General features: G+C 34.8%; 1 long non-coding RNA gene across 1 annotated transcript; it reads right to left on the bottom strand.

Annotated features, from left to right (window-relative positions):
• Positions 1-48750: 48750 nt before the first annotated feature.
• Positions 48751-54707, bottom strand: LOC138339636 (uncharacterized). The gene is made up of 2 exons (XR_011212506.1): positions 54643-54707; positions 48751-53058 (listed from the first exon to the last, which is right to left on the bottom strand). It is a non-coding gene; the product is annotated as an uncharacterized lncRNA (long non-coding RNA).
• Between the last annotated feature and the right edge of the window lie 17382 nt (positions 54708-72089).

The following is a 72089-nucleotide window of genomic DNA, read 5'->3' as shown; positions in this document are numbered from 1 at the left end:
CGTTCAAATTCAATGAAATCATCGAAACACGAATCTAAGGTCTCCTTAACCCGATATTGGTGGAAGTCAGAAGAAATGACATATCACCTTAAAATGACAAATCATGCTTGGAACTTCTGAAATTTAAAACCTCACCTAGACATAAAATCATCCCTTGAATCTAGCGGAACTCTGAGAATTCCATTACAATCACGCGAACTTGAAAGTTGACGAAAGTCAACCCAAAGGCTGAAATCTCAATAAATTTCAACTTAGGACCTCAATTCTCAGGAACATTTTAAAACCGACAACTCTCATAGACCAATTTCCACATTTCGGGACTGACAGAATTGAGAAAGTTTTATTCCAACGCTCGAAACTTCAAAAGACCCAAAAATTCTTTTTTTTTTTTATATATTTTAGCTTTTCAAATTCAAAAAATTGCAAAATTCATAACTTTTTATGCAAGGCTTGAAATCAGTTTCACAACTCTTTTAAAAATCATTTAGGGTTGATACCAAGAAGGGTAAAACAATAATTTTACGAAAACTTCCAAAAATTACCAACCAAGTCATAAAATTGAATATCAAGAAAATTCTTTGAAATAAAAAATATTTATTTATAAATTAACTAATACATTTCCAAAATAATACTCCCTCCGTCCACTTTATTTGTCATGCTTTTCGAAAGTCAATTTGACTAACTTTCAAAGTTAAATCAGATTACATTAATTAGATATTATGAACAAAATATTTAGATATTCACAAATTATATGAAAAGTAATATAAATTGTAATTTTTTATATATCAATATGATGAAAAAATACATCTAAACATGTTAGTCAAAGTTCTTAAAGTTTGACTCTATAAATAAAACCATGATAAACAATACCGGACAGAGGAAGTAGTAATATTTTATAATCCCAACAATATGAATTTAGTTAAGTTTTATTATATTATTTAACTAATTGCTAGAGTCAATGGTCTAACCAATTCATTCAAAAGAGGATGTGAAACGCAAGGTGGTGACAGAAAATGTCCTACTGGACAGTGTTGTGGTATCTCTGGTTCGTGCGAAACCATATCATCAGGTTATTGTGTTCCAGAGAATTTCTAGAGTCAATGTTCGTACCCGTACCCACAGGGACAATGTGGATTGGAAGCTAGTGGCAGAAAATGTCCTAAAGGAGTGTGTTATAATTACTCTGGTTTGTGTGGAAACACATTAGACTATTATGATGTTGATAAATGCCAAAGTCAATGTTCAGGTCTGTTCACACAGGGACGATGCGGATGGCAAGCTGATAATGGATCATGTCCAACTGTTGTGTGTTGTAGTGTAAGTGGTTTGTGTGGTACCACATCGTGTCATTGTGGTCGTGGAAAATGTCAAAGTCAATGTAAAATACCATACCCACCCTCACCCCCATCAATTACAGAAGGACGATGCGGAAAGCAAACTGGTGGTAGAAAATGTCCTAATGGAGTGTGTTGTAGTGACTCAGGTTGGTGTGGAACCACCTCGATCTATTATTATCCTAATAGATGCCAAAGTCAATGTTCAGGCCCGTTCCCACAACGATGATGCGGATGGCAAGTTGATAATGGACCATGTTCTACTGGAGTATGTTGTAGTTTAGATGGTTGGTGTGGAACCACACCTGCTTATTGTGCTTCTGGAAACTGTCAAAGCCAATGCAAAAATACTCTCGAATCCACGAAGAATCGTATGTTTGGTATTAAAAGCTTCTATCTAGCTCAACGTTGTCTAATATGTATGGTAGCTCATGTATTCCCTATTACTATCTTGAGGATATACTTTTACTCCTCTTTTGATACCGATCGAACGAATATTAACGTGTGCAATGATAATGCATATAAAATGCATCAAGTAATATAATTAATAAAGGATTTTTAATTAAATTAAAATTACAAAAGAGGTTTATCCTAGGATAATTAACACACGTTTACGTTAGAAAAGTATTATTGAATACTTAAATAAATAGGACCTTATTTAGTTATGAGGTGAATTACTCTTCATACATTGTGACCTGCGGTAATATAAAAATGTGCTTGTGAAGATTATACTTTGTTTTAAAAAATTGAACAATAATTTAAAAAATATTGAAAATAATTTTTAATCAAACATGTACTTAGAACAACAACTTGCCCGATTTTTGCGAAAACTAGTTGAAAGAATTTTTTTGATGTTTGGTTGAAAATAGTTTTTGCAAGAAAATAATTATTTTTGTTAATTTCAAACACTAAAGAAGCAAAAGTGTATTTGATTTCTATGAGAAGTAAAAGGAAAAAGCAATAAGAAATAAAAAGAGGAGTGAAAAAGTGAATTATTAAACATGTACTTTATAAATTAGGATTGAAATCTGAACGACACACCTAAATTGAACTAAGATGCTATCAACTCTCAAAATAATTAAAAATGTAATACAAACCCCAAAAATATATGTGGTACAAAAAGTATTTAAGCACTTTTTTGTAAGCAAGTGAAGATCAAAATATTTGCACACATGTCCTTTTTTAATTGTTCTATTTATAATTAGTTAGCAAACACATAATTATTTGCATTAAAACTATACAGATCCAATTATTTTCATTTCTTTCTTCGTAAAATGTTTATTTCCCTCCTCACTTTAACTTTTTTATATTTAGATTTTTTATCTTTTCATTTTTAATTGGTTTTAAAAATTTTTGTGTATTTTATTAAAAAACAAATAATTTTCTTAAAAAGTTTCCTTTAACTTCTATGTTTTAGAAAATTTTCTTCATTTACTTTGATATCTGTCCGAAATTAAATTTTTTTAAATAAAAGACATATCAAAAAATATTTGAAATCAATGAAAAGAAAAAACAAATATATGTATCTATAGATAATAGGAGAAGAAAAATCGCCACATGTCAACCCCATATATTTTAGAAAATTTAAATTATAAATTATTAAATATTATATAATTAATTTTATATGTTAAATTCAAAATTTATGACACATGTCATCAACATACGCAAATAATGATAAATTTCAGCATTTTAAATAAAATCAAAATTTGATTTTTTATGGATAGAAAGATAAAATTGAAACTACAGAAAAAGAAAATAATAGACAAAATGGAGATTCAATGGAAGTTTTAAAAAATCCTTGAAAATTGGCTAGCAACAGAAGTTCATTCTTAACTGTCATTAACCCACATTATGTGAAAATCTTATTTATTAGAATTTACAGTTTTATCTTCTTCTTTTCTATTATTATTATTGTCTGTTTGTATCCACTTAAAGAGGGGAAAAATGACTAGAAATGTAACTAATACATTTATCTTCTTCTTTTCTATTATTATTATCGCCCGTTTGGATTCATCTTAAGAAAAAAAAAATGGCTAGATATGTAACTAATAGATGTGTGAATTCGAAAGTGAACAAGTAATTAAGGACAGACAAAGTACAATATAAAAAAAATATTATACATACTCTGTCAATTTAGTTTAGAAATGTATAACACAAAAGACGTTTATACACATATGTATACTAAATGAGTAAAAATATTTTCTTCCCATAGACATAAAACATAATTTCCTCTTAAGCCTTAGCCTCAATTATTTCCATTAAGATTAAGAGGTCTAAGTCTGAATACACATTTGATATTAAGATTTGCATTAAGAATCAAGTGTTTTGATCTAAATACACATCTGAATATTAATATGAGGTATCTAAATATGAAGACTAAATAATTAATACTGTTTGTTTTCACTATGTGAATGTGCGTGTGAAATTAACATTAAATTAATAAAATATCATAAAATTTTTATTTCAACAAAATATATCGCTTTTGATAAAAAAAAAGTTTTAAAAGTGTTAATAATCATGATTTGGAAGTATAATTTCTTTCATTCGAAAACCTTGATAAACGCAAATACACCAACATTGTTCTTGACACAATCAATACAAGAAAACTATTAATAAAAATAAAAACTTCAAAGGATTTATGAAAACTTATAAGTTCAAGAAGGAAAAAATGGTGTTTGATTGAGAAAAAAGAGAAAGAAAGTTTTTTGTAATGAGATTAAAAAACCATGCTTAAAGTAGAGAAGCGATGATTTATTATTTGATAACTAATTAAATGAGTCTGAATATTGTTAAGAGTTTCCTGCAAATCTGATTCATTAAGACCTCTTCAGACCCATTAAGAGGCTTTTAAAATATAAAACAAATTCACTTAATGGGCTGAATCTGAATGATTCAGATTCAGACCTAAAAATCAAACATACTTAATAGGCTGAATCTTAATAATTAAGATTCAGACCTCCATTAAGTGTAAATAAATGAGACCATATAGAACATGAGTAATTCGTGTGAAATGCTACAAAAAAAATAGTAATATTTTTTTCATAGTAAAAGAATTTGTACAAGAGTTGAGTTATTTGATAAAATCAAAATATGATTAGGCAAGTTTAATCGTATAATAAACCTAAACCTTATACACATAGATTATTTGGTATTAAAATTTTGTTATTAGATATTATTATTATTATCATTATTACTGTTATATTATCATCATCATTATTATTAATATTATCATTCTTATTATTATTGCTATTGTTCTTGTTATTGTTGTTGTTCTTATTGTTGTTGTTGTTGTTGTTGTTATTACCATTATTATCATTATCATCATAATCATTATTATTATTATTATCATTATTATTATTTTTATTATTATTATTATTATTTTTATTATTATCATATGATTATTTATCATTATCATTATTATTATGATTATTATAATCATACCATTATTTATCATTATCATTATTATTATCATTATTATCATAATTATTATGATTATCATGATCATTATTATTATTATAACATGTAATGACCCGAACAATCATTATTTGAGAAGAATAGAACTCCATAGAAAACTGGATTGTGTCCCGCTACGGCGGGATGCCGTTGGCGTTGTAGGGGGGGTTAGTTGCCGCTGCAGCGGGATCAGCGACACAGAACCTTATTTACAAGAAATTCTTATTTTTATTTCCTTGTAAAATACCCTAATATGTCATAGATTACCCTAGAAACCCTGGAAAAATTATTTCAACTTAGGGAAACAAGAAGGGGGAGCTTTCTAGCAAAAGAAAGGTGGAATCTTACGAGATCTTGGACAAATTCAGCATAGCGCACCCGAAAAAGCTAGAAGAAAAATCAAAACCGCGTACAAATTGCTTGGCTTAAGTAGGCTAGGTTTATGCTGAGTAGTTATAAAAATTCATGCTTACCATGTAATAAATAAATTTAACACTATGAGATATGTTAGACCTTCGTGCACTTAGTAAATTCTGTGGAAAGTTATTATAATTTAATGTTTATGAGGTTAGTGTTAGTTTGAGATGGTAAATTGGTTGAAATACGTGTCTTGTTAGGTTATGGTATAATGTTGATAAGGAGTTGTAGTCAGGGTAAAGAAATCTAGTAACAAAGCTTGATGAAAACTAGCATTTTGACTTGTGTAATTCCATAAGAAGAAATTAAGGGAACCCATATGTAATTAAGTATGTTATTAGGTGATAGTTGTGATTTTATGATGCTGTGATATACACGTGTTTTGCTTTGTGGCGATACTTGTATTCGTATGCCTGTTGCAGTAATGTTCTTAGATTTTTAAAAGAGATATATAAGTATCGATATGATGAAATCATGACTTGAGTGTGTGATATTGGAATGTTATTGTGATGTGTGATTGGGATCAACTTCCATGTTCCAGCACTCTAACTTGGACCAGATTGCTACATTCTGGTATACTAATTTGATCAACTGCCATGTTTTTATACTGTAACTAGGATCGGTTGCCACAGTCCTACGTAAGACTTCGATCGGATTGTCACATTCTGCATGCTAACAGTTTTATTTTCGATCAAATGAGAGGGCCAACTACTTATAATAAAATGTCTGAGGTGAAATATGTTGTGCTTAATTTTGTGAGGTGTGTGTATGTATCTAGTTGTTGAGGGTTAAGCTATATTCATTTGAATCTTAAGTATGGTAGTGTAATTTGTGGTATATAATGTGGTTACTATTTTGAAGCTATGATATGTTGGAACCTTAAGTGTGATAGTGTTGCTTTAGGTATATAATGTTATTAGTATGTTTAAGTTATGATGTGTTGGAACCTTAAGTGTTGTAGTGGTACTAATAGAATACAATGTGGCTAGTATATTTAAGCTATGATCTATTGGAATCCCAAGTGTTGTAGCGGTACTTGTAGGATACAAAGTTGTTCATATTTTGGTTGTAACCTCGTAGGAAGGATATAATAGTAATTGGAAGGTGTTCTAAGTAAAGGTTAAGGGTAGAGAATTGAGGGGTCCAGACATGATCTATTATTGTTCTGTTCAGATCTTATGAGGTGGACGTCAGGCTGACCGATGATACCTACCAGTACGTGTGGTTGTACTCATACTATTCTTGCTGTCTTTTTGACATAGTTTGGATGCAGGATATATGACATTTCATTAGGTAAAGACGAAGAATTCCTTTAGCATCTTAGACTCTTCTTTCCGCATGGTGGGAGTTATGTCCTTTTAAAAAAATTATTATCCTATTGTAATTCTTGCAAGCTCTTGTACCTTTTAGAGTAGATCCTTTGGGTTTTCAAGTTACTCTAAATGTTTTAATTAGTGCATCAATAAAAGGTTGCAGTTAATATTTTACCCTATAGTATATCTATTTTATTAATTTTCCTCATGAATAAACTTTTGGAATATGAGAATTCTCCTACTTAGGTGTCAGAGTGGGTGCTTGCACGGCCGGATGAGTCGGATCGTGACAAATTTGTAGCATAGCCTAGGTTAACGGTCTCCATGTACAAGAGTAAAATGTGAACTAAACTCTTGTGGATTGGTGTGTTTGAATCGACATCTAATCTACAAAAGGCTAGGAAATGTTCTAGGGAGTCATTTCATTTATTCACTCATTTCGTGCGAAGTGTCATTTCTGGCACGGGTAAATCCCAATTGGTATCTCCCAATTCCAATTTGACAATGAAGACTAACATTGTTGACACCACCGAAGGACACCAATAAGTTAATTGGAACTGAAAGGCTTCAATTGATATCTAGACCTAGGGGCTACAAAGAGCATGAATAATCATTAAGGGTTATCAATGGAGAAAACTAATTATTTAATTTAAATATCATGTTCCTTGTGTTTTGAAACTGTGGCGTGTGCCCTTTGTTGCTATAAATAATTGGAATGTGGGCTTGATATTGTATTTATCTTCTATTTTGTACTTCGTGTTGTATTATGTATCACTGAATGTAAGAGTATTTGAATGCCTGAATCATTGTCGAAGTGAAGAACATAGTTGGAATAAGTATAACTGATTAAGGAAACTGTGTGGAGTTTCAAAAATCGATACGAGTAGAATTACCATTAAATTGCAAGATTTATGCAAGTTTTAATGTCCGCATGCATACAAGGGATATGTTGTTATGGTGTCGAGTTTCCTTTTACGTTAGGAGTCAAACGTCGTGTTACTCTAGTCTGGAAAGTCGGGAGCTTGGTGGATAGTTAAAATAGAGACCTGGAAAAATCGTGAAAGGTGTAAACAGTACCCTGAAATTCGTTCGCAGGTTCTTGTCCCACTTCGGACGTTGAATCAAGATTTGTCCCGCTGGCACAGTACCGGTACAACACAATCACGAGATGGTGAACCTCAACAGGAAAATTTCCCGTTCTTTCCTGTTTTCAAATATTAACCAGTTATGGATCCTAACCAACCCCTGCAACTCCAGATCAGTATTCAACAACAATAGGTAACTTAAAAAATGACTAGTAATAAAAGAAACGAGCATCCATGTTCTACAAAAACTTAGTAATATCGAAAGAGAGATTATAAACTAATTGTCTTAAATACGAGCCCAAAAGGAGCAAAATGAAAGAAAAATTAGAACTCCTTGAACAAGAAGGTGTCGGAGTCGGAACATAACTCCTCCGGAGGCACCATACTAACCGCAGCCTCCCTCCCTCATCTCCCGAAACTGTACATAGTCCTCGTCCTCCACTATGGGCAATTCCTGTTCAGGAGCAACGTAGGTAAACAGGACCTTGACTGCTTTCCATAGTCGAATAGTGAGATGAACCCTACTTGATTCTTCTTCCTCTCGTGGCGCAAGTGGCGATGGAGAAACTCTACCTCTAGAGCTGTGCAGGGTGGGACGGGAGTGAAGTCAGCGTAGGTGTTTCCCATCTTCTTCCTTACCGCCTCTAAATTTATCTCGACTCATTCCCTTAAGAGTGATCTTCATCATAAAAAACTGCAATCGCCTTGCTAGTCCTTCTTCTTTTCCGGTAGAAATAGAAATTGCCCAAACCAAAAAAGGCTGAATAGGGATATTTAAAGGTAATACCTCATCCGCATCGAATAAGGTCACCTCGGTCCGCTTGCATACGACAGTCACAAGACTTGAAAGAAAGAGTGCCTTCTTGTTTACCCCATAGAACATCTTCCACTCGAAGATAATCTTTGCCACCACATTAATCTCAATAGCACATGCCACCACCAGAGCCCGGGGGAAGGTAACGTCGGTGCGATTACTCGACGGGTGTATCCTCCTGGATACGAAGTGTAGAGACTTCTTAGGATTGGACGACTAGTTCATACTAGTGATACCCTCTGCGGTAGCCCAGTAAAATTGATCAAATCTTGTGGGATCCCAAATAGTATCTCGCAGCCACTGCAGGTACATCCCCCTAAGCTGTCCTCAAACTCTAGGTTTTGGAATTTTGGCACCTCCAACACCTCATTGATAGTAGTGACATTCAAGGGAATTTCAACTCCCCAAATGTGAATAAATAGATAAGGAACATATGAGCGTACTGTGGGGAGAATACCATAGAACTCCCTCACATAGGCGGAGCGGGCATCTGTGGAGCCTCAGTCAGTTGAAGCCACCAAAACACGACAAACCGGGCATAGAAGGCAGGATATTTCTCTTTTATCTTATGAAGTACCATCGCCCTCTCACAGCAAAAACCAGTAGTGCGATGGGCATTGTGCCTCTCTCGACTAGCTGCATTTGAAAACCAGATGAAGGGAGCATTGTCATCATTTTTACCAGCCATTTTAGGATAACTTGTGGGGAATAAAGACAAGTTGAAACAATATAGACCAGATGGGGAAGGTTAAACGAAAAGAGGAAATTTTTTGAAAATAGGAAGCAGGCCACTTGTTAGGGCCATCTCGCTACATCGGTCCACATCCTGATATAGCGGGATAATGCACGCCGCTATAACGGGATACAGGCCACAATAACGACTTTTATCTGGGACAAAAGCCATACGTGAAACTGATGTATTTTCGTCCCAAATATCCATTTTATCAGTTTTTTGACAAATCAGAGTATATCAACTACCTTAGAACACGAATTAACAATTGTTTCAACCAAACAACCCCTAAAATTTTGTCTAAATCTGAGTTTGTGGCAAGAAGACTTTTCTACCCCTCCCACCCATTTCTTATCCATCTAAACTTGTTTTTGTGAAATACTTACACCCAGGAAGTTGTATAAAAGTTGGGGGCGTAAGGGAAGTAAAAATGCTATGTTTTTCAAATTCATTTAACAAACTAATTCAATTTCAAAAATAACTACCCAAAGACCACTCCTAGTCAATATGATTCTAGCATGTAACCTATAGTGAGTAATGTTTTGAAACCAAGGAATGTATTGGAGGAGGGGTATTGAGAAAATTAGAAAGTGGTTGAGGAGTATGAGGGAAATGAGAATTTGTGTTCCTTTTGTTTTCTTCCTTTTATGTTGCCTCATCTCTTGCTGCAGCGGCAAGCCTGCTTCTCCAGCAGGCAGAACTTTAGGGAAATGTTGGCTTAAATTCACCAGATCTTTTTGTGCTGCCTTTTAGATTACCCTAACAAAAAGTCTCAAATCCCTTTCAATGTACAACATTTTGACCCTCTGTTAAAGTATTTACCCGTATAAAGTTTCATACTTGCTAAAAGTCACGAACTTTTGTCGTACCGTGTAAGAGTTGTGCTACTAGTAAACGTTTTATGGTATGGGCGTATATGAACCGAGTCGTAGTAGTTCAAGGACTAACGAAAGGTGAATTGATATCTATTTTTATGACCCGAACTGTCATTATTTGAGAAGAATAAAACTCTGCAGCCAGATCAGCAAGGCAGAACCTTATTTAAGTGAAATTCTTATTTTTCCATCCTTGTAAAATACCCTAATAGGTCATAATTAACATAGAAATCCCATAAAAGTTATTTCAAGTAAGGAAAAGTAGGAGAGGGAGCTTTCTACTATAAGGATGGCAGAATCTTACGAGATTTTGGTCACATATCATCGTAGCGCATTTGAAAAAGCTGGAAACGAAATCTAAACCCCATACAAATTGCTTGGCGCGCAGGTAGGCTAGGTTTATGTTGAGTAGTTATAAATCCATGTTTACCATGTAATATATGAATTTAATAGTATAAAGTATGTTAGACCTTCGTGCACCGAGTAAATTCCATGAAAAGTTGCTATAATTCAATGTTTATGGGGTTAGTGTTGAGTTGAGACGGTATATCGACCGAGGTTCTTATTTTGTGTTCGTGAATGGGTTTTTTCTTAGGTTATGGTATAATGGTGAAAAATAATCTAGTCAGGGTAAATAAATTTAGAAATGAAACTTTACGAAGAACTAGCATTTGTACTTCTGTAACTCCATAAGAAGAAATCGAGAGAACCAATATGTAATTAAGTATATGACTAGGTGATTACTCTGATTCTATGATGGTGTGATATAGTCGTGTTTTTCTTCGTGGTGATACTTATATTCATATGCATGTTGCAATAATGGTCTTAGATGTTGAAAAGAGATATGTGAATATCGATATGATGAAATCATGACTTGAATGTGTGATCTTGGTGTTATTATGATGTGTGATTGGGATCGTATGCTACGTTCCAGCACTCTAACTTTGATTGCCACGTTCTGGCATGCTAACTGGGATTGGGTACCATGTTCCGGCACTCTAGCTTAGATCGATTTCCACGTTTCGATATAAAACTTGGATAATATTGTCACGTTCCGCGATGTTAATAGATTGACTTTGGGTCCCATGAGAGGGTCCACTACTTGTTATAAAATGTGTATAATGAAATATATTTTGTTCAATTTTTCTCAGTGCGTATATGTATATATGTGTTGAGGTTAAGCTATGATTTATTGAAATAATGAGTGTGGTAATGTTACCTGCAGTATATATTGTGGTTCGTATGTTTAAGCTATGATCTCTTGGAACCTTAAGTGTGGTAGTGTTACTTGTGGTATATAATGTGGTTAGTATGTTTAAGCTATGATCTTTTGAAACCTTACTGTGGTAATGATACTTGTAGTATAAAATGTGGCTAGTATATTTAAGCTATGATCTATTGAAACCCTAAATTTGTTAGTGGTACTTGTAGGATATAAAGTGTTTAGGTTGTAACCTCATAGGAAGGAGATAAATAGTAATTGGAAAGTATTCTACGTAAAGGTTAAGGCTGTAGAAGAGAGGGGTGCAGACATTATCTTTTATTGTTCTGTTCACATCTTACGAGGTGTATGTCGGGATGACAAATGATACCTAATAGTACGTGTGGTTGTACTGATACTACTCTTTCCATGTATTTTTAATATGGTCTAGATGCAGGATTGGTGACGTTTCATTAGGTGAAGACGAAGAATTCCTCCAGCAACTTCGACACTTCTTTACGGATGGTGGGAGTTGTGTCCTTTGTAAAATTGTTATCCTATTGTAATTCTTAAAAGCTCTGGTACTGGTTAGACTAGATCCTTGGGGTTGTCAAGTTACTCTAAATAATGTTTTGATTAGTGCATAAATAATAGGTTCTAGTAATATTTACCCTACAATATATCTATTTAGTTAATTTTCTGCATGAATAAACCTTTGGAATATGAGGGTTCTCCTACTTAGATGTTAGAGTGGGTGCCTGGACGGCCTGGTGAATTGGGTCATAACACAATACTAGACCTTAACTAACATGTCAAATCATGAAACATTGAGCAGAAAATTACCAATTAATATAGCCTTCAACATATTATTAAATACAACAAGTCAATAACATCATGAAATCATACTCATCATGACCTTGTAGTTGTATAGTCTGCATCTGTTAGAAATTAAAGTAAGACAATGCCTTTTTTTGATAGTTACTATTCAATATATAGAGGATTCATAAATTATAGTTAGTCACTAAAATCTTATGAAATGTATTATTGTGTGTCGCTCCTTGAATCTAAAGTTATGGTTTGAGAAGAACACTCTCTTCACAAGACTATTACTTATCTTTTTCAGAGAACTTAAAGTTTGTATCTGCTCATAATTAGTTACATGATCTAAGTTATTTCATATTAAGAGAATGTTCGGACCAGCAATGACATCGAATGCTAATCTCGCTCATCTTTTTAGGCTTATATCTTGACAGGTATGAGGAGTACATTTGGATCCTATACAAGCCTTACCCGAGGCACATAGAGATCAAATTCAACCTAAGATAATTATTTAATAGCTATTGAGATCGAATGAAATCAAATGATTTTATTTCTCAGTCTGTCTAACTTAATTTTACAAAATTAAGATAAAAAATTTTGCAAAAATAAATCATTCACAACCACTAACAAAGAATTCCTCAAAGGTTAAAAGGATTAATAATCACTTTGGCAATTGAAAGGATTCGGTCTTGAATGTTGGAATTATTGCATCAATATTTAGTCTTCCGAAATTGTCTCATAGTTTTTCAAGAAGTTTCTTTAGAATTTCGTAATACATGTATCTAGTAAATTGTGATACATGTATTTATTTATTTATTTGTGTAAGACTTTTTGATTTCTATCTTGAGTAGAATAAATAGTGATGTGGTTGATGATTGTAATCATCTCAAGTGGACTTAAGTAGCCAATAATAAACTTGAGTATTTTCTAAAGATATTATTTTTCTTTCCATATTTCCTACAAATTGGTATCAAGAGCAGATTTTTATTCTTAATCTGGGGTTAGGCGAAGAAAAAAATATGACATCCAAAACAAATGAAGGTGCTAATTGTTCAGTTGTTCTTGCTCCATTTTTTTATGGAACTGATTTTGAATACTGGAAGAAAAGAATAAGAACACATTTGAAAGCTGAAGGTTTGTGGACTATTGTTGCAAATGTCTTTGAAGAGCCATACAACTATGGTGATCTTACAGCAGTAGAGATGAAAAATCTTGAGACTAAGTATCGTCAAGATGCAAAAGACTTGAGACTAATCCAAATGGGAGTCTCAAGAGTATATTTTGCAAAAATTGCTACTTGTGAAACTGCAAAGGAAGCTTAGAATTTTCTGGAAACTGATGTGTACGATGACGAAAAGGTACACACTATAAATCTTAAAACTCTTAGAAGAGAGTTTCAAAATTTAAAGATGACAGAATCTGAAAAATTGATGAATATTGCACAAGAGTCGATAATATTGTTAATGAAATCATAGTGATACAATTTGTGACCAACAAGTTATGGAATAGATTCTAATTAGTGTCACAGAAAAGTATGAGTACAGCGTTTCTATCACTAAGCAGACGAAACATCTTTCTAAGCTTTCCATCAATAGCTAGTTAAATCATTTCGTGCACACGAGAAGCGAAGATTTTTTCATGAAGATCAACCCAAAGAGACGGCTTTTCAGTCTAAAATGAATGAGAATTCTCGAAATTTCTCAAAAATTTATCAGAAGAAAAATCACAAGCCAAAAAAGAAGCAGGATCATGGTGGTTCTTCCAACAAGGTTGAAGAAAAAGAAAAGAAAAACTCTATTCTTTTTTGTAAAGTTTGCAAAAAGACTAACCACAATACAGAAAAAATGTTAGCACAAAGGCAATCCCCAATGTAAATTTTGTAAAAGTTTGTCCACATTGAAAAGGGTTGTTGGCACAAGATACGTGAGCAAGCAAATTTTTTTGAAAAACAGTAGGAAGAAAGGGAAGAAAACCTTTTCTTTGCTTCTATATTTGATGCTTCAACAAAAAGCAATGAATGGTATGTTGATAGTGGTTGTAGTGATCACATGAATGGGGAAGAAAAGGTGTTCCTCTCTATTAATAATAGCATCACTACTAAAGTGAAGATAGGTAATGGAGCCTTAGTTGATGTCAAAGGTAAATGTTATATTTCGATCAACATGAAAGGAAGTGGTAAGCAAATTCATGATGTTCTTTATGTTCCTTACTTAAAAGAAAATTTGCTTAGTGTTGGTTAACTCATGGAAAATGGTTATTCTCTTGTGTTTAGAGATAATTATTTCAAGATTTATGACAAAATTGAGTCAAATCAAGTCATTGTTGAGGTAAAGATGATAAAAAGAAACTTCCCATTACAGTTTCATTACAATGAATTGGAAAATGAAATTGTAGATGATTCATGACTTTGGCACAAAAGATTTTGTCACTTGAATTTTCATGGTTTAAAGCTTCTTAAGCAAAAGGATATGGTGCAAGGCCTTCCAGAGATACAGATTGAGGTGGTTACATGTGAAAGTTGTATAATGGGAAAGCAACACAGGAAGTCTATTCCAAAAGGGGTGTCTTGGAGAGCAAGTGTACTTTTCGAACTATTTCATACCGACATTTGTGGACCAATGAAGACTCCATCTCTTGGGAGTAAAAGGTATTTTCTAATCTTTATTGATGATTTCTCAAGAATGACTTGCGTTTATTTCGTGAAAGAAAAGTCAGAAGCATTTGCTACATTCAAGAAATTTAAAGCCCTTGTTCAGAAGCAAAAAGGTTGCAGCAACAAAACCATTCGCAGTGATCGAGGAGGTTAGTACATAAATCGAGAATTTGAATAATATTACAAAAATGAAGGCATTCAAAAGCAACTTACACCAGGTTATACTCCTCAACAAAATAGTGTATCTGTAAGAAGAAATAGAACAAGTGTTGAAATGGCCAGAACTTTTTTTTGACAGAAGCACTGCATACAGCAGTTCACATCCTTAATCGGTGTCCAACAAAGGCACTAAAGGACAAGACATAAGTTGAAGCTTGGAGTGAAATTAAACCTTCTGTAAGTCATTTTAAAACTTTTCGGTGTATTTGTTATGCTCATGTACCTGCTGAGAAAAGAACAAAATTGGATGAAAAAAGTCAAAAATGTGTCTTTCTTGGTCATAGTGATGTGACAAAAGGATATAGGTTTCTCGATGTCAAAACTAACAAACTTGTTGTTAGTAGAGATATCATTTTTGATAAAAAAACAACAACATGGAATTGGGAGGATAAAAAGATAGAGAATACTACTATCATATCTTCAAATCAAGAAGAGGATGAAAAGATGATGTCTCTCAAGGGGGAGAAATCCCAGATTCAGATAATGAAGATCCGTCTCCAAGAAGAACAAAAATGTTGAGCGACATTTATCAAAGATGTAATTTTGCCGGTGTTGAGCAACAAAATTACGAAGAACCAATAAAGCATGATGTTTGGAAGAAAGCTGTGGAAGAAGAAATTCAAATGATTGAAAAAAAACTACTTGAGAGCTTGTGGCTATTCCTAGATAAAGAGAAGTTGTAAGTCTAAAATAGATTTACAAAATCAAACTCAATCAGGAAGGAGATATTCAAAGAACAAATCAAGGTTTGTTGCTAGAGGCTTCACGCAAAAACCAGGTATTGATTTTTAAGAAACTTTCTGTCCAGTTGCTCGTCTTGAGACAATTAGAACTGTAATTGCTGTTGTTGCACAAAATAAATGGAAGATATTTCATCTTGATGTTAAATAAACATTTCTGAATGAAAAACTTGATGAAGAGAATTATGTTGAGCAACCTCAAGTATTTTTTGTTCAAGGGGGAGAAGAAAAGGTGTATAGACTAAAAAAGGCTCTTTACGGGCTGAAGCAAGATCCAAGAGCCTGGTACAATGAAATTGATACATATTTTCTCAAAAATAATTCTCAGAGAAGTAAAAGTGAAGCCACTTTGTATGTGAAGAAAGAACATGACAGCATTATGATTGTTTGTCTCTATGTGGATGATTTGCTCTTTCCAGGAAATGATGTAAACATGATGCAAAATTTCAAACTAGATATGATGCAAGCTTATGAAATGAGTGATCTCGGATTGCTAAATTATTTCTTGGGCATCGAAGTTTCTCAAGTGAAAGAAGGAATTTTCATTTCTCAAAAGAAGTATACTAAAATTATTCTTTAAAAATTCAAAATGATGGATTGCAGGTCTGTGGCCATACCATTGATAGCAAATGAGAAGTTAGAAAAGATGATGGAGAAAAGAAAGTTAATAGCTCACTTTTTAGGAGTTTGATGGGAAGTTTTCTATATCTTACTTCAACAGGGCCATATATTATGTTTTCTAATAGTTTATTATCCAGATTTATGCAAGAACCAAACCAAGTGCATTTTGAAGCTGCAAAGCGTGTTCTACGCTACCTGCAAGGAACAATGGATTATGGGATAATGTACAAATTTGGTGGAGATTTGAACTTAATTGGTTATTATGATGTGATTGAGCTGGAAGTATAAATTACATGAAGAGTACTTCTAGTTATGCTTTCTTATTTGGATCAAGTATTTGTTCTTGGTTATCAAAAAAGAAAAGTGTTGTAGCTCAATCACTGCCGAAACAGAATATGTTTCAGCATCCAAGGCTACTTCTCAAGCCATTTGGCGTAGAAGAATATTTGAAGACATTGGTGAAAAACAAAATAAAGGGATTATTTTTTATTGTGATAACAAATCAGCAATTGCAATTGCCAAGAATCCAGTCAGCCATGAAAGATCAAAACATATTTTGATCAAGTATCATTTTATCCGAGAACCACAGAAGAAAGGCGAAATTCAGTTGCATTATTGTCAAACAGGAAAACAAATTGCTGACATCTTCACCAAAGCACTTCCTAGAAAAATATTTTGCTATCTTCGAGAACGCATTGGAGTTATCAAACAAATGTATTAAGGGGGAGTGTTGGAATTAATGCATCAATGTTTAGTCTTCAGAAATTGTCTCTTAGTTTTTCAAGAAGTCTCTTGAGAATTTCGTAGTACATGTATCTAGTAAATTGTGATACATGTATTTAGTTATTTGTGCAAGACTTTTTGATTTCTATTTTGAGTAGTATAAATAGTGATGTAGTTGGTGATTGTAATAATCTCAAGTGGCTTATAACCTATAATAAATTTGAGCATTTTTTAAAGATATTATTTTTCCTTCCATATTTCCTAAAATGAACACTGTCTAGTCATACTATCTCACCATCAAAGATTTTCACCTTTTTTATTGAACGAAAGAGGTCGGACCCACCTTTAATGGATTAGTAGCTGATATTCAACACAGTGTTACTAGTGTAGATAAACTATATTTGTCTGAAATGATCTAATCCTTCCATTCTATTTTATATGTCATCTTTTGAATATTAAGAATTTAACAGGTCTATCTTCAATGGTAAATTTTTCGTAAATTTTTTAATATTTTGAAAATTTTCGATTAAATTTAAAATGTTTAACTTTCAAAAAATAAAATCTGTTATATAAATTGGGACCGAGAGAGTAATTTGTTAGACTTCAATAGAACCATAGTGCTAGAAGTGAGTTGGAGGCCACCAAATATTGTGGGTAAAATCTACTATAGATATTACATAGAGATACCATTGACGTAATTTTCCTATTTTTTTTTACATTATGATTTACTACTTTCCCTTTTTTAAAAGTAAAATAAAATCGGTACTATTATATTTTCTTATGAAAAACAATATGTTTTAATCTTGGTTGAATAGAATAAGGGGAATAAATCTGTCTGAACTTAATTTCTAGCTCCTATCTCTATTTTGTTGACTTCGTCAAACATTTTTATTTATTTTTTCTTTTATAATTACTTTGAAAATTTTATCACCAATTCTGTCAAGATAAAAATTACTTCTACCTTTTAAAATGATGGAAAAGATCTTTTAAGTGAAAAAGATTCAAATTTTGTCACCAATTCTCTCAAGATAAAAATTACTACTACCTTTTAAATGATGGAAAAGATCTTTTAAGTGAAAAAAGAATCTTTTGCTCAAACAAATTGGGTGGGTTGTTATAGAAAAGAGTAACTAATTAGCAATACAATATATTATAAATAGCTGAATTCCTAAAATAACATTGAAAATTCGTATATTGAAAAGTATGCTTCTATTGCAAATATGTGGATGTTATGGAACCCACCTTTTTACTGTAGCGGTATCACTTTAAGTAATATTTTACTTATAAAAGGATATGCAATGCAAGATATCAAAGACAAGTAAAAATAAATATTTTATTCATATTTCTACTTTACTTATTCCTTGTCTCTTTCCTCTTGCAATTTAAGCGAAATATATTCTAACTTTCTCCGAAGAAGTTTCTAACTCGGAACATGGAGATTTCTCAATTACCAGTTTGATCTAAAATCAATTACGATGATATATGCCTTATAGATAGTGCCACAACACATAATATTTCAAAAGATAAGAAATATTTCTCTTATTTGATTATGAAAGAAGTTAATATTAATATAATATCTGATAATACAAAATTAATTGAAGGCTCCGAAAATGATAACTTAGTACTTATCGAAGGAACAATTTGACAATCAATCAAGCATTATATCGTAATAAGTCTGAAAGAAATTTATTAAGTTTCAAAGACATTCGTCAAAATAACTGCGGAAGTACTTAAAATACAGTCAAAGTATTGAAAAAATGATACAAATTACCCTTCATCCGCCTATTAGCTCCAAAATGTCCTCGTCATCCACCTATTGACTCCAAAATACCTTTCTCATCAACCTATTGGCTCTAAAATACCTTCTCATCCACCATTGGGTTCAAAATTGACAACTTATTCAACGATTTTAAAATTAACTTCTTTAAACATTTTTAGTATATGTGGCGCTCAACTATTGGTTATAATATAATTTATTAACATAATTTTAAATACAAATCACTACCCATTAATTACTGACTAAATTCCACGCAATTAATAAATCAATTGTAATATTAAAATTGTCATAAACACTACTAAAACACAATAAAATTATAGATTTCTCAAAATGACATCCAAAATTATCCGAGTCTAAATCGAAGCTCCAATTAAACTTAAGTCGAAACACTTGTTTAGGAGGATACTTTCAATGAGATTCTCTTTAAAGTTTGAATTCGAAATTTATGATTACTACATTCTGAAATAATTTATAATATAATTTTATAAATATTTATGATTTATTTTAAAACCTTTAATATATTATTTTTTTAAAAAAGAGTAATCTATAAGTAACATCCCATAATTGAGATGAAAGAGTAAATAAGATGAATATAGTCAGAATTTTGAATTTATCTTTTTATTTCGACACTTGAATGTAGGATAATTTACTTCTATAGATATTTTCACCTCAAATTTGTAAAAACACTCACTGTGAGTAGCTTTCCTGTTGTTACATTAGTTACTTGACGGGTTTATTAATTTTGAGGTGTTTAATTAGTAATAAGTGAGTAGTGGATTGATTTAAAAGTTATACTGATAAGTTAAATTATACCAAATTGTTGAATGCCACGTATTTTAAAAAAAATAAAAATAGTTTTATGTTTAAAACTGTTAAATAAGTGGTCTAATTTGAACAAAAGATGGATGACAAGGGTATTTTGGAGCCAATACGGGGTGGGAAGGTTATTTTGGAGTCAATAGGTGGATGGAGGGTAATTTTATACATTTCCAATAGTTTTAGAGCATTTTTGGCCCTTTTTCAAAATAACTATCATATTGAGACTCCAAGTGATGAAAAGAATGAATATCTTTATATTAGTACACTGATGTCAGGTCAGAAGGTGGTACTTTAGAGGTTATCCGCTCTTTCGTCTGGCTTATACTACACAAGTATTAGCGTAGTTGAAATACATGCCGTAGTGAACCAAACGTTTACTAAAAATCAAATGGTTTTAATTTTATGCATGACCGGTTGGACCATCCCAGTTCTAATATGATGCACAATATAATTGAAAGTTCACATGGACACTCTCTGAAAAACCATAAAATCTTCAATTTACGAAATTCGATGGTGTTGCATGTTCTCAAGGCAATTGATTAGTATACCATCAGTAATCAAAATGGGAAGTAAATCTCCAACATTTCTGAAACGTATACATGGGACCATTAACCAATCATATGGACCATTTATATATTAAATGATTTAAATAGATGCATCGACATGATGGTCACATGTGTGCTATTATCAACTCGCAATGTGGCATTTGCAAGATGACTTGCTCAGATAGTAAAGTAAAGAGCGCTATTTTCAGATTATGCAATTAAGGAAATTCGTCTTGATAATTCTAGTGAATTTACATCTCATGCTTTTAATGATTATTATATATCTGAGATAACAGTTGAGAATATAGTTGCTCATGTTCATACTCAAAATTGTCTAGCAGAATCATTGATAAAATGTCTTCAATTAATTCATAGGCAAATGCTTAAGAGAAAAACGTGATATACCGTGGTTTCACAATCTTTTTAGTGCTTTTTCCTTAAGTTTAGTGTGTCCAAAAGCCTTTTTGTATTAATTTTTATGTAAGTTTCTCTTTATTTGAAATAAATCTGTCTAAAAGGTGAATGCAGAGGTTTTTGAGCAAGAAATGAAGAAAAGTACCACCTACAGAGCTTGTGACGGTCTGTCCTGCCTGTGACGGTACGCAGGTGGCATCTTAGTGAAGCTACTGAAGGAAGATGGAGATGTCTGACCAAGTGTTGGGCTACGGAGTGCGTGACGGAAGATGGGGAAGTCTGACTAAGTGTGGAGCTACGGAGTTCGTGACGGACCATCGTAGTCATGACGGTCCGTCCTGCTGGTTCGTCATGAAGATCAGAGAAGTAGTCCTAGTACCCAAATTCCAAGAGTTCAAGTGTTATGAAACAAGACCTTTGACGGACCGTTATGCCTGCGACGATCCGTCATACCTGCCGTCGAGGGTAATGAAGAGAGCAGCACATGAATTTGCATAAGTATGGGACGACATAGTCCATGACGGCCCGTCGTGACCGCGACGATCCGTCGCGAGGTCCGTCGACTCAACTGCGTTTTTACAGATTTTCAGTAAATAGAGTCCTTATTTAATTAGGTTTTTAGTTTTTATAAATACTTCCAAGAACCTCAATTTTGGGGTTAGAATCTTTGGTGATTAGACTATTTTATGTTATATTCTTTGTGAGGAGATTATTTTTTGTTATTACACTTTGGTTTATTACACTTTTCTCTGAAGTTGATTGTTGGTGATTTTGTCGATTAATCAAGTAAATTTCTGGATTGTACTCTTTCTCATTGAAGTAAGTGCATGAATTCTTATATTACATATTTGAATATTGCGATTATGACTATGGGTAACTACAAGATCTCTCGCACAAAAGAAAGAAGATCCGGGTGCATTCACTATTCCTTGTACTGTCGGGTCATTACATTTTACAAAAGCATTATATGATCTTGGGGCAAGCATAAATTTGATGCCCCTCTCGACTTACAAGAAGCAGGTTTTGGGTGACCCAAAGCCCACTGCAATGTGGCTACTGATGTTTGATGAAACAGTGAAAAGGCCTGAAGGTATAGTCCACGATGTGCTAGTAAAAGTGGAGTCGTTCATATTTCCGACAGATTTTGTGAAGTCGATTTTGAAGTGCCTATTATTCTTGGGAGGCCATTTCTTGTTACGCGTAGAGCCTTAGTTGATATGAAAAAGGCGTAGATGAAATTCCGGTTGAACAATGAAGAAGCGACCTTCAACATTTGTAGGTCCATGATGCAGAGTGGTGAGCTCAAATCAGTATCTGCTATATCCCACAAAGAAAAGATGAAGACGGATAATGACCTAAAAAGTGAAAAACAAGAGTTTATGGTTGGGGATTTGGTGCTTTTAGAAAGTTCAAGGTTGCATTGGCTTCCGGGCAAGCTTAATTCCAAACGGACTGACCCTTACTTGATTACCCAAGTATTCCCTAATGGAGCAGTTGAGTTAAAAAACAAAGGAGGAAGTGCGGTTTAAGGTGAATAGAGAACGAATTAAACTCTATTTTGGGCATACTGCATCGGTGAATGAAGTGATAGAGGCATACCATCTTGATGAAGGCTGAGTAATCAAGTGTCCTCAGTCGTGCCGCGATGTTAAATCAGGCGATTGTTGGGAGGCAACCTAATACTTATAGTTTTTGTTTTTAGTAATGGTAGAATTTTGTACTAATCGGTTTTAAATTTGCAGGCATATCACCGGGAAATTTTGCAGAAAATTACACTGCAGCAGTCACTGACAGATACAGTGACGGACCGTTGCGCCTGTGACGGACCGTCGCATGAATCCATCGTTCCAGGTACGTCTTTTTGTTATTTTCAAACAAGGGCACACGCGATGGAACCAACGACGTACCGTCACATCTGAGACGGACCATCGTTGGGGAATCGTCGCGCCATTAATGAAGCGTACCGGACCCGAACCGGCTTGGGTTTTTGAAAATTCAACATTTAAAACCCCCACCCCTTCATTCACCCCATTCCTTCACTCTTTCTCCCGTTTCCCTCCCTTTTCAACTTCCAAAGATCATAACCTCTCCCTCTTATAACCGATCATTTTCCCCAAATTCTCCACATTTGTGAAATTCATCATCTACTAGTCGGAGCTGCTGTTGTGGGTCTCTACTTGATCACCAAGTACTTTCTCTCTTGTTTTTCTCAAATACTCAAGTATGTGTCTCTAATTTCAACTCATTTATATTGTATTTTTGTTTATCAATTAGTATTAGCCTAGTTCTTCTTGATATGTTCATTTTCTAATAAAATTCTGTCTGACCTAGGTTGAAAATCCTCGAAATTTCCGTGTTAAAACACTAGAAATAGATGCTTTAGATTGCTAGTTTACTTGGTATTGGGGTTAGACAAATGTAGGTTAAAACACTACCAATTCTATTTGGGTCATAGGGGATGAATGGGGCATCCCCAGTTCTATCACTGAGTCACAGAACGAGACCCCGATGACGGACCATCATACCCACGGCGGACCGTCATTGGGTCCGGTCCAACAGCCCTAACACCCCACTGTCCAATTTCATCCAAGTGTCCACCAACGGCCACATGCGACGGACTGTTGTTCCCACGACGGCCCGTCCTGCACAACCATTCTGGTTGTCAGAGGCCCTACTCCTAAGGGTCTCTCACTTTTTCTAAGTGTCCTCCAACGGACACATGTGACAGACCGTCATCCCTACTACTGTCTGTCCTGCACAACTGTTCTGGTTGTTAGAGACGCTGTTCCTAAGGGTCTCTCTCGATTTTTCCAAGTGTCCTCAAACGGACAACTACGACGGACCGTCGTACCCATGACGGTCCGTCCTTCACAACCGTTGTGGTTGTCAGAGACCCTGTTCCTAAGGGTCTCTTTCTATTTTTCTAAGTGTCCTCAAACAGACAACTACGATGGACCATCATACCCACGACGGTCCGTCCTGCATGACTTTTATGATGGTCAAAGACCCCTCTCCTAAGGGTCTCCATGTTTTTTTCAAGTGTCCTCTAATGGACACCTACGACAGACCGTCGTACCTGTGACACTCTGCCCTGCACATACCGTCATACTTCTCAGAGATTATCCTTCACGGTTTTCGATATATACAAAGTCTAAGTAAGACACGACGGACCCCATGACGTTCCGTCATAGTCACGACGAGCCATCACTTGGCCCGTCGTGTTTCACTGTTACTATAGAAATGTAATTACATCTTAACTTTTTTTATTTTTTTGTGTTGTTTTGATTGTCTCGTTTGCTCCTTCTAGTACTAATATTGATTCTTTACTGGTACTATTTAGTATGACACCAAAATAAGATCGAGTCTACGCACGCGGGCGATCGAAGTCTGTCACCCTGTCTGCCCGCCTGGTCATCGTCTCTGATAATGAGCGTGACCCTGAGTACGTGCCCCCACGCACTTCCATCCCATCCGGAGCTTCACGTGCTGTCAGTGCCACACCCAAAAGGTGGCGTCCGACGTAGTCACTACCTCCAGTCTGATGAGGAGCCCACACTGACCGGCACACCATCTGGGTCTACTACCAATGAAGAAGGAGTGTCTTTCTCCTTAGGATTTTCTTGGTCAGAGGAAGCCTCCGAATCTGTTGAGGTTCCCGCACCCGCCACCGCTCCAGAGTGTGCCTTGTCTGATGAGGCAGACAGTTCGAAATCCACACCCGGTTCACCGACTCGTGCTCTCACTGCGGTAACCGACCAGCCCAAACTGTGGTGTGTCGACGGGTAGTATCAAGTCTATTACGATGAAAAGTTCTTGAATGACAATAGATTCATGACTCGGACACTTACATTGGAGCGGAGGGTCCTTACGGGAAGTCTCCCGACGATGCTAGAGATCCACAATCTCTTCACTAGACATCGGCTGGAGTGGACAGTGCGTCCATTGGGACGTTATAGTGAACAGATGGTTTAAGAGTTCTACGCCTCCTACGTAGAGACTCTCCGATCACAGATTGACAAGCGGGCTTCCCTTGGCAAACAGGCCCCACTGGAGCAGGTCCGCGTACGTGGCGTTCAGGTTGATATCTGCCTTCCATCCGCCGGTTTCTATACGGTGAGAATGTTGATGCTATTCAGACCCCTCTCACTGCCGAGTTTGACTACCAATGAGAGATTGTCAAAGATGGCCAATTTTTGCGTGAGCCATCGCTGAGAGAGACTACCAAGAGGTGGATGGCCCTGCACTTGTCCGATAATGGAGAGGTGATGACTGAGTGACCGAGCCTAAGGGATCCATAAAGAAGCCTAACCTAACTATCACGGCGAAGTTTTTGTTGTTGATTGTCCGACACTTCCTTTCCCCCATAACCGTTGATAATATAGTCACATGGGATCGAGCAGTACTAATGGCGGTGATGATAGCAGGGTTTAAGGTGGACTTTTCGTGGCTCTACAAGCGGTCATGCACGAGAGGGCTGGTCACAAATACTTACCCTTTCCCGTGCATGATATTTTCTCTATGCAGGTCCGCAGGTGTGCCTATATGGCACGTTTATCACCTCAAGACCCCGCTGGGCAATGTTGATATCGGCCTCATCAGGGATGAGGCCGATGAGTTGGGTCCACACAGAGGGCCCCGTCCAGAGTTACCTCCACTTAGTGACAATCTGGCTGATACGGTAGCACAGGCCTGCACGGCTACGGAAGCGGCTTCCGCTGACGCTACCTCGGTCGAGTATATCCCGAGTAGTAGCACTGCCCCGAGCTCCTCTCTTTCAGCCCCTTTCCCCGCTCTGGTCCCGCTTTTTATGGTCCAGAAATTAGAGGCACAGATGGCTATAATTCTACATCACATCAAGCCTTGGATGCAGTAGTCTATTGCTGAGGCAGAAGAGCGCTTGGAGCGGAGAATGGTCCAGCACACAGAGCGGAAGATCGCTGAGGTTCATCTGCGCTTGGACGCTTTTGAGTTGCGAGTGTAGCCTGACCTACCCCTCAGGTGGATGTGTCAATCCTTCAGGTTGCGGTCGACAGTCTTCGCACAGACATCGACATGATCTTAGAAGCTAGGGTGCCTGGGTCTGAGGCCCCTTCGACAAAGCCTGCTGAAGACACAGTGATGGCGGCTCTATTCGCCACTTCAGAGATTCCACCACCTCCCCCTCGAAAGCATTCCAAGAGGCATAGGGTTCGAGAGGAGGATGAAGCTCGAGTAGGGAAGAAGGAGCGACGTGAGATGAAGGCCGCGAGGAAAGCCTCGCTTGTTGAGGAGGAGGCGCGTCCAATGAGAGCATGAAAGTTAGCTGCTAGGGCGTCTAGCTCTAGAGCTGTGGAGATAGCGGGAGGCACTACTGATAGTGGTGTTGATGCTGAGGACACCACTGAGGGTGTCAAGACTACAGAGGTAGTGGGTTCTAGGGAACTGGACCCACCAGCTTGCTGATTGTCGGTGCTTTGCGCCCCAGGTTTGCTTCACCTACCACTCTTGTATTTCAAATTTTTTTATGCATTGGGGACAATTGCGTGTCTTTTTATTGGGGGTGGGTTAAATGGAAAGTGAGTGCTAGCATGAAGTCTGAGTAGCCCAATTCACTATCCTATTTTGGGGTTTTCTTGCCTGTGTTCTTCTGCCCCAAGAGACTGATTACTTTTTCTGTTGAACCGGCATGTCTATATCTTGTGTACATAGTTTAATTCTGAATCATGATGGCTAAAATGATATCCTGATAAAATTGAAAATAATGCATGACTAGGCATACTGATTGATAAATGTGTGGCTCTAAGCATGACATAGAGGTACACCACTGCATGATCCTAAGTCAAAAATTCGAACTAGGTGTCTGATAATCTGATATAGTAATGAGATGTGGAGTGAGTGTGAGGAAGATTTTAATAGTCCACTATTTGTACTGAGCAAGAACCTGCCTGGTTAGTCCTGCTAAAAGTAAGTTGTAATAGACAATTAGGAAAGGATCATAGTCCCTTGTTCAACGTAGCCCATTTTTAGCCTAAATAAAAGAAAACCAAATGAAAGTAATCCTTCTTTGATCCAAATGATTTGAGCTTAAACAAAATTTCTTTTTCAACCCAGTTGATCTTTTCTAAGAATAATGTGTTAGCCCTGGTCCCTCCTAGGACATGTGCACCTCAACTTATGCCAAAATCATATGTTGAGGGTGGCTAATGCAGTAAAAAACCCTTTTTATGGCCCTGACAACTCTGGGTATTGTGTACTTTGACTCATGGCAAAGCCATGTCAAAGCCATGAGTTGAGGGTGGCTATTATGAGGAATGCTCCGGAAAGAGGGGTTTAAAGAACAAAGAGAGAGAAAGAACAAAAGTAAAGTGACTCAAGAATCAGTTGAAATAAAAGTGAAATATAAAATAAAAAATACAATAAATACAAGCAAGAAAAGAAGAGAGTCACTTACACAAATGAAGAAAGAAGGGAAAATAGCAAGGTTAAAGAATATGAGAAACTGGGTAAAATAAAATGATAAAAAGTGGTATGTTTAGGCGATATGTCAAGAAGGGAAAAAAGTCACTAAAGTATACCTAAATATACCCTACCTAACCCTGAGAAAGTGATACAAGCTAAGAAAGTCCTATCGTGATCCTAAAAGTTGTATATCGAACTTAAAGCAGTGAAAGTAAGGGCAAGCTTATGGCAATATGTATGAATGAGTTGTGAATCTTTTATGAGAGTGAGTGTTGAAAAGTAATCCTTATACTCAAACATAATCATTGTGTTAAAAATGAGGATATTGTTTTGAAGTGAGGACTTTAGTTGCACTATCGAAAATATTAGCAAATGGTGAGCAATTGAAGAGGATAGCTGTTAGTGCATGGTGAGTCAGTGTCATGGTCTGATTCCACATAATTCAAGCCTAATAGTAATGGCATGCATAAATAGGATGATACTTATACAGATTGATAGCCAAATGATTGCGAAAGATAAAACATGGATACTATTGTACAAAGATTTTGTATTGAGTCATAGTGTGTCGCTTGAGGATAAACAACGAATTTAATTTGAGGGTGTTGATATACTGTAGTTTCACGGTATTTTTAATGCTTTTTCCTTAAGTTTAGTGTGTCTAAAAGCCTTTTTGTATCAATTTTTATGTAAGTTTCTCTTTATTTGCAGTAAGTCTGTCTAAAAGATGAATGCGGAGGTTTTTGAGCAAGAAATGCAGGAAATTACCACCTACGAAGCTTGTGACGGTCCGTCGTGCCTATGACGGTGCGTAGGTGGCATCGTATAGAAGATGCTGAAGGAAGATGGGGAAGTCTGATCAAGTTTGGGGCTATGTAGTGCATGAAGGACCGTGCTAGACATGACGGTCCGTCCTGCTGGTTCGTCATGAAGATCAGAGAAGGAGTCCCAATACCTTAATTCCAAGAGTTCAAGTGTTATGAAACGGAGACCCTCGACAGACCGTTGTGCCTGCGACGATCCGGCGTACCTTCCGTCGAGGGTAATTAAGAGAGCAGCATAAGAACTTGCATAAGTATGGGACAGCAGATTCCTTGACGGCCCGTCATGACCACGCTGACCCGTCATGATGTCCTTTGACCCAGCCGCATTTTGACATATTTCCAGCAAATAGAGTCCTTATTTAATTAGGTTTTTTATTTTTTATAAATAGTTCGAAAAACCTCATTTTGGGGTTAGACTCTTTGGTGATTAGACTCTTTTATGTTATATTCTTTGAGAGGATATTATTTTTGGTTATTACACTTTGGTTTATTACACTTTTCTCTGGAGTTGATTGTTGGTGATTTTGTCGATTAATGAAGTAAATTTCTGGATTTTATTCTTTATCATTGAAGTAAGTGTATGAATTCTTATATTACATATTTGAATATTGTGATTATGACTATGGCTAACTAAACTCCATAACTAGGGTTGTGGTAACCATGGGCGAATAATGAGGTAACACCTAACTAAAATAACAATTCTAGAATAGTGTCTTGCATGTATTGATAATTTTTTTCGCTTAGAAGTCTTTTTAACGGATGGCCAACGTTAGAACTTGACTTAATGCTACTTGCCGGACCAAGGAGATAGATAATAGGAAAAGAATTATCAACATAGATTTAGTGTATACTATCTAATAGGCTAGTATTGATTGGTACGAGGTAATAACTTAGTCAAATATCGAATACGATGCTTAATATAAGGTAAAGATAAGGGTTAGGATAGCAACACACTTAGCCGGACCAAGATGGTCATAATATGAAAGAACGTACTCAAGAAGAGTAAAGAGACATAATAATCGACGAAACCTTGGAAGAGGTTCAGGCGCCTGAAAATAATGAAGAAATCTTAATAAATTATGTCTCATCAAGAAAAATATGGAATTCAAAAGATATAATTGTCGACAATATTTCTGCTAATAAAATTGCTATAGAAAAAATACAACACAATGAGGATCTTGAATCAAAATCTGTTGAAGAATCTAGATAAAGAAATGATTGGCCAAAATGAAAAGATGCAATTCAAGTTGAATTAGCCTCGTTTGAAAAATGCAAAGTTTTCGTACTGATAGTTCGAGCACCTGACGATATAAAAATACAGTGGGGTACAAATGGTTCTTTGTGCGAAAATGAAACGGAAAAATTGAAGTCGTAAGATATAAAGCACGACTTGTGACACAAGATTTTTTGGAAAGACTTGTTCTTAATTATATGGAGATATATTGCCTTATGGTGGACGCAATCACGTTCATGTATCTTATAAATATGACAGTTCATGAAAAATTTGACATGCATCTAATGGATGTCGTTACATCTTATTTATTTATTTAACTAGACAACAACATTTTTATGAAAACTCCTGATGGATTAAAAAAGCCTCAAATATACAAAGATTCCAGGAGAGTTTTTCAATAAAACATCAAAATCATTATACGAATTAAAGCAATCAGGACGCGTGTGGTATAATCGCCTTACCGAATATTTATTAAAAGAAGGTTATAAGAATGACCAAATTTATCTTTGTATTTTTATTAAAAGGTCTAGATCTGAATTTGTGATAAGATTTGTATATGTGGATTACTTGAATATCATTAGAACCTACGAAGAACATTCGAAGGCAGTAGAATGTTTGAAAAAGAAATTTGAAATGAAATATCTTGAAAAGAAGTTTTTTTTCTTAGTCTACAGTTTCAACATTTTACAAATGGAGTATTTATTCATCATTCAACGTATACTAAAAATACTTTAAAGAAATTTCACATTGATAAAGCATATCCATTAAGTACCCTAATGATTGTTAGATCACTTGATATTAATAAATATCCATTTCGACCTCATGAAAATAACGAAGAACTTGTTGGTTCTGAAATACAATATCTTAGTGCAATTGGTGCATTGATATATCATGCTACTGATTTTCGATCAGGTATATTATTTTCTATAAATTTATTAGCAAGATTAATATAGTTTCTAACAGGCAATGACGCGTCAAATATCTATATATAAATATATAAAATAAATAATTAATATAGTTTCTAAAAACACAAAAGGACGCGTCAAACTTGTAATATATATAAAATAAATCATTAGTATAGGTTCTAAAAACAGGCAAAGACGCTTCAAATTATATATATATATATATATATATGTAAAATAATTAATATAGTTTATAAAAATAGAGCAGGACGCGTTAAACTTGTATTATATATAAAATAAATAATTAGTATAGTTTCTAAAAAGACGAAACCACATGCTAAACTTCTTATATGTATAAAATAAATAATCATAGAAACAACTGTAACATACTTGTACAACAAGTATTAATTCACTCCTGGTATTCTTATACTACGAAATCACATAACCTAGTTCTGAAGCTTTAGTTCATCTGTTAGTCCTGCAGTTTTATGAATTAAAGAGGAATAAAAACATAACTTTCTTTTCATTATATATATAATACAGTGTCTGCTTTCTTTTTTTTACTAGAAAAAAAAAGGGAAGATAAAAAATCAAGGTGGAACTAATTCAAGATGACAAGAAGAGGATGAAAACTTTAGTGACACGAAAGGTTGGCTTGCTCAAGAAAATTTTGGAACTCTCTATACTTTGCGATATCAAAGCATGGATGAGCATATATGATGAAGGAAAATAATACTAATTGTGAAATTTGGCCGAATGATCCAAATGGGCTCATAAATCTCTACAAAAATCAACCATTTGAAGGACGAAGCAAAAGGGGTAAAACGTTGTCCAACTATTTCGAAGATGATGATCAAAAGAAAAAGGGTGATGAGATCAAAGTAGAAAAGGATCTGGATTCAAGATTTGACTATTTTGAAAATGATGAAAAGAAAAAGGGTGATGCGATCAAAGTAGAAAAGTATTCGTCTAAGGATACAAGATTTGACTATTTATCTCAAAAAGAAATACAAAATCTTGTTGGTGTTATCTCAAAAAGGATGGAGACTGCAAAAGGAAGAATAGAATTGTTGAAGAGCATGAATGGAAGTTGCTCACTTTCTCATCGACAACATATATGGGACTATAACAACTTGATGAACAAAAATACTACTCTGTCTAACAACAACTTGTTTCAATCAAATATTGGTGTGAAATCAATGAAAGCAAGAATGGATTATCAATTTTACAATGCTAATTATTCTATGAATATGAATGACTCTGAAAATTGGTATGGAATTGGTTCAAGTTCGACAATGATGCAGCATAATTTGGCAAATAATGGAATTAATTCAAGTTCAATAATGCAGCAGCTTTGGGGAATAATTATGCGAGTATTGATTCAAGTATGACAATGCAACTTATGGGGAATAATGAGATTGGTTCAAGTTTGACAACGCAGCCTATGGATCAGCACCCTTTCATGTACAATGATATTGGTTCATATTCGACAACGCAGTCAGCTTATGGATCAGTACCCTGTCATAAACACTGACTCTACTCATGATATGTCTTATGAATTCATGTAGATTTTATTTTTGATCATCAATTCCTCTTTTGAAGTTGTTGTATCAGAGTAAACAAGCTAGGAACTGGCATTTTTGTTAGATGGAATATGGCTTGTAATATTAACTTTTGTGATGGATGATATATATATATATATATATATATATATATATATATATATATATATATATATATATAAGACCTTGTACGCTCTTTTATCATAAATAATACTGCCTAGTTTCAAAAAAATATTAGAAGATTCACTTCCAACATGAATGAGATAATTAATGGACCCGCAGATGAAATATTACAACGATCAAAGGAAAAGTGTAAGAAGCTGCAACAGGGCATTTTATATATAATAACTTCAAAACAACAGTGCATTCTTGATCGTGGAATATCATTGAGCCATACAGAACCTGAGATCCGATGCAAATTAACAATCAATCAAACGATCCACTTGGGAAGAAGTCTGTATATGAATTCATTGCTGAAAGTACGATTGGGGATAACCTCACTCATTCATATTTCTTGTTGTACCTGAAATTAGTTATCTTGTGCCACATGAAATTCATGCGTTGAAATTGTAGATAATTGAGTTGGGTCATATCACCAATCCAGACTTACTTTGACCTACAAATTGGCTCAATTTGATTTGTTTAATAACATAAGAATTTTAGGATAAATAACATATATATATATATATATATATATATATATAAACACCTTTATTCTTCATTATTTTCTACCATTTCAAAAAATTTCCAAAATCCCTTATTTCTACCTAATTCTCAAATCAACTGGATAGATAAATATCCCATATACCTTTTGGTAGTTCAATCCTTGGCGGCAGAATTCTCTTATGATTTTTTATGTTTGATATGGTTTATAGTGTGTTGGATCAAAATAATCCTATACATTATTTTTATCATGTGTATTGTATATGATTTTTGGGGCAAAAAATGATACATTATTTATGTGACATCTCACAAATTTGAAATAGCTAAGAGACTAAAAATATTCATTTTTGGAAAGAAAGAGGAATATATGAAAAATTGCCTAACTTAAGAAAATGAGTTTTAGTCATTTTCAAACGGTCATAACTCCTATCTCAGGATAAGTTAGAGGTAGTTCTTGATATGATTGGAAAACCCTTGGATAGATCCTTTCGGCGCTGCCGAGTTTGCGCATTTTCGATATCATATAAGAGAGATATGCCTATCGGAAGTCGGGTTGTTTAAGTAGGGTAAGTCCCAATCCGGATTTAAGGAAGGACCAACTAGTCTTTTCACCAATTAATTTTCTATTTGGTTTGATGGGTTTATTGAGGGAAAATTTAAGTTTAATTTAGTTTTTGAAAATCAAAATCACGCTTAGGGCTTGAAGAATAAGAAAAGTCAAGAATTTGCCAAGAACGCCAAGGTTTGCGAGTGGAATTCGTCAGAGTGATAACTGTCAAGGTGTGTGAGATCTTTTCGTGTTAGGTTAGTTCACCCGCACACCAGCTTGTTTAAATTCAGCAATTTTGAGTTGGTTACATCATGTTGTTAAGTTGTTACATGTATAGTGTTGATTTGATTAGTATTTTCGGGTCATTTTTTTAGTCAAATCCATTGGATATTGAGGGTACTAATGAGAGGGTACTAATGATCGTAAGTGTTTGGGGAAAGAACCGGGAAGTTTGGAGGGTTTAGAGATGAAAAAACAAAGGGTAAAAGTCGGAGATTTTCTGGGCAAGGGCTGGGGCATCGCGCCTGCTAGATTGCCACAAAAGTTCTTCTAAACTTTCGCCTCTGGCGCGTCGCGCTAGCAAGAGCACCACAAAAAGTTCTCTGAACTTTTAGGGTTGGCGCCCCACGCCTCTCAGAGCGCCAGGGACGCTAACTCTCCCCAGTGTTCCATCATCTTTTTGTACCAATTCTTAAGTAATGTACCTACGATTCCAAATTGATTATAACACTCTAAAGTACATCTAAACATCATGAAATTATCTATATACATGAGATCATAAACCTTGATTCATAATCCAATTCAAGAACACAAAAGTTAGGAGTCAAGTCTAGAACTTAAGAAGCAAGTTAAAGTAATTTTTTTTAGAGTTTTCAAGGGACTTTAATTATGTTTTAACTTTATTTTAAGACTCATGTTTCAACGAATTTGACCCTCCAACAAGAATTGGAACACGTTGAGTCTTCAGTATTTTTTCTATATAGACGACAACTTGCAAACAAAAATCTTCAACTGTGAAGTCAGAATCTGGTTCAATTTCATCTAAGAAAATCTTATCAAATTAACTTTCTCAGAATTGAAAGAAATATTTTTTTAATAGTAAAGTTTATTTTTCACAACAATCTATAACTACTACTATAAAATTATCTAGGTGGTAATTTGATATATGTATTCTTGAAAATAAACATATATACCTAAAAAATAGTGTCGTACACCTTGTCTCTTAGTGTGTGTGATCTTGTTTGTAACAATTTCAAGTCCCTTGTAAACTTGTATTTTATCCGAGTTTATTATTTCTCCTCGAAAATGGGTGGCAAGGTCAACAGAGAGACGGGATTTTCCCGTTCCTGTGGCCCCCATTATAAAGATTACTTTCTTCTTGTAGAACTCTTCATTGTTGATGAAAGTATTCATTTTATCTACACAAAAAAATAATTAGTTTATAATAGTGAATTTATAAAGTCAGACATTAAAAAAACTTTTAAATATAAAGTTAGTAAGTAGAAAACTTGCTTGACTTGGAATATACTATCTAAAAAATATAAAATTTTTTTGATGGTGGATGTTAAAAAAATAATTACATTCATCTTTTATAGTAAATTTTTTTTGTGGATTTATTATTTGACATACCAATTATATAATTACAGATACATTTTAGGATAATAATGACGTTTAATATTTATATATATGTCAACTTGAATTTTGGTAATTATTATTAAATATAGGGAAAATACCCAAGTACCCCCTCAACCTATGCCCGATATCCCAGAGACACAGTTATACTATACTAAGGTCCTATTACCCCCCTGAACTTATTTTATATGTAATTTTCTACCCCTTTTTAGCCTACGTGGCACTAGTTCGAAAAAACAAGTCGACCATCGTTGGACCCACAAGATAGTGCCACGTAAGCTAAAAAGGGGTAAAAAATTATTAATAAAATAAGTTCAGGGGGGTAATAGGACCTTAGTATAGTATAAGTGTGTCTCTGAGATTTCGGGCATAGATTGAGGGGGTACTTGGGCATTTTCCCATAAATATATTTTGGGATAAAGTTATTAGTGCACGTTGTTAGGAGATCACATAGAGCAAGGCATTTATAGTAAAATGTGATTTTTTTACACTTATTTATTAGTAAACCAAATTAAATATATATAAACTCATATCTTTTATAATAAGAATAGTTGATTAAAAATATTTAGAGATATGTCACCTTAAATTTTGGCTATTTAGCTTAAATTATCTTAGGATGACGTTTCTAGATTTATATTGTTATGATATCACAAGTAGTTACAAAAGGATTGTACAAAGAAATCAATAATATTTCTGAGGGAATATATTCAAGTGATAATACGTCAAATCTTACACTATTCAAGAACACATCACAGGTGTTAAGTCTAACTCCATAAGAGGGAAGTGAACAATTATCGATGACTATTTCAATTACGAGTATTTATATTAACTGATGCACTATATAATAATAGATAAGGAGTTTATTGAATCAAGCTTCAATCACCGTGATAGAATTAGGTAGAATATATTCATTATCGGTAGATTAAAAATTTACAATTTTATCTTCTTTGTTTATGTAACATTTTTATGTATTGAGTTAAGAATTTTATTCTTCAAAACCCTTTTACGGTTGAATCTTTCCGAACATTTATGGTGATTTATTATTTTATCAATCTATTATCTTGACATTATGAGTGATCTCATGGAATTGTGTATGTACGTATTTGTATTAATATATATTAAATATAGAAGACTTGGACTTGGACTTGGGGCTTGGGCTTGGATCGAAACATAAAATAAATATTTCATCTATAGATAAGAATTTTTTTACAAAAAAGAGTAACATATATAGAAATAAGGGTCATATCAGACATACACATTTGTAATGCGATATAAACTGTACAAAATAAGTCAAATAGAAAAGAGACCAAAACAGATAATGGCGATAATGACAATTTATGTACACTGAAAAATAATGTGGTGATGATCGTTTTTGAGAAATCTCTTCACAATATCTAGTCATGGTTGCAAAACAGTATTCGTCCGTGCTTCATCAATATCTTCTTCTCTATCTTCTTTGAAAACGTCTGTAGCAATAATATGATGCACTGACCACATTTTCTCGCTTATTAATCGTTGAATCTTGTCAAGTTGGTTACAAATTAACATAGAAGTATTACGCTTGATACTTGAAATTGAAGCTTAAAGAATAATCTATTTTGATTCATCATCTCCGTCTATATTTGTTTCTTCCCTTAAATATCTGTCCATATTAGGGACACCGATGGACCGTCGGATTTTTTTGGTGTAATCTGCATCTGGAATGAAAATTTGTCGCACCTCATCCACTAGCCCTGCATGCAACACAAATTTAAAGAAGAATTTAATTTAGTAGAACATACATTTGATAAACAAAAGTATTATTAAGAAAATTATATAAGAAAAGTTTTTAGCTAGCTGCATGATGGTATATCTTGATTGATACAAAAAAAATAATTACAAAAACTACCTGCTTTGACCATTTGATCAACCCTCATGTCAACTCAACGGTTCAAGACTGATTGCTCAACATCAATCCTAATACACCAACTATCATACTTATATTTGAACATGAATACAGGATCTTCCACGGGTTTTTCAATATACGAATTTGATCCTCTAGCAATAAATGGAACACGTTGAGTCTTCAGTATTTTTTCTATATAGACGACAGCTTGCAAACAAAATCTTCAGGTGTGAAGTGTGAATATGGTTCAATTTCACCTAAGAAAATGTGATCAAATTAACTTTCTCATAATTGAAAGTAATAATTTTTTAATGTAAATATATTTTTCACTAGAATCTATAACTACTACTATAAAATTATCTAGGTAGTCATTTGATATAAGTATTCTTGAGAATAAACATATATACCTAACAAATAGTGTCGTACACCTTGTCTCTCACTGTGTGTGGTCTTGTTTGTAACAATTTCAAGTCCCTTGTAAACATGCATTTTACAGTAAAATCTTTTTGTTGACTTATTAATTGACATACCAATTTCATAATTATTTATATATTTTCGGATAAGAATGACTTTTAAAAGTTTATAGATATGTCAACTTGAATTTTGGTAATTATTATTAAATATATTTTGGGATAAAGTTATTAGTGTACATTTTTAGGAGATCACATAGAGCTGGGCTTTTACAGTAAAAATATGATTTTTTATAGACTTATTAATTAGTAACACAAATTATATTTATATAAATTCATATCTTTTAAAATAAGAATAGTTCATTAAAAAATTTAGAGATATGTCACCTTAAATTTTGGCGATTAAGCTTAAATTATTTATGGATGACGTTTCTAGATGTATATTGTTATGAGATCACAAGTAGTTACAAAAGGATTGCACAAAGAACTCAATAAAATTTCTGACGGAATATATTCAAGTGATAATACGTCAAATCTTTGACTACTCAACAACGCATCATAAGTGTTAAGTCTAATTCCATAAGAGGGAGGTGAACAATTACCGATAACCATTTCAATTACGAGTATTTATATTAACTTGTGCACCATATAAAAATAGATAAGGACTTTATTGAATCACGCTTCAATCACCATGAGTGAATTAGGTAGCATATATTCGTTACCGTTGATTACAAATTTACTATTTTATCTTCTTTGTCTATGTAACATTTTAAATTATTGAGTTAAGAATTCTATTCTTCAAAATCCTTTTAGGGTGGAATCTTCCGGAACATTTATGGTGATTTATTATTATAATCACTCTATAAGCTTGACATTATGAGTGATTTCATGTAATTGTGTACGTACGTATTTGTATTAATATATATTAAATATAGAAGACTTTGAATTGAACTTGGGGCTTTAGCTTGGATCGAAACATAAAATAAATATTTCATTTATAGATAAGAATTTTTTTTACAGAAAAGAGTAACATATATAAAAATAAGGGTCATATCATACATATATATGTGCAATGCGATAAAAATTGTACAAAATAGGTCAAAAATAAAAGAGACCAAAACAGAAGATGGCGATAATGATAGTTTATGAACACTCAATAAAAATATTGTGATTATCGTTTTTGAGAAATATCTTTACAATATCTAGCCATGGTTGCAAAACAATATTCATCCATGCTTCATCAAGATCTATTTCTCTTTCTTCATTGAAAACATTCGTAGCAATAATATGATGCACTGACAACATTTTCTCGCTTATTAATCGTTACAACTTGTCAAGTTTGTTACAAATCATCATACGAGTATTATGCTTGATACTTGAAATTGAAGCTTGAAGAATCATCTGCTTTGATTCATCATCTTCGTTTATATTTGTTTTTTGCCTTAAATTTCTGTTCATTTCAGGGACACGGATTGACCGTCAGATTCCTTTGGTGAAATCTCCATCTGGAATGAATATCTGTCGTACCTCATCCACTAGACTTGCATGCAACACAACTTCATTGAAGAGTTTTATTTAGTAGAACATATATTAGATAGCCAAAAGTATTTTTAAGAAAATTATATAAGAAAAGTTTTTAGCTAGCTGCATGATAGTATATCTTGATTAATACATAAAATAATTACAAAAATTACCTGCTTTGACCATTTGATCAACCCTCATGTCAACTCTAAGATTCAAGACTGATTGCTCAACATCAATCCAAATAAAGCAACTATGATACTTATATTTGAACATGAACACATGATCTTCCACAAATTTGTCAATATACGAATTTGACCCTCCAACAATAAATGGAACACGTTCAGTCTTAAGTATTTTTTCTATATAGACGACAACTTGCAAACAAAAATCTTCAGCTGTGAAATCTGAATCTTGTTCAATCTCACATAAGAAAATGTGATCAAATTAACTTTCTCATAATTGAATGAAATAATTTTTAATAGTAAAATATATTTTTCACTAGAATCTATAATTACTACTATAAAATTACCTAGGTAGTCATTTGATATAAGTATTCTTGAGAGTTAACATATATACCTAACAATTAGTGTCGTACACCTTGTTTCTCATTGTGTGTGATCTTGTTTTTACAATTTCAAGTCCCTTGTAAACTTGCATTTTATATGAGTTGATTATTTCCCCTCAAAAATGGGTGTCAAGGTCAACAGAGAGATAGGATTTTTCCGTTCTTGTAGCCCCCATTATGAAGATCACCTTCTTCTTGTTGAACTCTTCATTGTTGATGAAGGTATTGATTTTATCTACACACAAAAAAAATTAGTTTATAATAGTGAATTCATAAAGTCAGACATTAAAAAATCTTGTAAAGCTAGTACTTAGAAACCTTGCTTGACTTGGAATATGCTATCTAAAAATATAAATTTTCTTGATGGTGGATGTCAAAAAAAAAACATTACATTAAGCTTTTATAGTAAAATCTTTTTGTGGACTTATTAAGTGATATACCAATTAAATATTTACTGACATATTTTAGGATAACTATAACTTTTGAAAGTTTATAGATATGTCAACTTGAATTTTTGTAAGTATAATTAAATGTATTTTAGGATAAAGTTATTAGTGTACGTTTTTAGGAGATCACATAGAGTTGGGCTTTTATAGTAAAAATGTGATTTTTATAGACTTATTGATTATTAAACCAAATTAAATATATATGAATTCATATCTTTTAGGAAAAGAATAGTTCTTTAAAAAAATTTAGAGATACGTCACCTTTAATTTTGGCGATTAAGTTTAAATTATTTTAGGATGACGTTTCTAGATGTATATTGTTATGAGATCACAAAAAGTAACAAAAGGATTGTACAAAGAACTCAATAATATGTCTGACGGAATATATTCAAGTGATAATGCGTCAAATCTTACAATATTCAACAACAGATCTTAAGTGTTAAGTCTAATTCCATAAGAGAGAAGTCAATAATTATCGATAACTATTTCAATTATGAGTACTTATATTAACTTGTGCACCATATAATAATAGATAAGTACTTTATTGAATCAAGCTTTAATCACCGTGATAGAATTAGGTAGAATATATTTGTTATCGATTGATTACAAATTTACTATTTTATCTTCTTTGTCTATGTAACATTTTAAATTATTGAGTTAAGATTCTATTCTTCAAAATCCTTTTAGGGTGGAATCTTCCGGAACATTTATGGTGATTTATTATTATAATCACTCTATAAGCTTGACATTATGAGTGATTTCATGTAATTGTGTACGTACGTATTTGTATTAATATATATTAAATATAGAAGACTTTGAATTGAACTTGGGGCTTTAGCTTGGATCGAAACATAAAATAAATATTTCATTTATAGATAAGAATTTTTTTTACAGAAAAGAGTAACATATATAAAAATAAGGGTCATATCATACATATATATGTGCAATGCGATAAAAATTGTACAAAATAGGTCAAAAATAAAAGAGACCAAAACAGAAGATGGCGATAATGATAGTTTATGAACACTCAATAAAAATATTGTGATTATCGTTTTTGAGAAATATCTTTACAATATCTAGCCATGGTTGCAAAACAATATTCATCCATGCTTCATCAAGATCTATTTCTCTTTCTTCATTGAAAACATTCGTAGCAATAATATGATGCACTGACAACATTTTCTCGCTTATTAATCGTTACAACTTGTCAAGTTTGTTACAAATCATCATACGAGTATTATGCTTGATACTTGAAATTGAAGCTTGAAGAATCATCTGCTTTGATTCATCATCTTCGTTTATATTTGTTTTTTGCCTTAAATTTCTGTTCATTTCAGGGACACGGATTGACCGTCAGATTCCTTTGGTGAAATCTCCATCTGGAATGAATATCTGTCGTACCTCATCCACTAGACTTGCATGCAACACAACTTCATTGAAGAGTTTTATTTAGTAGAACATATATTAGATAGCCAAAAGTATTTTTAAGAAAATTATATAAGAAAAGTTTTTAGCTAGCTGCATGATAGTATATCTTGATTAATACATAAAATAATTACAAAAATTACCTGCTTTGACCATTTGATCAACCCTCATGTCAACTCTAAGATTCAAGACTGATTGCTCAACATCAATCCAAATAAAGCAACTATGATACTTATATTTGAACATGAACACATGATCTTCCACAAATTTGTCAATATACGAATTTGACCCTCCAACAATAAATGGAACACGTTCAGTCTTAAGTATTTTTTCTATATAGACGACAACTTGCAAACAAAAATCTTCAGCTGTGAAATCTGAATCTTGTTCAATCTCACATAAGAAAATGTGATCAAATTAACTTTCTCATAATTGAATGAAATAATTTTTAATAGTAAAATATATTTTTCACTAGAATCTATAATTACTACTATAAAATTACCTAGGTAGTCATTTGATATAAGTATTCTTGAGAGTTAACATATATACCTAACAATTAGTGTCGTACACCTTGTTTCTCATTGTGTGTGATCTTGTTTTTACAATTTCAAGTCCCTTGTAAACTTGCATTTTATATGAGTTGATTATTTCCCCTCAAAAATGGGTGTCAAGGTCAACAGAGAGATAGGATTTTTCCGTTCTTGTAGCCCCCATTATGAAGATCACCTTCTTCTTGTTGAACTCTTCATTGTTGATGAAGGTATTGATTTTATCTACACACAAAAAAAATTAGTTTATAATAGTGAATTCATAAAGTCAGACATTAAAAAATCTTGTAAAGCTAGTACTTAGAAACCTTGCTTGACTTGGAATATGCTATCTAAAAATATAAATTTTCTTGATGGTGGATGTCAAAAAAAAAACATTACATTAAGCTTTTATAGTAAAATCTTTTTGTGGACTTATTAAGTGATATAGCAATTAAATATTTACTGACATATTTTAGGATAACTATAACTTTTGAAAGTTTATAGATATGTCAACTTGAATTTTTGTAAGTATAATTAAATGTATTTTAGGATAAAGTTATTAGTGTACGTTTTTAGGAGATCACATAGAGTTGGGCTTTTATAGTAAAAATGTGATTTTTATAGACTTATTGATTATTAAACAAAATTAAATATATATGAATTCATATCTTTTAGGAAAAGAATAGTTCTTTAAAAAAATTTAGAGATACGTCACCTTTAATTTTGGCGATTAAGTTTAAATTATTTTAGGATGACGTTTCTAGATGTATATTGTTATGAGATCACAAAAAGTAACAAAAGGATTGTACAAAGAACTCAATAATATGTCTGACGGAATATATTCAAGTGATAATGCGTCAAATCTTACAATATTCAACAACAGATCTTAAGTGTTAAGTCTAATTCCATAAGAGAGAAGTCAATAATTATCGATAACTATTTCAATTATGAGTACTTATATTAACTTGTGCACCATATAATAATAGATAAGTACTTTATTGAATCAAGCTTTAATCACCGTGATAGAATTAGGTAGAATATATTTGTTATCGATTGATTACAAATTTACTATTTTATCTTCTTTGTCTATGTAACATTTTAAATTATTGAGTTAAGATTCTATTCTTCAAAATCCTTTTAGGGTGGAATCTTCCGGAACATTTATGGTGATTTATTATTATAATCACTCTATAAGCTTGACATTATGAGTGATTTCATGTAATTGTGTACGTACGTATTTGTATTAATATATATTAAATATAGAAGACTTTGAATTGAACTTGGGGCTTTAGCTTGGATCGAAACATAAAATAAATATTTCATTTATAGATAAGAATTTTTTTTACAGAAAAGAGTAACATATATAAAAATAAGGGTCATATCATACATATATATGTGCAATGCGATAAAAATTGTACAAAATAGGTCAAAAATAAAAGAGACCAAAACAGAAGATGGCGATAATGATAGTTTATGAACACTCAATAAAAATATTGTGATTATCGTTTTTGAGAAATATCTTTACAATATCTAGCCATGGTTGCAAAACAATATTCATCCATGCTTCATCAAGATCTATTTCTCTTTCTTCATTGAAAACATTCGTAGCAATAATATGATGCACTGACAACATTTTCTCGCTTATTAATCGTTACAACTTGTCAAGTTTGTTACAAATCATCATACGAGTATTATGCTTGATACTTGAAATTGAAGCTTGAAGAATCATCTGCTTTGATTCATCATCTTCGTTTATATTTGTTTTTTGCCTTAAATTTCTGTTCATTTCAGGGACACGGATTGACCGTCAGATTCCTTTGGTGAAATCTCCATCTGGAATGAATATCTGTCGTACCTCATCCACTAGACTTGCATGCAACACAACTTCATTGAAGAGTTTTATTTAGTAGAACATATATTAGATAGCCAAAAGTATTTTTAAGAAAATTATATAAGAAAAGTTTTTAGCTAGCTGCATGATAGTATATCTTGATTAATACATAAAATAATTACAAAAATTACCTGCTTTGACCATTTGATCAACCCTCATGTCAACTCTAAGATTCAAGACTGATTGCTCAACATCAATCCAAATAAAGCAACTATGATACTTATATTTGAACATGAACACATGATCTTCCACAAATTTGTCAATATACGAATTTGACCCTCCAACAATAAATGGAACACGTTCAGTCTTAAGTATTTTTTCTATATAGACGACAACTTGCAAACAAAAATCTTCAGCTGTGAAATCTGAATCTTGTTCAATCTCACATAAGAAAATGTGATCAAATTAACTTTCTCATAATTGAATGAAATAATTTTTAATAGTAAAATATATTTTTCACTAGAATCTATAATTACTACTATAAAATTACCTAGGTAGTCATTTGATATAAGTATTCTTGAGAGTTAACATATATACCTAACAATTAGTGTCGTACACCTTGTTTCTCATTGTGTGTGATCTTGTTTTTACAATTTCAAGTCCCTTGTAAACTTGCATTTTATATGAGTTGATTATTTCCCCTCAAAAATGGGTGTCAAGGTCAACAGAGAGATAGGATTTTTCCGTTCTTGTAGCCCCCATTATGAAGATCACCTTCTTCTTGTTGAACTCTTCATTGTTGATGAAGGTATTGATTTTATCTACACACAAAAAAAATTAGTTTATAATAGTGAATTCATAAAGTCAGACATTAAAAAATCTTGTAAAGCTAGTACTTAGAAACCTTGCTTGACTTGGAATATGCTATCTAAAAATATAAATTTTCTTGATGGTGGATGTCAAAAAAAAAACATTACATTAAGCTTTTATAGTAAAATCTTTTTGTGGACTTATTAAGTGATATAGCAATTAAATATTTACTGACATATTTTAGGATAACTATAACTTTTGAAAGTTTATAGATATGTCAACTTGAATTTTTGTAAGTATAATTAAATGTATTTTAGGATAAAGTTATTAGTGTACGTTTTTAGGAGATCACATAGAGTTGGGCTTTTATAGTAAAAATGTGATTTTTATAGACTTATTGATTATTAAACAAAATTAAATATATATGAATTCATATCTTTTAGGAAAAGAATAGTTCTTTAAAAAAATTTAGAGATACGTCACCTTTAATTTTGGCGATTAAGTTTAAATTATTTTAGGATGACGTTTCTAGATGTATATTGTTATGAGATCACAAAAAGTAACAAAAGGATTGTACAAAGAACTCAATAATATGTCTGACGGAATATATTCAAGTGATAATGCGTCAAATCTTACAATATTCAACAACAGATCTTAAGTGTTAAGTCTAATTCCATAAGAGAGAAGTCAATAATTATCGATAACTATTTCAATTATGAGTACTTATATTAACTTGTGCACCATATAATAATAGATAAGTACTTTATTGAATCAAGCTTTAATCACCGTGATAGAATTAGGTAGAATATATTTGTTATCGATTGATTACAAATTTACTATTTTATCTTCTTTGTCTATGTAACATTTTAAATTATTGAGTTAAGATTCTATTCTTCAAAATCCTTTTAGGGTGGAATCTTCCGGAACATTTATGGTGATTTATTATTATAATCACTCTATAAGCTTGACATTATGAGTGATTTCATGTAATTGTGTACGTACGTATTTGTATTAATATATATTAAATATAGAAGACTTTGAATTGAACTTGGGGCTTTAGCTTGGATCGAAACATAAAATAAATATTTCATTTATAGATAAGAATTTTTTTTACAGAAAAGAGTAACATATATAAAAATAAGGGTCATATCATACATATATATGTGCAATGCGATAAAAATTGTACAAAATAGGTCAAAAATAAAAGAGACCAAAACAGAAGATGGCGATAATGATAGTTTATGAACACTCAATAAAAATATTGTGATTATCGTTTTTGAGAAATATCTTTACAATATCTAGCCATGGTTGCAAAACAATATTCATCCATGCTTCATCAAGATCTATTTCTCTTTCTTCATTGAAAACATTCGTAGCAATAATATGATGCACTGACAACATTTTCTCGCTTATTAATCGTTACAACTTGTCAAGTTTGTTACAAATCATCATACGAGTATTATGCTTGATACTTGAAATTGAAGCTTGAAGAATCATCTGCTTTGATTCATCATCTTCGTTTATATTTGTTTTTTGCCTTAAATTTCTGTTCATTTCAGGGACACGGATTGACCGTCAGATTCCTTTGGTGAAATCTCCATCTGGAATGAATATCTGTCGTACCTCATCCACTAGACTTGCATGCAACACAACTTCATTGAAGAGTTTTATTTAGTAGAACATATATTAGATAGCCAAAAGTATTTTTAAGAAAATTATATAAGAAAAGTTTTTAGCTAGCTGCATGATAGTATATCTTGATTAATACATAAAATAATTACAAAAATTACCTGCTTTGACCATTTGATCAACCCTCATGTCAACTCTAAGATTCAAGACTGATTGCTCAACATCAATCCAAATAAAGCAACTATGATACTTATATTTGAACATGAACACATGATCTTCCACAAATTTGTCAATATACGAATTTGACCCTCCAACAATAAATGGAACACGTTCAGTCTTAAGTATTTTTTCTATATAGACGACAACTTGCAAACAAAAATCTTCAGCTGTGAAATCTGAATCTTGTTCAATCTCACATAAGAAAATGTGATCAAATTAACTTTCTCATAATTGAATGAAATAATTTTTAATAGTAAAATATATTTTTCACTAGAATCTATAATTACTACTATAAAATTACCTAGGTAGTCATTTGATATAAGTATTCTTGAGAGTTAACATATATACCTAACAATTAGTGTCGTACACCTTGTTTCTCATTGTGTGTGATCTTGTTTTTACAATTTCAAGTCCCTTGTAAACTTGCATTTTATATGAGTTGATTATTTCCCCTCAAAAATGGGTGTCAAGGTCAACAGAGAGATAGGATTTTTCCGTTCTTGTAGCCCCCATTATGAAGATCACCTTCTTCTTGTTGAACTCTTCATTGTTGATGAAGGTATTGATTTTATCTACACACAAAAAAAATTAGTTTATAATAGTGAATTCATAAAGTCAGACATTAAAAAATCTTGTAAAGCTAGTACTTAGAAACCTTGCTTGACTTGGAATATGCTATCTAAAAATATAAATTTTCTTGATGGTGGATCTCAAAAAAAAAACATTACATTAAGCTTTTATAGTAAAATCTTTTTGTGGACTTATTAAGTGATATACCAATTAAATATTTACTGACATATTTTAGGATAACTATAACTTTTGAAAGTTTATAGATATGTCAACTTGAATTTTTGTAAGTATAATTAAATGTATTTTAGGATAAAGTTATTAGTGTACGTTTTTAGGAGATCACATAGAGTTGGGCTTTTATAGTAAAAATGTGATTTTTATAGACTTATTGATTATTAAACCAAATTAAATATATATGAATTCATATCTTTTAGGAAAAGAATAGTTCTTTAAAAAAATTTAGAGATACGTCACCTTTAATTTTGGCGATTAAGTTTAAATTATTTTAGGATGACGTTTCTAGATGTATATTGTTATGAGATCACAAAAAGTAACAAAAGGATTGTACAAAGAACTCAATAATATGTCTGACGGAATATATTCAAGTGATAATGCGTCAAATCTTACAATATTCAACAACAGATCTTAAGTGTTAAGTCTAATTCCATAAGAGAGAAGTCAATAATTATCGATAACTATTTCAATTATGAGTACTTATATTAACTTGTGCACCATATAATAATAGATAAGTACTTTATTGAATCAAGCTTTAATCACCGTGATAGAATTAGGTAGAATATATTTGTTATCGATTGATTACAAATTTACTATTTTATCTTCTTTGTCTATATAACATTTTAAATTATTGAGTTAAGAATTCTATTCTTCAAAATCCTTTTAGGGTGGAATCTTCCTGAACATTTATGGTGATTTATTATTTTGTCACTCTATAAGCTTGATGACATTATGAGTGATCTCATGTAATTGTGTACGTACGTATTTGTATTAATATATATTAAATATAGAAGACTTGGAATTGGACTTGGGGATTTATCTTTGATCGAAACTTAAAATAAATACTTCATCTATAGATAAGAATTTTTTTTGCAGACAAGAGTAACATATATAGAAATAAGGGTCATATCATACATATATATTTGTAATGTGATACAAACTGTATAAACTAGGTCAAAAATAAAAGAGACCAAAACAGAAGATGGCGATAATGACAGTTTATGTACAATCAGTAATAATATTGTGATGATCATTTTTGAGAAATATCTTTACAATATCTAGCCATGGTTGCAAAACGATATCCGTCCATGCTTCGTCAACATCTTTTTCTCTTTCTTCTTTTAAAACGTCCGTAGCAATAATATGATGCACTGACCTCATTTTCTCGCTTATTAATATTTGAATCTTTTCAAGTTGGTTACAAATTAGTATAAGAGTATCTAAAAATAGAAAATTTTCTTGATGGTGGAAGTGAAAAAATAAATTACATTCAATTTTTATAGTAAAATCTTTTTGTGGAATTATTAATTCACATACCAATTCATAATTACTGATATATTTTAGGATAAGAATGACTTTTAAAAGTTTGTAGATATGTCAACTTGAATTTTTGTAATTATTATTAAATATATTTTAGGATAAAGTTATTAGTGTACGTTGTTAGGAGATCACACAGAGATGCGCTTTTATAGTAAAAATGTGATTTTTATAGACTTATTAATTAGTAAACAAAATTAAATATATATATAAATTAAAATCTTTTTAGAACAAGAATAATTCATTAAAAAAAGTTAGAAATGTGTAACCTTAAATTCGAGCGATTAAGCTTAAATTATTTTAGGATGACATTTCTAGATGAAATCCCAAGTAGTTACAAAAGGATTGTACAAAGAACTCAATAATATTTCTGACGGAATATATTCAAGTGATAATGCGTCAAATCTTACACTATTCAACAACACATGATACGTGTTCAGTCTTATTCCATAAGAGGGAAGTGAATAATTATCAATAACTATTTCAATTACGAGTAATTATATTAACTTGTGCACCATATAATAATATGACTTTATTGAATAAAGCTTCAATCACCGTGATAGAATTAGGTAGTATATTCATTACCGGTATATTAAAAATTTTCTATTTTATCTACTTTGTCTATGTAACATTTTAAAGTATTGAGTTAAGAATTCTATTCTTCAAAATCCTTTTAGGGTGGAATCTTCCCGAACATTTATGGTGATTTATTATTTTATCACTGTATTAACTTGACATTATGAGTGATCTCATGTAATTGTGTACGTACGTATTTGTATTACTATGTGATAAATATGGAAGAGTTGGATATGGAGTTGGAGTTTGGGCTTGGGCTTGGATGGAAACTTAAAATAAATATTTCATCTATACATAAGAATTTTTTTATAGTGAAGAGTAACATATATAGAAATAAGGGTCATATTATGCATATATATTTGTAATGCGATACAAATTGTACAAAATAGGTCCGAAATTAAAGAGACCAAAATAGAAGATGATGATAATGACAATTTATGTACACTCAATAATAATATTGTGATGATCTGTCACCACCCAAAATGAGTCATGAGTGGCACCCACACATACCTCCTTAGGTGGGCGAACCAACATATCTAAACCCCAACATATACAAGTAATTCATCTATAAATAATATAAATAATGTGGAAGCTCCCAAACTTATTAAGCAACCAATTCAGATAAGTTTCTAAAGTTTAATACTTACTATCCCAAAATCTGATAGTCATCACGTCAAGGACATCTATTTTCAAATAACCAAGTCTATGAGTGTTTAAGAAAACCAAAATAAGCAAAAAGATGGTCCATGTCCGAAATTCAAAGACATCAAGACGTGAATGAGAAAATCCCGCACGAGCTAAAATTAATAGCGCACCCTGAACTCTGATGTGCTGGAGACTGAATAGAGCTGAGGGCGAGTAGAAGTCTATGGTACACTTGTTGCACTCAACAAAAGAACAAAGAAGAAAATACAAGTATGGGTCAGTACAAGGAACAGGTATTGAGTAGGCATCATCGGTCAACTCATAAAAGAAATCAATATATATATTGAATAATAATATAAAATCAATCACAATACTTAACAGGTTGAAAGCAACAAACACATGAACCATTGACCACAACACCATAATAGGTACACCATTAATCACAACATCAAGCACATCTATGAGGACTCATGACTCCACAACATAATCATTTGGAAAATAAATTATTTGAGATTAAGTATATTAAGTTACTTCAAGATTCCTTTTCTTTAATGTTATTGTGTCGGAACGTGACACTCCGATCCCATATATCGTGTCAGAACGTGACACTTTGATCCAATAATATCGTTCGGAATCACTCCGATCCAATAATACCGTTTCGGAACGTGACACTCCGATCTAATTATCTCATTATTTTATTTCATCAATCCTTCTTTATTCAAGGCGTAATTTTTATAGAGAGGATACTGAATCAAGCCAAAACTCACACTTGGAGAATTTGGCATAAATCCTTTTCTCCCTTAACAACTACAATACAATTCTCAAATGCTCCTCATGTTCTTTCTTGCTCTTTGAGTATATCAGTATATCATCAATAAATAGAATAACGAAGTGGTCCAGATATGGCTTAAAAATCTCATTCATCACGCTCATGAAAGCAGCAGGGCCATTCGTAAGCCCAAAAGACATTACTAAGAATTCATAATGCCCATACCTGGTTTGAAAAGCAGTCTTTGGAACATCTTTTTCCAGTATTTTCTATTGATGATAACCAGATCTCAAATCAATTTTAGAGAAGACACAAGCACCTTGTAACAGATCGAACAAATCATCAATGCGAGGAATGGGATACTTGTTCTTAATAGTTACCTTATTCAGCTGCCAGTAATCTATGCACATCCGAAAACTTCCATCTTTCTTCTTCACATATAAAACAGGAGCACCCCAAGGGGATACACTAAGTCTAATAAAACCTTTACATAACAACTCCTGAAAATTGGCTTTTAACTCCCTTAAATCAGCTGGAGCAATTTTATAAGGGGGAATGCAAATTAGGCGAGTACCCGGCTCCAGGTCAATACAAAAATCAATATCTCTATCCAGCGGCATACCAAGAAGGTTTGCAGGAAACACATCCTGAAACTCACAGACTATCGTAACACACTCAATCGAAGGCACTTTGGAAGTATCATCCCTAAGATGTGCAAAGAAAGCTACACAACCCTTACTCACCAACCTCTTAGAATGAATAAAAAAGATAATACGAACAGGAGTAGAAATATAGTAACCCTTCGACACTAGTGGATCTGTCCCAGGATTGGCCAATGTCACAGTGTTAGCATTAGAATCTAAGATTGCAAAATTTGGATAAAGCGAAGTCATACCGAGAATTATATCAAAATCAACCATCTCTAGAATAATCAAATCTACATAAGTATTGCTCCCCACAAAAGTCACATGGCAAGACATATACACCTTCTCAACTATCATAGACTCACCCACAGGAGTAGAGATACGAATAGGCATGTCAAGCAAATCACAATATAAATCAAGACAATAGAAAATAAGGAAGATACATATGAAAATGTGGATCCAGGATCAAACAATACAGAAGTCATGCAATCACAGACCTAAAGAGTACCTGCGATAACAACATCATATGTCTCTGCCTTAGACCTCCCAAGGAAAGCATAACAATGGGCACTATCACTTGTCTGTCCATTGCCCCTACCAAGCTGTGCTACAGTAGTTCCAACCTGCCCGCCACCCCGACTAAAATGGTGACCACCATTACCTTGGACACCACATCCTCCAGAATAATGGCCTCTACCATGACCACTTCTACCTCTAACTACTGGGGATTTGTGACGCTGTTTTGGAAATTATTTCCTAATATATCTTGTAACGCTGTTTTGGAAATTATTTCCTAATATATCTAGCCTCTCCACATCCATAACAATTCTTGGAGTCAAGTATAGGTCTTTGTGAAAATGACGAAGTCTGCAGATAACCTCAAAACACAGGAAAAGGCTTACTGGTCAGCGACGGACCCCCAGCTGAAGCCTGCAATGAAGACTAAATAGGACGGGCTAGGTAACCTCTTGAACTTTTCCCTCTGAAGTAAGAACTAATAAAATCACCTCCCTTACGAAACTTCTTAAAAAAGGACGCGTGGTGAAGTCGTCTGGCTTCACCCCCTCTACCTCCATTACAAAATCAACCACTTCCTGAAAGGATTTTGCTGTAGCAGCTACCTGTAAGGCTGGAATCTGGAAGTCTGACCTCAATCCTGTCACAAAGCGGCAAATCCGCTCTTGTGGACTGAAGCAAAACTGAGTGGCATACCTTGATAGTGCACGAAACTTCACCTCATAAGCAGCAACAGACATCCTTCCTTGCTCTAAGCTCAGGAACTCATCTCTCCTCCTATATCGCAATGTCCGGGATATATACTTCTCCATAAATAAGTTGGAAAATTATGCCCAAGTCATTGGTGGTGTCTTTGTTGGTTGACACTCAACATACGATCGCAACCACATTTTGGCATCCCCATGAAACTAGTAGGTCACAAACTCAACACCGAATCATTCTACAGTGTCCATCTTATGTAGCAGCTCATGACAATCAACAAGAAAATCATAGCCATCTTCAAATTCAGCACCCTTGGAGACTGGAGGTTTCAACTTTAAGAACCTAATGAAAAGGTCATGCTGATCACCTGTCATTATAGAACTTATGTAGTCAATCAAGAAAACATGCCTACTTCCAATGATCCATCCATGCGGGGAGCCACATCAGCTTCATGTTGTACACCCTGAACCTGAGGTGCTGGTGCAAAAAACACTGGAGGTGTCTTTCCCTGATCAGATAACCCGCTAAGATAAGTAAGAACCTGATTAATCATCTCTGGGGTAGGCTAGGGTGGTACTTCCTTATCCTGAATATGCTCATTTTCCCCTTCTTCACCCTCTCTCACTACCTCATCAGTCAGTAGAGGAGTCACTGCTCTATTCATAGCTGGACCAGGTGTTTGTCCTCTGCCTCTAGTGGGCGTCCTCCTGCGACCTCTACCATGACCTCTTGTCACTGCTCCTCCTCGAGTTAAAACCCCAATAGTTGGCTCAGATGCACCCTGTCTTGTCGGTGTTGTTGGCACAGTTGTTTCTCTAGTTCTAACCATCTTCGAAATTGAGTGACAAGGTCAGATACCAATTTTTATCACCTAGATACCAATTGGATCCAAGTAATAGCATGAAAGAGAGAACGAATGAAGTTTTCCTAAAGTCTTATAGACTCTCCAAGAAAAGTAAAGGCGTCCCAATACCGTTCCGCAAGACTCTACTAGACTTGTCCTTGTGTGATGAGATCACCGAACCTAACGCTCTTATACCAATTTTGTCACGACCCAAAAAGAGTGGTGAGTGGCACCCACCGTTACTTTCTTAGTTGGGCGAACCAACACATCTAAACCCCAACATATACCAATAGTTCAACTATATATAATAAAAATAACGTGGAACCTCCAAAACTTATTAAGCAACCAATTTAAATAAGTTTCTAAAGTTTAATACTTATCATCCCAAAATGTGATAGTCATCATGTCAAGGACATCTTTTTTCTAATTACCAAGTCTAAGAGTGTTTAAGAAAACCAAAATAAGTAAAAAGATGGTTTATGTCCGAAATTCAAAGACATCAAGATGTGAATAAGAAAATCCAGCACGAGCTAGAATTAATTGCTCACCCTGAACTCTGATGTGTTGGAGACTGGCTAGATCTGAGGGTGAGTAGAAGTCGATGGTACGCTTACTGCACTCCACAAAAGAACAGAGAATAAAATACAAGTAGGGGTTAGTAAAAGGAACACGTACTGAGTAGGTATCACCGGTCAACTCAAAATAGAAATCAATTTATATTTAATAATAATATAAAATAAACTACATACTTAACAGGTGGCAAGCAACAAACTCATGAACCATTGACAACAACACCATAATAGGTACACCATCAATCACAACATCAAGCACACCTATAAGGACTCATGCCTCCACACCATACTCATTTGGAAAATAAGTTCTTTGAGATTAAGTATATTAAGTTACTTTAGGATTTCTTTCCTTTAATGTTATTGTGTCGGAACGTGACACTCCAATCCCATATATCGTGCGGAACGGGACACACCGATCCAATAATACCGTATCGGAACGTGACACTCCAATCAAATAATACCGTGTCGGAACGTGACACTTCGATCTAATTATCTAATTATTTTATTTCATCAAGCCTTCTTTGTTCAAGACGTCATTTTAATAGAGAGGGTTCAGGATTAGAAATTCAACAGTCTCATAATTTTAGGCCAACCACAAACCATACAATAAAAAAAGTGAACCACACAATCAATACATAGGAGACTTAACAATATCACTCAATACATATCTATCGCTATTTACAGTTTATCTATCAAATAGAAATAAACCATAACCTACCTCCACCGAAGAACTGAAGTCAAGTAACTACTTCTCCAATGTTTTTCCCTTCCTCAATGCCTCCGAACCTTTCCAATCTATCAAGTATATATGCACCATTTGTAATTTAATGAGTCTACAAACACCCAGGTTATTACTATACTTCTATCTTAGACCCAATAATTCACCTAAATCTATACTCCATTCCAAAAGTTCAAACCTAAGGATAAGTCCAAATTTCTACAATTAGCATAACTTTAATGGGATTGAAATAATTCGATACACATAATATTGAATTACCTATCTCAATATATCACGATAAATTTTATAGAACAAAAGAAAATAACCTCATATTGATATAAGTTAATTATAGATCACTAGTGTTAATCACAAAATCATCTCCGTCATCTAAGTCGCTACATTATTTTACTTTCTTCCAATCATCACATTATAATTGTATAATAATCTTCCACTAATTCAGTTGGTGATGATTTATGGCTGAATTGACATCAAAAAAACAAAAGTGGCAGTCACTTTTGTTGCCACGTCAATTTGAGAACAATTTCACTTTGATACAACTTACTAGAATCAAAGTATATCCATACAATATACTGATTACAATTAATTAACATCACTACTAATTCTTATAGTATTGATATAAATTTCGATAAATTGATTAACATTCACACCTTAACAATTACTCCGACAAATTTCTTCCAAGTCCAACCCATTAAAGTTACTGGCTATTAACGAAAGACAATTATCCATAAAGTTATTCATATTCACACCATCCATGAGAAATTTTATACTCTAATATCTTTTAAACCCACACCAATGTAATAATAGTATCCATAAAACAAACATTAACCATTTTACTAAGCAACAACCGTACATAACCAATATTTAATAAGAATTATCGAAACATTACCTGAAGGCAGAGCCGCTATTCTTCATTATCAAACACGTGTGTTTTCTCTCTTCCTAATTAATTCCCCTTATAATAATATTTTAAGTCCTCAACTCACCATGTTTTCAATAGACTTTAATAAATATTCTATACATATGTTATGTTGATAGAATTTCCAACATAACACAATTGAATTGAAATATACGAGATCACACACGTGATAATTTTCATAGACACCACTACTACATTAACCTAGAAAGCATAAACATTCCATTAATGTAATTACGAAAAGTAAAAGAAAAAGGTCACCTGAACTCCCTTTGTGAATTTGCTTTGGTTATTCGTGCGCCTCCCTTCTCTTTTGTTTTTCCTTCTTTCTACATATCAGTTATCACCCTAATTGTATACTTTAATATTATAATAGGGTAAAAGTGACCCCTTATTTATTGTATCATTATCTCCTTTAACCACCAGCTAACTTAATTATTAAAACTACCCACCCCCCTAAATTCATAATTATATTTATGAATAGTCCAAAACACCCATTAGAATCTATCGAAAAGTATTTTCTGACATAAAAAGTTCTAGTGCTCAAAACTACCGAAATTGGTCGTTACATGATCAGTTTTTGAAAATCTCTTCAGAAAATCTGGGCATGATTGCAAAACATTATTCATCCATGCTTCGTCAAGATCTTCTTCTCTATCTTCTTTGAAAATGTCCGTAGCAATAATATGATGCACTGACCATATTTTCTCGCTTATTAATCGTTGAATCTTTTATAGTTTGTTACAAATTAACATACGAGCATCTAAAAATATAAAATTTTCTTGATGGTGGATGTTAAAAAAAATTACATTCAGCTTTTATAGTAAAATCTCTTTGAGGACTTATTAGTTGTCATACCAATTTCATAATTACTGATATATTTTAGGATAAGAATGACTTTTAAAAGTTTATAGATATATCAACTTGAATTTTTGTAATTATTATTAAATATATTTTAGGATAAAGTTATTAGTGTACGTTATTAGGAGATCACATAGAGCTGGGCATATATAGTAAAAATGTGATTTTTTATAGAATTATTAATTAGTAAACCAAATTAAATATATATAAATTCATATCTTTTAGAATAAGAATAGTTCATTAATTTTTTTTAGAGATATGTCACCTTAAATTTTGGTGATAAAGCTTAAATTATTTTAGGATGACGTTTCTATAATTAGTTCTATAAAATTATCTGGGTAGTCATTTGTTATAAGTATTTTTGAGATAAAACATATATACCAAACAAATAGTGTCATACACCTAGTTTCTCAGTGTGTGTAATCTTGTTTGTAACAATATCAAGTCTCTTGTAAACTTGCATTTTATCCAAGTTGATTATTTCTCCTCGAGAATGGGTGGCAAGGTCAATAGAGAGATGGGATTTTCCCGTTCCAGTGGCCCCCATTATGAAGATCACTTTCTTCATGTTGAACTCTTCATTGTTGATGAAAGTATTCATTTTATCTTCAGACACAAAAAAATAGTTTATAATAGTGAATTCATAAAGTCAGACATTAAAAAATCTTGTAAATATAAGGCTAGTAAGTAGAAACCTTTCTTGACTTGGAATATACTCTCTAAAAATATAAAATTTTCTTGATGGTGGATGTGGAAAAAAAATTACATTCAGCTTTCATAGTAAAATCTTTTTGTGGAATTATTAATTGAAATATCAATTTCATAATTACTGATATATTTTAAGATAAAAAGGAATTTTAAAAGGTTATAGATATGTCAACTTGAATTTTGGTAATTATTATTAAATATTTTGTAGGATAAATTTATTAGTGTACTTGTCAGGAGATCACATATAGCTGGGCTTTTATAGTAAAAATGTGATTTTTCTATAGACTTATTAATTAGTAAACCAAATTAAATATATATAAATTCATATCTTTTAGAATAAGAATAGTTCATTTAAATATTTAGAGATATGTCACCGTAAATTTTGGCGATTAAGCTTAAATTATTTTAGGATGACAATTCTAGATGTATATTGTTATGAGATAACAACTAGTTACAAAAGGATTGTGTAAAGAACTAATTAATATTTTTGACGGTGTATGCTTAAGTTATAATGCGTCAAATCTTAACTATTCCACAACACATCATAAGTGTTAAGTCTAATTCCACAAAAGGGAAGTGAACAATTATCGATAACTGTTTCAATTACGAGTATTTATATTAACTTGTGCACCATATAATAATAGATAAGGAATTTATTGAATCAAGCTTCAATCACCGTGATAGAATTAGGTAGAATATATTCATTAACGATAGATTAGAAATTTACTATTTTATCTTCTTTGTCTATGTAACACTTTTAAATATTGAGTTAACAATTCTATTCTTCAAAATCCTTTTAGGGTGGAATATTACCGAACATTTATGGTGATTTATTATTTTATCACTCTATTAGATTGACATTATGAGTGATCTCATGTAATTGTGTACGTACGTATTTATATTAATATATATTAAATATAGATGACTTGGATTTGGACTTGGGGCTTGGGCTTGGATCGAAACTTAAAATAAATAATTCATCTATATATAAGAATTTTTTTATAGACAAGAGTAACTTATATAGAAATAATGGTCATATCAAAGATATACATTTGTAATGCGATACAAACTGTACAAAATAGGTCGAAAATAAAAGAGACCAAATCAGAAGATAATGACAGTTTATGTACACTCAATAATAATAGTGTGATGATCGCTTTTGAGAAATTTCTTCACAATATCTAGTCATGGTTGCAAAAGAGTATTCGTCCATGCTTCATGACGATCTTCTTCTCTATCTTCTTTGAAAACAACCACATTTTTTTCTCTTATTAACCGTTGAATCTTGTCAAGTTGGTTCCAAATTAACATACGAGTATTACGCTTGATACATGAAATTGAAGCTTGAAGAATCATCTGCTTTGATTCATCATGTCCGTCTATATTTGTTTCTTCGCTTAAATATTTGTCCATTTCAAGGACACCAATGGACCGTCGGATTCCTTTGGTGTAATCTGCATTTGGACTGAAAATTTGTTGCACCTCATCCACTAGCCCTGCATGAAACAGAATTTTAAAGAAGTTTTTTATTTAATAGAACATATATTTGATAACCAAAAGTATTTTTAGGAAAATTATATAAGAAAAGTTTTTAGCTAACTGCATGATAGTATATCATGATTGATACATAAAATAATTACAAAAATTACATTCTTTGACCATTTGATCAACCCTCATGTCAAGTGTACGATTCAAGACTGACTGCTCAACATCAATCCAAATGAAGCAACTATCATACTTATAATTTACATGAACACAGGATCTTCCACAAGTTTTTCAATATACGAATTTGACTGTCCAACAATAATTGGAACACGTTGAGTCTTCAATATTTTTTCTATATACACGAGACCTTGCAAAAGAAAAACTTCAGCTGTGAAGTATGAATCTGGTTCAATTTCACCTCAAAAATGTGATCAAATTAACTTTCTCAGAATTGAAGAAATAATTTTCTAACAGTAAAGTCTATTTTCACTAGAACCTATTATTACCACTATAAAATTATCTAGCTAGTCATTTGATATAAGTATTCTTGAGAATAAACATATATACTGTTTTACCGAAAAATTGATTTCGAAAAGCGTTTGTTTTATTTTAAAGGATTTTCGACTGTTTCGGAGTCGCCACTTAATTTTGAGAAAATTAAGAAAACTTGTTTCCAAAAACAACTTAAAAAGAAAAAATCATTTTTGAAATAATTTAGGGGTTCGGGATTCCTATTAGTGTCTTAGGAAGGTGTAAGACACCTAAGACACTCCGCTAACTTACGGTTTTCCGGCGGTAACTCTACTTGACTATTTTGTTTTAAAGACTTGTGAATTTTTAAAGTTAAAATTATTAAGATTTTATCAAGATGAACTTTATCAATTTTTCCAATTTTCATTGTTTTAAAAATTAATTTTAGTTAAACCTTTTAAACTTAACTCTAAGCAACTTCAAATTTAAACCTCTATCATTTTAAAACTTCAACTTTTTATTTTAAGTTTGATAAGCAAAAGACGTTCGATAGGGTTGGAGTTCCTAAACCTAAACTAACGACATTTAAGTAAAAGCACGTAAACAAAGAGTAAAGAGAGAGAGAGAGTGAGAGAGAGATTTGGGTCCAAACTCGGGTTCTGTTCGCCTTGACCGAGTTTTCGACCCACCTGTTTTTTCAGGTTTTGACCCATTTTATCACCTGTCCTAATCTAAACATACAAGATAAATAAAAATAAACAAAGAAAACGAGGAAAACAACTAGGGCTTATGCCCATTACAAAAATGCAAAAATAAATAAAAAGGGTCTTCTAATCCCGTGCTCCCTCGTCTTTCGATCTTCGTAGAAGTCGGAATTTCACACGCCCGATTCATGGTCGGTTGACTCGATGAAAGGGTTTCGAGCCTTCACGGCTCTCTTGAATGACGGAAGACGAGAGTATACAACAAACTCAGATGGTTGCTTATACATAAAGATAGGAACAATGATTAGTATCTCATATAACGAAACTAAAATATATACAAGGCGAAATCGAAATTATATCCCAAATAATTACAACAATATAATTTGGACTTAAGCGTGGAGGATTATTATAAGGAGGCAAATGCTAAAGAATTCAAATGGGTTACAAGCAGAGAAAGGGAATGGGTCAAATAATGAATTAGGGAAACGTTCAAAAATAATTAAGCAAATGAATGGAAATGTCTTAAGGCCCTTGAAGATCCAAGCGGAATTAACCCAAATATGTCAAATTGCACATCTTGACTAAAATATAGGTTTGATGGAATCTGGGAGGGATTAAACATCACAATAAACCCCTACTCATTCTAAAGCACCTTTTAAAATAAAGGACCCCACTCCAAGCTTCAACTTCCATTTCTCCCAATGAAAATCAACACATATTTTCAAACTCGAATAAACAAGCAAGATCTAAACAGCCTCCACAAGCTGGAACAAAACAGGGGCAAAACCATCCAGAAAAAAAAATTGGAACTCACGGACTGTGCCATATACAATGAGGTGCTTCAACTCAAACCTAAACAAACTACTAAGTTGCCGACAATGGCATCTAACAAGGGATGATAAATAATAAGACACGCAAATCCGAACCATATTGTTTCCAAGATGCCTTCATTTCACAAAAGAAATCACATTACAACAAAAGGAAAGCTTCAACGGACTAAAAACTTGACAAGACAGAGGGCCATAATGTTAAACACAGCCATACCAATTTAACTCTTTAATGATTAGGCAGATGGAACAACCACGAATAAGTATACCAACGAACACCAAGCAAACCTCCATAGGACAGTATGACAAAACATCAAAGTGAACAACAATATATAAAACATGGGAACACGCAAAACAGTGACAGACGCAATCACTTAGCTTCAGAATGTTGACATCTTAGTTCGTTCATTCGACTCGAGGTGAAAGAACGAATAATATGATGTCGAGTATTAAACGTTATTAAAGAATCACAATGAAGGTGAATAAATGAAGACCAGAAGAATTATTTAAACACTGTTCTGAAGGTAGCTATGAAGACCCGAAAAGGATCAAGAACAGTAAAGTTTGAACTAGGAAAGTGACTTCAACACATACATTAGCCATACATACATACTCAAACAAGTACAAAAAAAACAAAACTAAGAGGAGTGAAGTTGTATACCTTTTCCTGGGCAGCGATACTGGAACAGCTACTAGCAGCGTCTTCAACAGCGACTTCCACCACGACGTATGTTCAAGAGCTCCAACGAGCAGTACAGAGGCGATGGAAAGCAAAGAGACTGTGTAGTTCCAAATATCTCCAGGTTCGAAGCCTCGGTAGCGAAATTCGAAAAAAAAGAGACGAGACACTTGCTTTGTTATACGATATGAACTTAGAAACAACCAAAATTCCCAGAAAGGAAAGGACCTGTTGTGATATCCGTATGAAACAAGAAAAACTACAAACAGAAATTCGACCTCTAAAATTTTCAACCCCCTCAACGTTTGAGGGAGGGGATATTTATAGAGGGAGACTAGGTTTTCGAATGGTAAAAGGGTTGGAGGGAATTTTTGGCCCATCTCCTAATTCGAAATTCAAAATCCCCAAAATCTTATCCAAAATTTCGGAATATATGGATTAGATGCTTCAGAATATCCCATTCAAATGGGTTGATGGCGAGGTAGAGGGTCGGGATGCGTTCGTTGTCCTTGCGAGCTTCGTGTCATCATCTCGTTGTTGCAAGGAAGAGCAGGACGATTCCGGGCTGTTGAGGCGAGGACGGCTACTGTCCACTGTGCGCTCGTACTAGCGCGAAGAGAGAGGGAAGGAGATGCGCGACTCAAGGACACGTGAAGAAGAAGACAAACCAGGCTGTGAGAACTCCTTGCACGTGAGTTTTGGGAATTTTGACGATTTCTGGGGAATTAATTTCGCGTCTAGGAGGTTCTGCGCGAGGGAGGGAGTTTGGGAGAGAGGGAGAGAGAGTGAGGGAGACGCGAGAGGGAGAGACGCGTTTGGGGAAGTTTCCGTTGGGGGTTCTATTTTTCTTTCATTTTTTTTTCAGGGTTCTGGGAATTGTTCCGTTCTGGGAAACGGCGTGGGTGAGGGGAAGAAGGAAAGAGGTACTGGGTCGGGGCAGGTATTGGGTCGGGTTGGTGTTTAATGAATTGGGTATTTAGGTGTGGGCTGAGGGGAAGCAATTGGGTTGGGGGGTAATTGGGCTGGTTAGGAATTAAGTTAGTGGGCTCGGAGCTTGGGCTGAAATTGGGAGAGAAAGAGTGGGCCGCCGGATTAGTAATAGAAATGGATGGATGTTGGGCCTAAGTAGGTAAAGGAATGGGCTTTGTACAAAATAGGTGTCAACAACTGTCCCTCATTTTTCTTGGGTTGATGCAAGCAACTCAAGGAAAATGAAATTGACCGAACCAATTTTGACCAGCCCCATTCATTTTCTAAAGGAAGAATTCGATAAAGAGTTTAGGAATTATGGTCGAACCCTTGAAAATGGGTCTCCTACATATCTCAGGCTATATCAGAAATCAGGCCACTAGTAGTTCGATAAGCTTGATTTACCGTATTTTGAAAGAATCAAAAAGCCACTTCGATACGGGATTATGAAGGTATCAAAATGTTCGAGAATAGAATTCGAGATCGAATGTTAGAATACAGCCGATCTTTCAATATCGAATCCGCCTACATATCCTTAGACCTTCGAAATCAGGCTGTGTGTAGTTCGACTCAATCGATGGAAAAGAAAACCTATTATGCTAGATAACCTTCGTTTTTGGAAGAGTGACACATTAACGAGTATGAAAAGGAGGCTTGTAACCTCTTATCTATGAATGTGGAGCTCTTCACATCCATAGGTAAGAACTCACACGGACATAATTTCCAAAGCTCTTGGCGCATTGTCACTCAGATTGTGAACTTGCTTCCGATAAATCGAAACTTCCGGATGCGAGACTGAAACTGACTGAACTAAAGAAAGGCCTACATGCCTCGAAAGGGGTGGTTCGATCGTGGTGGAAGTCGCTCCTCTACTCGCGTCCTAAGAGTTTGACATTCCTCTTTGGATTGTGTCCCAGTTCGGTTCTAAGAAAAGTTCCACGTTGTGCTGCATCCCTTTTGATGTCGTCCGCACCTGTGGTTTTTGGAGAATTCATCCTTTTTGATGCTCTCGACAAAGACATGTCGACACCCCATTGTTCTCCTCAATATTCGACGTCGACTCGATCGGTCTGACATCTAGCAAATAAAGCTTAAGCCTTGTGCTTTGTAAATAAAATCTTCATTGTACTCTTCATTTGATGCTAAAATATATAAATAAATGTTGATGCGATATTGATGTCGTTTTTGTCGCTATCTTCGATGCTCTTCTTGATGCTTTCTTTTATCAAAATAAGGAATGCGGTTGAGGCCGATGGATAAATATTGCTCGTTATTTATCCATGTATGTCCTCTTGCGGGGCATGAATATCTTCCTGCGATACGTAAAATCCCGCGAGATATGAATCTTCTCGCGATGCATAACTTTAAGCGAGGAATAAAATCTTCTCGCGATGTGCAAATTTTCACGAGGCATGAATTCTTCTCGTCGTGCATAATTGTTGACTCTTAATGCATGATTTTCGCAATGCATGATTTTTCCGCGATGCATGATTTTCAACGAGGCATGGATCCTTCTCGCGATGCATAAATTCCAGCGAGGTATAAATTCTTCTCGCGATGTATAAATTTTGACGAGGCATGAATTCTTCTCGTCGTGCATAATTGTTGACTCGCGATGCATGATTTTCGCAATGCATGATTTTCCGCGATGCATGATTCTCAACGAGGCATGGATCTTTCTCGCGATGCACAAATTCAAACGAGGTATAAATTCTTCTCGCGATGCACAAATTCAAGGGAGGTATAAATTCTTCTCGCGATGTATAAATTTTGACGAGGCATGAAATCTTCTCGTCGTATATAATTGCTAACTTGCAATGCATGATTTTTGCGATGCATGACTTTTCAACGAGGCATGGATCCTTCTCGCGATGCACGAATTCCTGCGAGGTATAAATTCTTCTCACAATGCACAAATTCAAGCGAGGTATAAATTCTTCTCGCGATGTATAAATTTTGACGAGGCATGAAATCTTCTCGTCGTGTATAATTGCTAACTCGCAATGCATGATTTTTCAGTGTATGAATTCCGCGATGCAAGATTCTTCAGCAGTATATGACTTCCGCGATGCATGACTTCCGCGATGCATGATTCTTCAGTGTATGAATTCTGTGATTCATGATTCCGCAATGCATGATTCTTCAGCAGTATATGACTTCTGCGATGCATGACTTCCGCGATGCATGATTGCGCAATGCATGATTCTTCAGCAGTATATGTCTTCCGTGATGCATGACTATTTATATCGCCCCCGTGGATAATAACGGCAAGGCGATCTCCAAATAATATATCAACTTGATTTATAATGGTAAAATAATAATATCATAAGCCTCTCTTCTGAGGTAATACATTGTCTTGATCGACAATAATTATCATGCTTTGATAACGCAATGCAAATAGCGTCCCCTACAGAAATCGTGAAATCTTTGTTGAGATTCCTGTTTGATTCACCTTTGAATCTGGCTAGACACTTTTGCAAATTTCACATTGTTGAGAATGGTTTGAAATAAACAAACACATTCACAATCATCTGAACACAAACTATATGAATTGCCTCCTGCTTTCAGTGAGATCACTGATTTTGGAGATAGTTTTCTCCTCTTCGGGAGCTCTCTGTATTCATCCGTCGGGATAATTCGGCCGACTTCAAAGCAAAACTATAAACCTGCATCCACAAAAAAATTGTAAGTTTTAAAACATACTGATCTGTGTCGATTTCTTCAGTTGTTTGCTCCTGGTCTTGGTGTCTCCGGTTGATTTCCCGATTTCTCGACTCTTGATAGATAAGAAAAGATATCTTATGCCAAAACAAATGAAACATAAGAGGGAAATTTTTTAAATTAAATGAGAAATCTTTAAGAAATAGTATGTTGAAAAAGTCGCTGCCAAGTCATGTCATATCAGGATTTTCGAGCTCCTTTGAATCTGAGACTTACTGATGAGCTTCAGAGGCATTCCGGACTTGTAGGGAAGACCCATGACGAAATTTTGGGGCCATCCTCAAAATTTGTGTCCTAGTTTACTACCTTGCTCATCTTTCCATTGTAACCGAACCGATCGCGGAATTTTTGAGATCTTCTCAAAAATTCTTTCCCAGTCGCAAATCTCAAAATGTCTTTTTGTCTGACTTGCTGAAGAGGAGACTTATTCTGGAGAATTTTTGAGTCCCTCTCAAAAATTCTGTCCTTGTTCTACTGTGAAGGAGAATAGAAATCTTACGAGAGATATGACCGAGCCCTCTTGGCGCCTACATATCCCGTTGAGGCCGGAAATAAGGTCAAACGTAGTTCCCCTTAAAGGTTAACAAGAATAAAATCCACAAAGTAAACCGACTGAGGCCGACAAAGGCCGCCTACGTATCTCATTCTTGAGAATTCAGGTCGAACGTAGTTCAAATACAAAGAAATAATTAAAGGGGGTAAATGGGGTGACCGTAGCCGACATAGGCCGCCTACGTATCTCGTTCTCAAGAATTCAGGTCAAACGTAGTTCGTTACAAAGAGGGATAAGAATTCAAATTTAACAAATACAAGCAAACAAAACGATTACAAGCAAATGATAGAAAAATGCAAAGCGAGACTTCACGCGTAGTATCTCTTGACGGCATTTGAGTTGATAGGCTTGGTCCATACAGTGCCATCCATCTCTGACAAGATCAAAGCACCCCCAGATAGTACTTTATGGACCATGTAGCGACCTTGCCAGTTTGGTGCGAACTTTCCTTTGTACTCGTCTTGATGAGGAAAAATATGCTTAAGAACCAACTAACCAACTTCAAAATTTGTTGCTCTTACTCTATTGTGAAAAGCATGAGTCATTCTCTGTCTATACAGCTGACCATGGCAAAAACCAACCATTCTCTTCTCATCAATCAAAGCTAGTTGATCAAGCTGTTTGCTAACCCACTCAGCGTTACTTAATTCAGCTTCTTGGATGATCCTCAGTGACGGTATCTCGACTTCAACAGGTACAACTGCTTCTGCTCCATATACTAGCAAGTATGGAGTAGCCCCAGTTGATGTTCTGACGGTCGTTCAATAACCTAGTAGAGCATATGGCAACATTTCGTGCCAACCTCGCTGTTTTTCAATCATTTTCCTCAAAATCTTCTTGATATTCTTGTTGGCGGCCTCTACAGCTCCGTTCATTTGAGGGCGATAAGCAGTTGACCTCCGGTGAATAATCTTAAATTGTTCAAATATCTCTTTCATTAGATGACTATTGAGATTCGCACCGTTATCATTAATGATGGATTCTGGAACTCCAAATCCGCATATCAGATTGTTGCGGACAAAATCGGCCACCACTTTCTTGGTTACCGACTTGTAAGAGGTTGCTTCCACCCACTTGGTGAAATAATCAATGGCAACTAAAATGAACCTGTGTCCATTAGAAGCGGCTGGATCTATAGGACCGATGACATCCTTTCCCCAAGCTACAAATGGCCAAGGTGAACTCATAGCATTAAGTTCGTGAGGTGGCACCCGTATCACATCGCCGTGCACTTGACATTTGTGGTATTTTTGCACGAATTTGCAACAGTCATTCTCCATAGTCATCCAGAAATAACCAGCTCGAAGAACCTTTCTTGCTAAAGTAAGCCCATTCATGTGTGTACCGCAAACTCCAGCATGTATCTGTTCTATAAGTCTCACAGCTTCAGAAGCGTCCACGCATCTTAAAAAACCCAAATCTGGAGTCCTCCTGTACAGGACTTCTCCATTCAGAAAGAAATTGAGAGCCATACTACGTATCGACTTCTTCTTATTAGATGTAGCGCCTTCTGGATATGTCCCAGACTCCAAGTACCTATTTATGTCGAAATACCAAGGCAAACCATTTGGTTATGATTCAACGTGTGAACAATGGACTGGATGTTCCTTCAAGTCTATATCCAGCGGGTCGATGTAATCAGTATCCAGATGTTTGATCATTGAAGCGATGGTGGCAAGAGCGTCAGCTAATTCATTCTGTATTCTGGGAGTATGTCTGAACTCGATCTTGCAAAACCTTTTACACAGGTTTTGCAGACACTGTCCGTAAGGTACAATTTTGCGGGCTCTTCGTAGCCCATTCTCCTTAAACCTGATGAATCAAAAGGTCCGAATCTCCAATAACCAGTAACTCGTAAACGTTCATGTCGATGGCCTTTTTTAAACCAAGAATACTAGCTTCGTATTCAGCCATGTTGTTTGTGCAGTTGAAGCACAATTTAGCCGCCATAGGATAATGCTGACCAGATTCTGATACTAAGACTGCACCAACACCTTTACCCTGGTGAGTTGCCGCTCCATCGAAGAACAATCTCCAACTTGGATACGCTTCAGAAATATCTTCACCCACAAATGATATTGCTTCATCGTGAAAATACGTCTTGAGAGGTTCATATTCTTCGTCAACGGGATTTTCCGCAAGAAGATCAGCCAAAGCTTGTGCCTTTATTGCCTTCTGAGTCACGTACACGATATCAAACTCACTCAATAACATTTGCCATTTAGCTAACTTTCCAGTCGGCATTGCTTTCTGGAAGATGTACTTCAATGGATCCATTCTGGAAATGAGATATGTAGTGTATGAAGACAAGTAGTGCCTCAATTTCTGGGCAAGCCACGTCAGAGCACAGCATGTTCTTTCAAGCAAAGTGTACCGATTCTCGTACGGAGTAAATTTCTTGCTTATGTAGTAGATAGCCTTTTCCTTCTTCACTGTCTCGTCGTGTTGACCAAGTACACATCCAAAGGCGTTATCTGAAACATACAAATACAGCAACAAAGGACTCTCTTCTTGCGGAGGAACCAATACTGGTGGGTTAGACAAATAGCTCTTTATAGCGTCGAAAGCGGACTGGCACTCTTCAGTCCACTTAGTCGGGGCATCTTTCTTCAACAATTTGAAAATAGGCTCACACACCACTGTTGATTGTGCTATTAAACGGCTGATATAGTTTAGCCTCCCCAAGAAACTCATCACCTCTTTTCTCGTTTTCAGCGGAGGTAACTCTTGAATCGCTTTGATCTTGGAAGGGTCGAGCTCAATACCTCTTCTGCTGACTATAAGCCCCAACAACTTCCCAGCTGGGACTCCAAAAGCACATTTGGCGGGAGTTAGTTTTAAGTTGTATCGACGCAAACGTTAAAAGAATTTTTTCAGGTGTGTCAAATGATCCGAACTCTCGTGGGATTTGATTATGACGTCGTCCACGTACACTTCAATTTCCTTGTGAATCATGTCGTGAAGGATAGTCGTCATGGCTCTCTTGTAAGTGGCACCGGCGTTCTTGAGGCCGAATGGCATGACCCTGTAGTGATATACCCCCCAAGGTGTGATGAATGCTGTTTTTTCTGCGTCTTCTTCGTCCATCAAAGTTTGGTGATAACCCGCGGAACAATCTACAAATGACTGCATCTCATGTTTGGCACAGTTGTCACTCAAAATATAGATATTGGGCAACGGAAAATTATCCTTTGGACTAGCATTGTTGAGATCTCTGTAATCAACGCAAATCCTGATTATTCCATATTTCTTGGCGACCAGAACGACGTTTGCCAACCAGGTTGGATATTGCGTTACTTCCACCAATCGAGACTCTATCTGCTTGGTGAATTCCTCCTTAATCTTCAAACTCAATTCAGGCTTGAATTTCCGAGTCTTTTGTTTCACCGGTTCGAACCCTGGGTTGATAGGCAACTTATGAGATACCACATCAGTACTCAGCCCTTGCATGTCAACGACTTCCCAAACGAACACATCACTATATTCCGCAAGCAGATGAACCAGGCTCTCCTTCTGAGTTTCATTCAGGTGGGTGTTGATCTTAACCTCTTTGACACATTCCGAATCTCCAAAATTCACCGTTTCTGTCTCCTCCAGATTTAATTTATGTTGATTCTCGAACTGTCGAAATTCTTCTGCTACATAATCCGGTTCCCCACTTTATTCGTCGTAGTCGTCGACCTCGTCGTCATTTACCTCATTTTGCTCATTTTGCTCATGACATGACATGACATTGGCAGGTTTATAACTTACGTTACTGAAATCATAAACAGACAAAATTAGGAAAGTGAAATGTAACAAACAATTTAATAAACAAAGTCAAAATAAGGAGGCTTTCATTTAAATCAAACAAAATGCAAACTTGGGTCATGGCACAGGGCCATGTCGCTTTTCAAACATCACAACAAAATTCAAAAGCAAGAACAATGCAGAAATGATGGGTCTCGGGCCTCTTCCGGACGACCACCAATTTTACTATGCATAAAATAATTCCTTTCTACCCAAGAGTCTGGGACATCAGGATTGGCGTGGAAGTCCAATTCTGCAGAATCTCCCCTGGTTCCGCATCACGAATGCCAGCTGGGTTGACCTCCTCCTCGATAACGGCGTTAATCTCCTTGAACAGGTCACAGATTCATTTCCCCATTGTCTTCAGGCTCGACATGCTCTCGGACTGGAAATGATTGATAGAGAGGCAGGATCGGCTCAGTCAACTCTTGGTCCTTTTTCCTCTTTATCTGCAAATCCTCATCTATGGGGATGTACCCCAAACCATACTTTGATCCTGTAGCAAGGACCGGAACTGGCTCGATGATCCCTTTTGCATTCCATCCTAATCCGAAACCTGGTTCGAATCCGCTCTACAACATCACCGTGGCGATCATTCTGTACACGGCCGACATGAGAGTCTGTGGGTCAAAGCTCTCATCGGTGGCATTTACCAACTCCACCGTGTAGAAATCTGAACTTTGTGGCGTTTCGTCCAAGATTGGCACCTGCTTACTTGAATGAATCCTTTCCCCGTGAATAACTAGTTCTTCATTGTTCCATACTAGTTTCATCACTTGGTGGAGAGTGGAGGGGACGACTCCAGCCATGTGAATGAATGGCCTTCCCAAAAGGAGGTTATAGCTGGTGTCGATATCCAACACCTGGAACTTCGCCTTGAATTCTGCGGGGCCCATTTGGATGGTCAAGTTCACTACTCCTAACGTCTCTCTCTGCACACCATCAAATGCTCTCACATTGACCTAGTTTTGCTCAAACTTTCTGAGGTCAAACCTTAGCTGCTTTAGCGTGGACAGGGGGCATATGTTCAAACCAGATCCGTCATCTACCAGAACACGGTTGATGACCTTTTCGTGACATATCACGGTGATGTGTAGAGCTTTGTTATGGGACCTCCCTTCGGCCGGCAATTAATCATCGCAGAAACTGATGTGGTGTCCCCGAATGACCTGGTGAATCATAGCAGCTACATTGTCGCTGCTCGTACCCGAGGGCGCATATGTGTCATCCAGGGCTTTCATCAAAGCTTGTCTGTGGGACCAGGAGCTCATCAATAGGGCCTACACAGAAATCTGGGCTGGAGCCTTCTCCAAGTTCTTTAAAATGGAGTAATCTTTTGGGCTGCATTCTCCTCCAGAATTCCTCAGCTTCTGCTTCGCTGATCGGTCTCTTGGCCTGATCTTTCTTTTGTCCTCCGAGAGCAAGCTCGTCAGGAGTGTAACATCTGCCAGATCTGGTCATGCCTTGAGCCATGGCTGTTTCTATAATAAACTTGGGTTTGGCGAGAGTCTTTGAGGGCACCAAGGCAACAGCCTTTGCAGGTGTCAGAATGACGAAATCTCCCTTTTCCTTGACGCTTAAAGAAACGACAGCCATTTCCAAGTCTTCCTGAACAACAGGAGTGATTCTCTTGGTTTCACGCTCATCTTCATCAATTTCTATCATGTTGATGTTTCCACCCCCATGATTTGGCAATCGATTCGTGTTGACGTTTGGCGCCGCAGGCTGAAGGGAGACCACTTCCTGGTCAATCATGTCCTGGATCTTATGCTTGAGATTGATACAGTCTTCTGTATCATGTCCAACACTGTTGGAATGATAAGCACATCTCTGCTCCGGTCTGTAGAATCTGGAATTGACATCCACGGGCTTGGGCCCCACAGGGTGGATATATCCAGCCGCGGATAATCTTTCGAACAATTTAGTTCTGCTTTCAGCCAACGCGGTGAAGCTTCTGGGGGGCTTCTTCTCAATCCTGGGGCAAGGGGGATCATACCCGCCCTGCTGAGGGGGAGGGACCTGTTTATAAGTGTGGGCATTTTGTCGTGGAGCTTGGGTTCTGGGTAGGGATTTGTTTGGTAGTTTGGCATTGGGGCTTGGTAATTTGGATGGGGGCTTTGATATGCTGGGGTTTGTATTTGATATGCAGGGGAATGCGCTCGATAACTTGGTTGTACATTAGTGCAGCTGGTAGCGACATTATGATAAGGGGGAGGGACTTGATAAGCTTGGGGGTAGTTCGGATATACAGAGGGAATGTTTTGGGAAATTTTGGGTGGATTCTGATATGACAAAATATGGGGATCTGGATAAGCGGGGGAAGTATTGTAGTGGCCGGAATGATTTGATTGTGGAACGTGGTAAGTTTCTGGGGGCCTTTCTTCCCCCGTGTGAGATAGTGTTAACCTCCTCTCTTTTCTTCCTCACCAGTCCGGAAGACCCAGGCGATGCAGACACTCGGGCTATCTTTCCTGACTTCAGGCCATCTTCGATAGTCTCACCTACTTTGACTATCTCGGGGAACTTGGCGCCGATTAATAAGATGACTCTGTCATAATACTCGGGATCCTGCACTCGCACGAACACCTCTACGATCTCCTTTTCCATCATCGGAGGCCTCACCCTCGCTGCCTCCTTCCTCCATCTGTACGCGAACTCTCGATAGCTTACTGTGTGCTTCTACTTCATCTCGACGTTGTATGCAAATGTGTCGATGAAATACTTAGCCAGTGCGCTCCAACTGAGCCATTGTTGAGTCTCATGGGACGTGAACCATTCCAGGGCCTCACCGCATAGGCTCCGGCTGAACAACCTCATCAGCAACGCTTCATCTTTGCCAACTCCCACGAGTTGGTCACAGTACGCTCTTAGGTGTGCCATGGGGTTTCCCACCCCTCCGAAGGTATCAAACTTCGGGATCTTGAACCCTTCAGGCAGGTTCAAGTCTGGGTGGATGCATAGTTCTGCATAGTTTAACCTGGCGACTTCTGGAGTGCCTTGCAATTCTTTCATCGCCCTTTTGATCTCCTCTTTTATGTCTACCTTCGCTTCTTCCCTCCCCCTCCACTCTCTTTCTTGCTCCTCGTAATGGTCCAACTCGGAGCCGTGCACCTCATGCTCGACCGGGATGGGGAATTGGAATGTGGTTCTTTTGGGGAGGGGTGGAGCTATGGAAGGGCTTCGGACGTTCTGTGCGGTTTGATTGTTTTGCAGATAATTTTTGGGATTGGTATTTTGGTTTAAGTGGGGATGCGGTTTTTGGGAATTGAAGGCGGTGGGATTTTGGGTCTGATTTTGGGGTAGTGGGGCTGTTTGAGTGCTTTGGGGGTGTGGGGGTATTTATGGAGGATTGTTTGGCAGTGGTTAGGAAGTTTGATAGGAGACTGATGCGTATTGGGGGTTTTGGGTAATCATATCTATCCCGAACGGGTTACGCACGGGTGTCGATGGACGATGCTGAGTAGGATCCAAGTTAGACGAAGGGAAGTACGTAGGAGGTCTTGCGTCGAGAAAGTTGGGGCCATACCCGGGTGGAGGCATATCTTGCCTTTGCTGCATTTCTACCCGCAGATCTGCTATCTGCTGCATTAGCTGCGCAATTAGCTCATTTTTCTCTGCCATGGTGGGCTGAGCCACAACAACATTTGTGAGGC

This window comes from Solanum lycopersicum, chromosome 11 (genome assembly GCF_036512215.1).
Source record: "Solanum lycopersicum chromosome 11, SLM_r2.1".
Lineage (NCBI taxonomy): Eukaryota > Viridiplantae > Streptophyta > Magnoliopsida > Solanales > Solanaceae > Solanum > Solanum lycopersicum.
Note: the sequence above shows the minus strand (reverse complement) of the source record. Positions and strands in the feature narration are given on the sequence as shown.